At 34.9% G+C, this 60,948-nt stretch overlaps 1 protein-coding gene across 2 annotated transcripts; it reads left to right on the top strand.

The window, feature by feature from the left end:
- The first annotated feature begins 1,276 nt into the window (after positions 1–1,276).
- LOC114360281 (uncharacterized) lies at positions 1,277–10,349 on the top strand. Of its 2 annotated transcripts, none has more exons than XM_028314910.1 (5): positions 1,277–1,331; positions 5,497–5,562; positions 6,195–6,284; positions 8,391–8,490; positions 10,147–10,349. In XM_028314910.1, the coding sequence occupies exons 2-5, from the start codon at positions 5,526–5,528 to the stop codon at positions 10,199–10,201; spliced, it is 282 nt and encodes a 93-aa protein (XP_028170711.1). In that variant the 5' UTR covers positions 1,277–1,331; positions 5,497–5,525; the 3' UTR covers positions 10,202–10,349. The 2 variants fall into 2 exon arrangements, with proteins under 2 accessions (XP_028170711.1, XP_028170710.1); XM_028314909.1 differs by lacking the exon at positions 1,277–1,331 and adding an exon at positions 2,022–2,160.
- The last annotated feature ends 50,599 nt before the right edge of the window (positions 10,350–60,948 follow it).

The following is a 60,948-nucleotide window of genomic DNA, read 5'->3' as shown; positions in this document are numbered from 1 at the left end:
AACTACCTTTCTATCAAATATGAGTTCTACCGGGTCTTTGCTACGAAAGATCAGTGTGCTTACCATGAGTTTACGTTAGGTGTGCTCGCTAGCGACTACGTAAAAAAATGACATTAAATGTATGACATATTGTGCAGCGCCCCTAGCGGCTACTTTCAAGAAATAAAATCTTCATAGATTTTTTTGACGTATTCGCTAGCGAGCACACCTAACGTAAACTCATGGTAAGCACACAGGTGAGTAATAACTTTCCTACATAGAAGTTACTTAACGAAGTAGGTAGGTAGGTACTTAATGGTCATCAATTCTCGTAGTTCATGGAAATACCTACTTCAATGTAAAGTTTAATAGACGGTAATGGTAACTTCTACGAAATTCTATACTTACTTACAGGTAAACTTGGTTACTACCTTAAAGTTAAGGTGGAAAATTTAAATGTTTATCTAAATAATATTCCAAGTCTAAGAAAATTCGCTGGTAGGAAAATCGTTTCCAACAAAAAAGGGCAGTTAAAAACTTAGCCCACTTAAACCTGTACATAAAAAATGAAAAATGAAATGCGATTACAATAATTACCAGCGCTGAGAATGTGCAGCGCCGATTTTAGAATGACCACTGTAATTAGAACTCCAGGGGTTGCCTCGGTTAGAGGGCCAGACGTTGTTTGGGTACATTCCGTGAGTAGTGCGACGGGCCAAGTTGCTGTGGTCGGCACTAAGACCTGAGGAGGCGAAAGGCCTCCTTTGTTCGCGCGTCGCTCATTTGCTGAAAGCCTCGGCTCAAGTGTCGTCAGAAATCCGGCCATTTCTGTTCCGCCAGTGCATTTAAAAATGAGACGTTTTGAATTTTAAACCATTTCAGGTGTACCCAAAGTTTGCGGCCGGCGAAATTTGTAAGCGGTTCATTTTAAATTGCAACCGTCACGCCATTCCACAAATGGGTTTTCGTTTGAAAAGAAAATGTTTTGCGGAATAACATTTAGATAAACCGCTTTACAGTCTCGGTTTTTGTGTGTTCACGTTAATCGTAGCGGTTATATCCGTGCCGGCTGTTGTGTGCGTAAATTGTAATAAACAGCATGGAACGTGATATTTCGAGTAGCATTGAGTTGCCAGGTACATAGCCGGCATTACAAAACATGTTATACAAAAGAGGGAACGGAACAACCTTCATAGAGTTCTATAAAATAAAAATACGCTCCGGTTGTCTGAAACATTCGCAAGCTAAGCGAGCGCCCCGCAGAGCCGTGTCGCCTGCAACGACGCGGTGGGAAGCGCCCTTTACGGATTTCACTGCCAGTTTATACTCACCTACCTACCTCTTTGCATGAGGTAGCTTCACTGCGTATTAACTTTTTTATTTTACCTAATGGCATTTCCCTGTGAAGTGCCTATAAAAAATAATGCGGCAGCCAGCCGTGCGATGTGCTTCGTTATGTGTTGAGTACGTAGCTTAGCGTTACAATCCTCTTTGGTTACAATTTTGTTTTTTTACTTTATCTTTATTTTGCTTTTTTCGCATTTCGCTTTCGTTGTTATATTTTGCAGAAATCTTTTATTATTTTACGTTTAAAATAGACATTAATCATAAATTCTACGGCCTTAATCTCGCGATCTCTATCGAATTTGCGTAAGCCGGCCCCCAGCTTTATATTTTAGTTCTCTTCTCTGAAATAAATCTCGAGATATCTTTGATTTAGGCGTTTTGGAGAATTTTAATATCACTCTAAATGGGATTTGATAGCGTTTAATGGTTCAAATTCTGGAGAAGTTAATTTTGCAAGACAATAGTATTTGTATTTTTGTTAAGGACTACGTCTCACCGTAATATCACTAGAACTTAACTTAGGGCCTTACAATTTTAATATTTGCATTATTGAATCATAAATTACGATCTTAAAAAATGTCTCCGTCTGGAATCAAACTGGGTACACCCTACAGACGTCACGCACAGGCCTCTAAAGAACTTGTGGAGTTATAAAAAGGCATGATGCGCCCCTTACAGCCAGTGCTCGGATCTCGGTAGCGGGACATGCTGGATAACTGGTCGGTTTGATAACAATCGAGATGAAGGAAACAATCGTATTAGTGCTGGCGCTTCTTGCAGTGGCTTCTATTCGATGCTCCGAACTTGGGAAGGATGGCTTCAATTATTATAAAGGTGCGCTACATTTAATACCTTTACAGCTTACATTACAAACAAATACACTCGACATCAAATAAATCGCACCTCCCGCGAAAAGCATTTTCAAACGATTGCATCCCCACTTCCCACCAATATTGGCACCATTTAAAAGCCTTGTTCTAACCTTCATTTCATTAAAAGAAAGGTTTTTACCCCAAAAATGTGTCTAGGGAAGGATCCAGAGTCACTTCTTCAAAAAATAGGTAGTTACGCTTGAGCCAACTTTTATGGCTATAAAACTGTTAAGTTGTGATTAATCGCTATCCATCTGTTAAAGAGGACACGTGAGATCATTATTTGGTTTTATAACCATAAAAATTGGTCTAATTGATCCCATAGGTGGGCCCAAAGTGAGGTATTTTTTCAAGTCACATTAATTGTGGTATATGTTAATCATTTATTAAGAAATTAATGTGTTTTTCTTTAAGGATATTTATTGGGCTTTCAAATAACATCAATATTGTTGGGGCACCATGATTGTGTCAGAAGAAAATCGTTAAAGTTCGCGTCGCGGAAGGTGCGGTTTATTTGATGTTGAGTATATTACAATCATCTGTCTCCCGCTTTGCAACGGAGGGAAGTCTCTATTATATTTAGAACTGCTCGTATATTCTTCTGATTAAATTCGTCGCGAATTAACCTCATCTGGTTGGGTTTCATTGTAGAGCAGCACGTGTAGAAAATGTATTAGTTTTCAAGAATAGGAATATCTCAATTTAGATTCGGTACAAATTGTGTTTACTAGGTAGTCTTCAAAATTCTGCTCGAGGAATAATGGAGTGATCCTCAATCACGTCTTAGTAGTCTTGGAAACCTGCCAAACTTGAAGGCCAAGTAGTATCTACCTGTGATTTCAATTTGCCTAGGTGCGTGAAAACAATTTTGTCTACATCGTTATTTTCAGACAGATAATAGGGATTTTTCCTGGGTAAAAAAGCAGGAGTTTTAATTAGTCCGTCAGTTAGCTTATCAAAAAATACTCAACACGTATTTTTCACTTTTTGAAACTAATGAAAATGTAAAGAGATAAAGCATGCCAAAGTTCTAAAGTAAAGGGCCGTGACGTCAGTGAGTGCTTAAAAATGCAGCACTTTGTGACGTCGCGCTGAACTTCAACGCACCATAACTTTGTAATTATTTGTTTGGTTGACAATTAAAAATATAGTATTGTGTGACAATTAAAAATGTATTTTTCGATATTAAAATTGACAGACTAAAAAATTTTTTTTAGGAAACTAGCCTATTAAAGACGGAAGATAAAAGTGATAATCTTTTCTGACGTAATATAGATAGAAACAAAACGAGCTATTTTCAGACACAGAAAATACCTTAAGACCTGCGAACGTTTGCATGGATCGTCCGATCAGTTGCAGGGTTTAATTAATAAAATGCCGATCCGTTGCGATTCCGCACTCGATCGAAAAACGACGCCTGCTCTTTAATGCCTAAAGACCGCTTTCAACGCCATTGTTCTGGTTGTGTTAATGAGGGCTATCATTTTTATACTTAACAGTTGGCACCCCTGGCGATTGACAGGACCTTACTCTACAGTGGCGCCATTTTGATGAGTGCAAATGCAATAGTCCTCCTACCACTTTCGCGCTCACCAGTTGGTGCCACTGTCTTCGCTACTAGCAAGTGACAGGACCTTACTCTACAGTAGTGGCGCTAACTGGTGAGCGCTAAAACGATAGCCCTCATTAGGTTCGAACGGATTGTTGGGCAGAATAGGGAATAAGCAATTAATAAATTAAATAAGGTTTTTTATTTCTCACATTTCAGTAGCCTTGGCATTATCTAATTAATCAGTGCTTTTCTTAAACAAAAATTTCAAAAGATACCTACGATCTCATGACGTCATTTGTCATGTTAAAACGACACGTAGAGTCCCATACAAGTTACTATGGGCGGGTGACATTTGACGTCACCCTCAGCTATTTCCATACCTACAAAGTTTAAACACTTGTAACTTTTTTGTTTCCAGTCCGATTTCAATACTAGTTTTCAGAATTTTTTTGATTTTACTAAAGTGTTTATTTATTTATACATAATTTACTAACTTTTAAAATCGATGCATATCCCCTATTTGACTACTTATTTGTCTAATAGTAATTAAATGTAGCAGTGCATTTCATTGTTGGTCCCAAGGTAGTTAATAAGTCTTTGGCTCGTCCTGTATGTTAATATCTAGTATAATAATAAAAAGAAAACATAGAAGTGATCAGTACAATAACAATGTAAACAAATAATTGGTTTTCTTTAGTATTTTTCCATCATATAACCAAATACTTTCATGTTTTCATATTACCGCTGAGTTAGAGTGAAATTAATATTAATCGGCGGAAAGTTTCTTCGATTTTTATGTTGCTTGGAGCAAGTTGATTGTGTTGTAATTATATTATGCTGTAAGTACTATTTAAGATTTATGAAATATCTAAATAATAGCGTATACTTATAGACAGACATTACTGAAATCATGATATTGTATCATGCTCAAACAAACACTGAAGGATTTTTTACATTTTTTTTAAATCAAATAACTAATTTTATTGTCCTCTCCACTGGTTGTGTGGAACAGATCTTTTTCTAGTAATACAATTTCTTTCTTTAATAAGTTACTTTCTTTATATATTATTTGTGATTGTTACTTGTTGTGTATGGCTAATAATAAATAAATAAATAAATAAATAAATAAATAAATAAATAAATAAATAAATAAATAAATAAATAAATAAATAAATAAATAAATAAATAAATAAATAAATAAATAAATAAATAAATAAATAAATAAATAAATAAATAAATAAATAAATAAATAAATAAATAAATAAATAAATAAATAAATAAATAAATAAATAAATAAATAAATTGCCTAAATAATGATTTTGGCGTTTCAACCTAAGTATATTTATTGAGTAGTACAATCTGGATTCACCTATCCCTTTATTGTCATCTGATGATAATGCAGGTTACTTTAGCATTAGCCCTAACCATTCAATGTTTCCCACATTGGCTCAACAAAAAAGGATTGAAATTGAGAAAACTATCTTGCAACAGTTGCAACCGACTAAAAATAAATAGGCGTCAGTAACCCTATCTAAAATTGCCCTGACGAATTATTGATATGAAGAGGTGGGTCCTGCCTAGGGTTAAAGTAACCCGCAAATACAGTATTCATAAACTGAACAGTAAATCTAGTTCAACAAAATATTTTTTTATAAATCAGCTGTTTCAGGGTTTTCTCCTTCGCTCCATTTGATTGCACATTCCTAGTGTGAGTGGAGTTAATTGGATTTTTTCTTAATTACTCAGATTATTTACGCGCGCGATCTGATGAGGCGATGCTGGAGGGGCCTTCGCCAGGCGAAAGGATGCTTTGTGAGTATTTATTGTGGTGCTAAAATTGTTTGCGCACGTTGATAAGATTGATGCAATTGCTCTATGTGCTTGTGCAAGTGCATTGTGTGTTATTTCAAAGTGTAGGTAGTTCTTAGCTGATTGTAATCTTTGTGCTACATTGATGCCGTAACAATGAAGTTGTAAAGTTTCATCCGAATCCGTTTAGTTTTTGAGTAAATAAGAAACAATTTATGACATAAATAGATACTAGAGATAATAGAAAGAAATATTGCCTACAACAGCAATAGGTATCTGACTGACCTTCAAGAGAGGTTAATACAAATCGTGCTATTGACAAGAAAGTTACTTTTTTAAATTGAATCCAGTCCTTAATATAATTTACTACTCATAATAATTTCAAAACATTCACATTTTGCAAGTCAATATATTTTTTTTGCTGGCATAAAAGCGTCACTGACCGATGTGTATAAAACAATATTTTGAAATTCGAACGCTCGGTTTACAAAAAAAAAATAAAGCATTATTATTTTACTTTTTTTGACATTTCGTCTATGCCAGCCAGCAATTAAATAAAACCTATTCCATTGTCGAAACCTACTGAGCGAGTAGGTTTCACTCTTTAAAAATAAGCTATTTTTCGGTCTGTCTAGATTTCTACCGCACCCCGCTGCAGCTATATCCGGGGCTGCTGCCGGCGATCGAGCAGGAGTACAGGAAGAGGACCGGCAACGTCTTCAAGAGTATGTATCGTATGGAATATCGATCTGAAATGTATGCTAGGGTTGTCTTTACAAGTATTTTAAATGCACATTTAGGTGCAAACCGTGTGACGTAAGACGGTCTCAATTTAAAATTAAGCAATAGGTACTAAGGAAAGATATCATCTATCTATATTATCATAAAAGCGAAAGGTCACTGACTGATTGACTCACTCACTCATCACGAAATTTCAGAAACTACAAGTGCTAGGAGTCATAAATTTTGCATGGGGTTTCCTTTTAGAACGTAGGTGCTTACCAAGAACGGATTTTACGAAACTTACCCCTACGGGGGAAATGGGATCCACGCGTACGAAGTCGCGGGCGGCCGCTAGTACCTTATAATGGTAGCAGGATGCAGGCCGCTACTAATCTGGAAATTATTGAAGGAGGCCTAGGTTTAGTAGTGGACGTCCTATTAATGATGAATACCTAAAGCGGGGAAAATTCTTGATAAGTTATTCATTTTGTTTTGAAGAAATTCAAGGGCGGAGAAGTTTTAACTAGGATAAAATATTGTTCGGAACTTCATTAAATAGGCATAGTCAACCTGATTCTAATTAAATTGCAAATGTAAGTAATACTTGAAACTAAAACGAGGTTTCATGAATTATTCAAAGTTTTAAGAAGCCCTATTTAAATTTTTCGCTCTAATAATTTCCAAAACCCATTTAGAACTTCTCCATTTGAAACACATTTTGTACATTAGCACAGAATTTATCTTCATCTGACTCAATATTAATAACAATTCTACGAATTAAAGAAAGAGTGAGTCTTTGAAATTGTAAATTGTAGGTAAAGGGCGTTAAAGGTAATTTAAACTTTGATTGAACTTAGCTGGAAATAGAGCAACAATTATTCTCAGTTCTCACCGTTTCTGTTACAATAAAACTGAATACAAGCATAATTCAGTGATCTACTAGCGCCCTTATGAAATATTAGTAATAGAAAAAGATCATAGAATTAAAGTTGTGTTTGCTTTGCTATATCCTCAATTGAAAAAATAACAACGACATTATCTAATTAAAATCGATTCTTTATCGATATCGTTCCATTGTCTATGTAGTTACGAGTGGAATCTGATCTTGGCTAGCTACTTCAGATATTGGGGAGAAACTTTTTCCTTGCGCTAACTATAAATGTGTGCTCTTTTGAAAAAAATACTTGCCAAAAACAAATGAAAACTAGCATTTATTTTTTTATTGCACTCGCAATCTTGGCTCCATTTCTGTAGCCAGCCAGCCCTCGAAGTAGGAATGCTGTGTTCCAACGTGTTAATATCCGGGGGAGATGGTTATCAGGATGCTGTCTGCGGATTCAATAGCAACATACGCCTAGCGCGGAGTTGGATGTAGAATCGCTAGCACTTAATAAGACTGTAGGTTTTGTAGTAAAATCGCACTTATGAAATGTAGAGTGTAGAGTCGCTAGCACATATTAAGACTGTAGGTTCATTTTTGTAGCAAAATCGCACTTACTAAAACTACATAAGATAGATGGATAGACAGTATTTATTTGTCTCAATATATGTATATGCCAGTGTGAAACTGATGCGATGATGTCCGTTCTTATTTAATACGAGTATTTCGTTAAGTGGATGTAGGCGGCAGTGGAAGGAAAACATGTTAAAAAATTATTAAGTATAAGATTTTAAAATTCCGCGTTTCATTTGAACTTCAATACTAGAGAAACACGGGTCTCTACGCGACGTTTTTATATGAGTTACAACATACCTATGTACTCACGGTTTGACGTTTCGGCTGTTAAGCTGAAGTCGTGGTCACAAGCAGACAGACTGAACTAACTTATTATGTATTTCCTGAATACTTCCCTTAAGGTTTTAATTTTCGAGTAATGTGAGACTGATGTCTTGTCTTTGTCTAGTTTGGTCTCGTAGGCCTGTGATAGGTACTTACAGTGATCTAAATCAAGCCCCAAGGGTCGATTGCCATGTCCAAGGGGTTTACGCAACGGACAATAAATTAAGATTGTCAGTTATCGAAGTAAATGTTTTAACCTATGTTTGTAGAAACGCAAAACTATTGTGTATTTTAGTTTACTATTTAATCATAATTTGTATATTTGCAGATCACATGCTGAGTAAAGAATTACTTGGACAGGATGAGAAGAGGAGTTCGAAAACTGCTCTCTCCATGATGCTGCAGGGGAAGCAGGATCCTTACTATGCGTAAGCTATTTTCAATTCTATCACTATATTCATAAGGTCTATTGGTCATATTTGATTGTGGGTATTTCGAGCATGGCGCTGTGACGTGCTATAATTAGTAGAGTCACTAATGCCCGTTTTCACCATTAATCCCTAATTTTTAAGTGACAACAAAATTCTTGCTATTTGTTACCATGGGGGTCACTTAAAAATTGGGGATTGATGGTGAAAACGGGCATTAAGTTTTTTAAATACCTGTCAACCAAATTAAGAATCACTATCGTCTTCTAAATAGTCAACCAAATTAAGAATCATCATCATCATTTCAGTCATAGGACGTCTACTGCTGAACATAGGCTTAATTACTGAATTAAGAGTACCTCGCACATAATAATTAATACTCAATAGGTACTCAGCATTTATTGCTTATAGTTTCACAATGAGGATATTATATTTTTGCTGATCACTTTTGGTGGTAAAATGGTTCAAAATAATATTCGAACTTAACGTTGCGCTTTGGACGAATTAAAATAATTGTGGTCCAGAAAAGCTACATAAATTGATTCACCACAATTTGCGTTGTGGTTACTTTGCTGTTCAATCGTTGATGAATTTTAATAGCCCAACCGCAACGTAGTTTAATTACTTTTAATCATTAATATTAAACTTTCAGATATACACAAAACGATTTTACTTATTCTGATACATACACGCATCATTAACAACTGTGCTAATTGTAGCTGTAACAAAATAAATAAATAAATAGCAAGTGAAAACTATACCTAATCTAAGACTCCACAATTTAATCAGAATGAATAATGCCTGATCTGAAATTACGCAGCTTGCAATATTAACAACAATGTAGATTAAAAACACTCTGTAACAGATTGAAAATAGAAAAATCCCATCACTATTTTGTCTTTTTATAGCAAATTAAAAAGGAGGATGAAGTCGAAAGCATTAATCGAACTCATTCTAATCTACCTGGGGAGTGAAGTAATGGGAACTATTTGCCAGTGAGGCTCATTAGCAGTGAGTCCGACGTAGTTTTAATTGTTTAATTTAAATGAACACTTGATCAATATTGCAGGAACACGGGACATTTTTGTCCTTACGGAAAGTAGCGAGCTCGAGCTGTAGGTAGGTAGGTACATTCTAATTATTCTTAAAAGTTGTGATTGTGTATGGAGGCTTCCAAAATGTTTCTAGTTATCGACGTAGTCTTGAAAGACCTCGCTTAAAATTAAGTAGCTTATGATGACCTTAGCGTGTTCATTGTAGGCCTCTTGACGAATAAATTTCATTTAAAACCTACCAAGAAAACGACAACCTGTCAACAAGGTTACAAGATTAATGTAGCGCTATGAAAAGTAGCACTAGATTTCAGATATGAGCTTTTTTTTAATTGTCACAGTTTTCACCTACGTCGCTTAGTACTAATAGTTTAAATACATGCCGCTGTCGCTTACTGTGTTTTTCATGCTATGTCTATTGAACAATTGCAATTAAATTGACATTATCAATTTCACCAGAACATTAGATTAATTAGAACTCTTTTCAGAAAGGTTCTTATACTTCATCTTATACCCCTAGTTATACAAACTAGAGTTAAATGTCGTCTTTATCCATAATGTTCATCTCTATCTCCATAACTGTATTTATTTTGGTATGTTGCAGACTCAAAACTCCACGTGAAGACTTCGTAGATTTACCAAGAGTAGATATTAATTAAACTAATTCTGCGTTCTGCGATGTACATGTTATTTGTTTAGGGTCTTAGAATGCTGAAACTTTTAGCTTTAAAATAAGACATGTTACTACATTATTCAATAAGGCGAAATATTTAAAATGTAAAAATTATTATTTCTTAAAGACATTAAATTCAGTTGCTGAAAATAACAGTAAACGGTTTTTATCTTTTGTCGCAATTGCCTATACTAGAAATTGGTCAGGAAGCAACGAATTATGTAAATTATTAAAAATTAATTATGGTAGATGAAATGTCAATATCCTAATTATTCAAATTCACATTACCTATGTAGAGTACCATCGCTTGTATTGTATGTATAACAATTATTAGTTGGCAGTAATTATATTGATAAATTAATAGCAATTACCTGTAATTATACTTCAATTATTCATATTTAAGTAACAACCTGTACTATGCATTAAGTTAAAACACCTGTTTGTGTATTAAATTGTATGATAAATAACAATAAAATATTATCACACCATTTATAATCTTTCAGACAATATCTCCAAAATTCAAACAATAAAATTACCTTGGGTACTACATTTAGTCCTACTTACCTATTTAGATATTTGTAGTAATATGAATCCATTTCTATACTTCACAATAGAAATCGTGTAGAGTATTAGTCTGTATTAATTTCTACACACAAAACACCTACCTGAAACCAAACACACGAAGACAATACATCCTTGTGGTATTAGAACCGTACCTGTAGATGTAAAGACAGTGTTTGCTGTAATCAGTTTATGCTTTCTACACAAGCGTGAAGACGCATTGAAATGCTTGTGTTGGGTACCACACGACACACGTTGTGGTGTATAGAACTATGGAAGACATAGGTCCTCAACAAGTAAACTATTTTGATAGAAACTTAGTTGCTGAAAACATTAGCCGAAATGACTTTTTTTTTCTCTTTATTTGGGACAACAAACAGTTACATTGAGGGCATATGTACTAAATCTTAATAATTCTTCTACGACTGCTAGGGCATCCTAGCTAGAGAGTTTTGCATTGTGGGCTTTTACAGAGCTAACTAGTTCCCAGAGACTTACTTAGCCTGCTTCCACGGATGGGCGTCAAAGTGTACCCAACCTTCTTACAATCCATGTAACTAAGTTGTTACAAATAAGAGTTTTTAAGAGAGAATAACCTCAAATGTTACAAATAAGAGCCTGAGGACACGTCATGCTACTTCGCATTGGCGATCAGTGAATGTAGCGAATGCAGCTACCACATATTCTTACACCGCATACTTAAAAATGCCAAACGCTGCGACTAAGTCGCTTTTCGGAAGCTGGAGCTAGCATGGACGTAGCGATAGAGTTGCTAAAACGCGCGATTTCGATACCGCGTTTGGACGCATGAATTCGCGAAATCGCTTTGCTGCATCAATAGAGTCGCTAAAACGCGTGATTCCGATACCACCTCCGAACACACGAAGTCGCGAAATCACGATGCTGCATCGTTACCTACAATCGCAAAATCGCAGACCACCGAAGCTAAAAGTATCATGTTTGCTGTGGCCCTAAGGCTAAGAACTCACGGCGCGATTTTCACCCGCGCCCGCGGCGGTGGTGGAATTGCGGTTTTATTTCAAAATCACGGGAGCGGTTATTTGTGCGGTAATTCTAAGAACTCATGGCGCGATTTTAAATCGTGCTGCGTGCCAAGTCACTGGTACAAAATGGTCGCCCGCCGATCGGGCGGTTTTCGCGCGGTTGGTCGTGCGGGCGAAAACCGCCGAGCGGGACCCGATTACAACCGCGCCCGCTGCGGGCGAAAACCGCGTCGTGAGTTGTGCATTAGTTTTTACATAAGTATCTGCATTCTACAGAAGCTGCGGGCGCAGGTGAAAATCGCGCCATAAGTTCTTAGCCTAAGATGGAAGGTAAGCTAACAATCTATTCAATTTAGGAAAGTTCTAGGGGTTTGTGATCCACATGTTGAGTACCACCTCCGTAGACTATGTCAGCAGCGCAGGTACAATAGATCCGATGGAGCAAAATGGAGGGCCTTGTAATGGCGAGTGGCTTACGGCGCCATTGAGCGCGGCGCCTCGACCGGAACGCCGCTTATGGGATTGGAATGGATTGAACGAAACCAATGAGCTAAATTTAATTTAGTTTTCTATGTAATACGGTCTATTTATCAGTAGTTAAGTCCAATATAATGGGAATGAACGAGAATAGCGAGGAAAGATTACAATATGGTCGTGAAATTCTGTCTAGACGTATTGTTATTTTATAATAGGTACCTGAAGGTCGAACCAGGATTCTCCATTAAAAAAATACTACGTTATTTTAATTACAATAAATTCATTTACCATCTCTTCAATGCATACCTACCATTAATACCAGACTTGATGTCGCAAGATTTCAATTTCTCCGTCTTATATTAGGAAAGGATTTTGATCTTTAAAGATGAATGAACTTTTGAGAGTGTCTACTGTCTTGTCTACAGATTATTCTCGATTCGCGAAATCGATATTGTCTATTGTACAGGGTGGATGTTTTTTTTTAAATAGCAACTCTTGATTACTTGAAAACGTTCGAGGTAGGGACGTGTAGGTGGTAAGAAAATGTGCATATTTTCATAAATTTTATGGAGCGTTTCATGAAACAACAACGTGCTTTTTAGGGTTTCTTAGACCTGACAAGGAACCCTTATTGTTTGTTATGTGTGCCCACTCTGTACCTATTTAGATATTTCATTACTCTAATATGTACCTACCTAAACATTTAAGTTGGTATAAAGCATTATGCTATATTGAAGAGGAACAAAAGTTGAATTAGGAATTTAATTTGTTCTGCGATTGTACGAGTGCTCATAATGTTAGCAACAACCCAGACTACCTACCATTTCAAAATAATTAACTAAGCCAGAAATTCTAAATCACTATACCTAATTTAGGAATACAAATTCAGGAATTTTTAATCTATTCTAATGTAGCTTTGATACTGTAAGTCAGCGCTTAACTAGTCTAGTGCCTGATATATTGCATTGACTTATTTTGACGACGTGACAGCATACAAATCTGAAGCACATTTGAAGTCTCTAAGCTAAGACCTAGACCTATAGAATCCCTTTAAAATATTTCGCAAGTAACCGCTTCGTTGGATGTGTTTGAGTTGATATTGTAAAACTAACTGAGCATATTTGATGAGGTGCTGCTCAGTTATCTTAGGATGGAGCAGCCGATGCGTAGGGTTCCAAGAAGATCAGTAACGAGTGAAAAGTGAAACATTTGCTCAGCTATCTCAGAAACTATTATTGGTTTAACGCTAAAGTTGTATGAAATCAGTTTAATTTTAGGATAACGTCAGTCACCCTTGAAATATACCTCGTATCTGCGAAAGATAGAGTGGAATAGAATATTTTTTATGTTTGAGTCCAAATAGGATAACAAATTGTATAAATATTATAGATACAGTTAAACTTAGAAACATGTTTGTTAGATAGCAATAATTCTATTTAGGTTTTAAATCAACCCGAATTTTCTTGCTTCTACGAAATTTGCAGCAAGAAAAGAAACAAAATGGGACACATTTCTCCAGCTACAAAAATATTTTTAAACCCATTTGAAGCTAAAAGAAGTTAGAGAAGTTCTTCACTCTAAAAACCTTTATAAAAAGTGCTACTTTACTAAAGCACTTTAAGAAACAGCAGCCCTGAATTACTTTAATATTTTCAATCAATCTAGTCATCGTAATTTTCCCGCTCACACCTCGCAGCGTGATGAAAATAAAATATCAGAATTTTTAAAAAGCGGCCATAATGAATCCGGATGAGATAATATTGTGAGTGCTGCCAGATCCCTGTAATCCCGGAGAGATGTTCCAGACTAGTGATGCCGAAAATAATCGAATTAGTTATAAATTAATCGATAGTGTTCAGACACTAGAACTTTTAAAACTTTATATAAATTATTGACATCAATTTTATTTACTTTGGGCTTTATCGAATTAAGATTGATTTTGCATTGACATTGTAAATGCTGGTTTTCTTTATCAATCCTAATCAAGGTTTTCGATGTGTTTACATTTTTAAATTGTTTATTTTAATCAATACTATTGTGGATATTTGATCGAAAACTGATTGAAATTTGACAGTTGAAGGACGGATTTGGATTGGAAAATCGGCATAAATCTTTCAATTTGATTGATTAACAACTTTGATTTATCGCTCGGTACCTTTAATCGATTTTTGGGTCACAAAATATTATCGATGGTATCGATTTATTAATCGACTTATCCTATCGATGGCACCACACCACACTCGAAGTCGATTTGTTTTCGTTTCAATAACAGCTTTTAGGGGATCCATGTTTTTGAAAGGGCAACCTTCGGAGGGCGGTGTTAGAGAGTTCTATTAACTTGTTAAAAATGAGCACTCCGTAGAAGCACTTCTTGTCTTCAGTTTCTTTATGTTAAGCTCCTAATTGATGTTATTGATGACTCTACATCTGCGAAGAGTTGTTTTGCAAGTACAACAACACCATATTATTATACCTATATTGGATAAAATAAAACTGCCAAAAACATATCGCTCGTATGACGTTTTAATTATATTTAAGTTACTTTTTGTTGTTTTAATTGATACCCACAAACTTTTTGAAAATATTAGCTGCTAACCCATTAGCGTTCATAGGTTAAAAGGCAGACCGCTAGACAGATGAAAACTTCTAAAACTAAAATATTTTTACAAAAACTTAACAATTTTCACCTGCATTATTATTCTGTTGAAATTGGAACTTCCAAGTTCCAAGGGCAGGGGGGTAAATAGTGATTCCAAATAAAGTTTGGGCAGCAGAGTAAGCCGTTATGAGGTTTTGTTATAGGTACATATACTAAACCAACCTTGTACAGGACTACAGGCAAGCACCTACGTAACTTGCAATTTGCTAATGGTACACAAACCTATTAATTTTGGGATAATGGTAGGGATAATTTAATTTAGTGGATAATATCCTACGTGCCGGATTCCCGTAGAAGATTCGAGATTTCCACTATTCTGACCCACGTTTTCCGCTCAATTACAAGACACGTTTCAACAAAAAACTCATTTCAAATTCCGACTTGGGTTTCACTGTTAATTCGTCGTATTTAAATCTATTTTGCTTGAAATTAATAAAGGACGTGAGTCGGTTGCCAACTGCCGGCAGCATGACGACTCGCCCAATTTCGCCGGGTGTTCTAAAATTTATTGTTTCTTATTAATTAGTGCGGTAAAATAATTATTAAGGAAACTCGAACGCAACTTTCTTTGGGATCTAATTGCTCCCCGCAAGCCATCTATGAAAGGGGGTCGGGAAGTTTGTATAACTCTGGCAAATAGTTGTGGCTTTCATGTCATGTCTTTATTAGGGCAAAATAACGGAAAAGTGCCATTCAGGGACGCACCTCACGTCCATAGTATTAATTTTGGGTTTATTGAATAATACGTGCCCTACATACAGGATCTGAGGAGGATCTGAGAAATTGGGCACTCCGGAGAAAATTGGCCTAGTCACTTCTAATGCCGCTCTAATAGCTTCTCTGTTGAGAGGCCCAAGGGCGAGGATTGATTAAATTAGTCTAAACTAAACCATTATCTGAACTTTCTTCTAATAGACTGCCTCTGTATGAGATCAAAGAGGCTGTAATTTACTTAATTAACTGTTGTTTTGGTGAAGGATATTCATTGTTTACTTTGTGAACATGCTTCTTACTTCTTGTCACAATAATGTTATTCAGTTAAACATGCACATTTACGAAATCACCCTTTAAAAAAAAATGATTAGGTAGCTAGAATACTTTTAAAATATTACGTACACTGTGTCAATACGTAACCCGCCTTATGGAGTATTTTAAAAACCGGACAATACTTTTTAAAACTAGCAAATGTAGCAAAATCTACTTGAATTCTGTTTTAAGAAGTCCGGATAGAAAGCAAACATCCAACCAATACAGCAAAATATTAGCAATAAAAGTTGGGAGGGAATGGAATCAGAAAACCGACGGAGTTACAAAACTGAACTCTTAAACTCAATAAGTTGGGATCCGTTTAAGTGAATGTCGTGTGTTTGTTGAAAGAAGGGTTGCCAAATGATGGCTTATTACTCGTACTATAACACCTATTGAAATACTTTTAAAAAGCTTTGAAGGTTAAGCAAAAAACTTAGAAAAACGACAATACCAAAAGTAAAGTTAAAACAGCGATATCAAACAAAACTCGTGGAAGGCGGGGCCATAAGTAATTTATGAAACAGAGATGCACACTCACACACCAATATTTTATTAATTATTACGTAATAATAAACAACGCTATGTCTGCCTTTGTGTCTGTCGTCTCGTCACCCAAATTAGTGTGAGTGAGAGAGAAATCGTGTTATACACTGTTTTATTAATACCTACACCGTCTGCCACGAGTTTACTCAATTATGATTTCACACTTGACAAAGTGGGCTTCATTGGGACTTGAACCACACTTGACCCTACAACCTCTACCTCAACCTTACGCCTTCATGAGAAGTTTTTTTTAAAATGTCAGTATTTATTTATATTTATTTGCCATTCAACACAACACGTTCACATGATACATAACAAAATACTCGTATCATTACCATCTAGGCACGTCCTAAATATATTATGTAAATGAATACTTAGGTGTACTTTTCGGATTGTTCGCAAACATTTACTTTCAACGTAAGTATAGGTATAAGTAGTGAGTTGATGGTTAGATTATGCAGAGCCTAATTCTCTCAAATACGTAGGTTCGAGCTAAATATATTGTTTAAAGCACTCAAACTCCAATAACAATAAAAGCCAGCCTTGAATGGTGAAAAATAAATTGCGAACCTCTTCTAGACTGCTGTCGAGTACTTTGTTGGACTGAAAGCTCGATAAGTTGTCGATAATATCATTTTATTTGTATGAATTTGGTCTCGATCAGATATATATAAATAAATATATATCCTTGGACATTTTACACTGCGCTTCTAGTCCCAAACTAAGCAAAACTTGTACTATGGGTACTAGACAACGGATATAAACATACTTAAATATTTTTTTTTGTAAATATATACATACTATACATAGAAAACACCCAGTCCAATACAAACAAATATGTTCATGCACACAAATGTTTGTACTGTGCGGGAATCGAACCCGCAACCTCCGGAATAGTAGTCCGTTTTGAACCACTACACCAAACGGCCTACACAGATAATACCTAATTGTGTTGAATATTGTGATAGTCATAGAATACGACATGGTCTTATAAGTACTATAATTACTAACTAACTAACTAACTATAATTTCATACCACCATTAGTCAATGATTTTTTTTTACTAGATTAAAAGTCTTAGGCTGGGTTGCACCACCCAATTTTGACCGTAACTTTGACGATAACCGGTGCTTTTTGTATGGATTTTAACAGATTTTTGACGTCTGTCAAAGTTAAAGTAAGATGGTGCAACCCAGCCTCAATGATAATTTTCAGACATGGTAAATACATACACACATATTACAAAACAGAAAATAATGTTTGCAACCAAATCAAAGTTTCACCGATATCGATAAGAAGAGTAGTCACGTCCCCACACTCGAATAACTTTCGAAAGCTCAACAAACGAACGGGACAAGCAGGCATTTAACGATGTCTGACGCCAATCGACAAGGGCGGCTTCAGTAGTATATTTCTGTAAATATGCGGTCATTATGGTGTCATTTATTACCTTTTTGTTGCAGTCACTTTCATACAACTGGATAAGATGCCACAATGTTAAGTGCTGTTGTCTGTAAAAGAAAACCTTGAAGTAGGTATTTAGAATTGCTTATAACGACTACTAATAACTTCAAACTTAAACAAAAAATGTGATTTTTAAAAATAAATTAGCTTATTTCATCGTTTCAGCCCAATGACGTCCACTGCTGGACAAAAACCTCCCTCAAGGATTTCCTTAATGACTGGTGCTGCCCTGCCTGCTTCCAGTTACTTCCCGCGACTTTCACCAGATCCTTTTCAGATTCAGCTGATTTAAAATAATTTAGTTTTTTAAGTATTTTTTTTTACTTTACATAGGTACAGGCCACAGTGTTAATTATCCATTTCCGTTTTTGCTCTCGCTTTGCGATAGAACGAGACGAAATGACCGGCAATGGGCAGTTAGCGATGTTGCCTATATTTATTTGGTTTATTTTATATTCTCTTAAAAATATGGAAGCAAATACACATCGTACGAGTAGGTACGTAGTATCCATGGTACGTGCATATGTATCTTACTTAACAGAAATGGGGTGGAAAATAGACGTTATTGCTGTAGTATTTTCTAGCTGAATAACTTTTATCCTCATAAAGCTACCTATTCGATATTATTGTAATCTACGACGCTACCTTCGCATAAAAAATTCAGTTTGATTATTTACGGTATGGAGCTGTGTTGGATAAAAAACTCTAACATTGGAGTAAGAGTTATTTAATTACTTTATCATAAACTTACTTTGTGATTTACGCTCAGTTGCACCACCTTACTTTAACTGTAACCATATCGATAACCGGTGTTTTTGTATGGAGTTTGACAGATTTTTGACGTTTGTTATAGTTAAAGTAAGATGGTGCAACTCAGCCTTAGAGTTAACTTTTATGTACCTTATTATTATTACAGCCTTTGCCAATAGAATACGCTTAAAGATACAGCTAACTAACTCAGACACTCAGAGACTGGTTAGAAATCGACCATTGCTCGTCGCAGTTCCTCACGGGACATGGCAACTTTAAACATAAACTTCACGAATTCAAACTAGTTCCGTCTCCTTTTTGCGAGTGTTCCACTGATGATGTCAGTCATGAGCAGTCTGCCCATCATATCTTGTGGGAGTGTGATCTTTGGAAACATGAACGTGATATAATGCTTAATTCAATACAACATACATCTGTTTCCGCAATTTATTACACCGATCTTGTCGCGACAAGGAAAAATTTCCGTGCTTTTAAGCGATTTTGTGAAAAATATTATTGGCAGGTAGTTGCTAATTGCTCATAAGATAGGCCCCCTTAATTTAATTTATTGTCCGTGGTGCATAATCTTTTTCTTAAAGGTTTTTAAACCTTTGTTTGTCACCTGTCATCCGCTTTGCAATGGAGGGAAGTCGAACCTTAATTTCGAACTCCTCCTATGTTCTTCTGATTAATTTCGTTGCGGGTCCAATGACAGTTTAACTTTCCCCCGGGACAAACTTGACCTTCATTGGTTGGGTTTTTGTGGCGGTCAAGCTGTAGATCCTGGCTACACAGGAGTTGCAGTGGTGGGAACGAGAGGTGGGAATAGTCCCGTAACTCAGACACTGTTTGTCACTGTTCAAGTCTTATGAAAAAAATATTTTTTATGCATGACAAGGCAGGTATTTGACCTGGTGTTAAGTGAGATGCAGTCTAGGATGGTACAGGGCTATAGTATTCACAGTGAATTCACTCTCGCCCTGAAAATGTCATGAATTTTTGACTGAAGTAATGTTGAGACCAATGAAACTTCGTTTCTAGTAGATTTTCATTATAAAAAGACTTGGCTCTCCTAACGCAGAGTTTTATAATTGTTATTAATCTTCCCTTACACAAGTAGCAGCATTTTTATTCGTTAGAAGTGAGCAACGAAAGTTATTAAACAACTTTTAAACTTTGTTACTTAATTTCGTTCATTATTTTGCTCTGGGTGATATTTATGTGAGCAACTTTGACGGCAACTTGGATTGGAGCTAAATTACATTTCAGGGCTCGCTAGTGAGTGCCTGAAATAGTAAATGCTTTATAATGAGATCGACAAAAATGAATTATTCACATTCCCTTAGGGGTTTTTATTGTTTTTTTTTAACCCCAACGAAGATGCTCTTGGCCTGTATTTTTATAAAGATCTTAAAGAAACTTATTTTCTGGTTTTGCCAATAGATTGGCACTGAAATGTTATAGTGAACTCAACATTATTTATCACTTAGGCTGGGTTGCACAATCTTAGTTTGACTTTGATAAACGTCAAAATCTGTCAAACTCCATACAAAAAACACCAGTTATCGTTAAAGTAACAGTTAAAGTTAGGTGGCGCAACTCAACCTTAGAAATCAAATTACACCGCCTCTCTCATTTCTGTTTGGCTTCAAAGTTGAGTGGGAGAGGGATGCTATATATTATTTATATACTATTAAATGCGTCTTTAGTAACTTGTTTTATATGTAATACAGTTTTAAATACATAAAAAATCTTTCATTTTATAGGTGAGTGTTTTAGCAAAAAGGGTTACCTATAATTATTAGTTCCAGCTTGTAGCCTTACATTGTACACATTGAGGTGTTTTTGCTTTAAGCTTTGTTAAACCTAAAAGTGGGTTAAACACCGTCGCTTAAGCATCCCTCGCAGGGTTGCCCCTTAATTGTGTTTGCGCGCACGTGTGTTTGCTTCATTCCCACTTCGCATTTAGCAGTACTGTAGATGCAAATCAGAGTACGCACTACCTAATAAGGTCAACAGCACACCCTCGCATACTGAGCCGATGCTCAGTCAGCTGGGTGCGGCACGTAACTTGTATCAATTTGCAGACGTGACAACCCTGCCGATGAAATCGAATTTGACATGGATTTTGTAATGAATAGGGTATAACGATAATTTTTTAAATCGAATGTAGACAAATAAATACTTTTTATTCTATTCTAATTCGAATGGTAAGACTAACTAAAGTTATTGAGGAGACACAGTTAATTAAACAAATGCTAAATTACTAATGCAACTATTAAATTAGAATGCAAGCTTGCATTTTTTATTTGATAGTCTTGCCACTGCTAAATAAAAATCTTACATCTTTGTGGCACGATAGATATTAACAATTAATTTTATTAGAGGCATTCAATGGTCATCATCAAGCATGCACTTCGAAACCTTTCTTCTCCAACTTTTGTTGTTTTTGTCCGATGTACGTTATTTCGAAAAGTATATTATAGTTTTCTAAATACAGACTTGATGCCAAATCGAATATCTCAATAAGTGTAACTTCGAAGTCTCTTATATTAGATCCTATAACAAGGGCTCAGAGCCACGGCTTGAACCAAATGAGCGCCATCCACCCAGCGGCACGTGCCCTGTATCAATTTGTGTCTACGTGACTGCCCTGCCAATCCACTACTGAAATTGAGGCTTCTTTCGACCTAATCATTGCCTAATTAAATCTAATGAGATACCACTGATTGGACCTCTTATTTCTATTAACAAAATGGCGGCGCAACTTCAAGAAGTTTGAAAACGCGATTTAAATTCATTCCGAGTTCGATGCGGGTAATTTGTATGCCTTATTAAGGAAGTTTTTGTATTAAGCGATGCATTGTTTTAATTTTAATTAGAACTTCTGAAATGAAAGCAGCTTTTAAAACCCTGCCTGTAAACTCTAACAATTTAAATCAGCAGAAAAGAACAACTTTCATAACGGTTGTTCTGAATTATGATAACTTAATGGACTCTACTATACACAAAGCCCACCGACAGCCCAGGCTGTGGCTTGGTGCCGGTGGCTTTGTTTCAATAGTCGATCATGTCGATGACTTGTACTTTTCTATGACTTTTGATAACATATTGTGAAAAGTTGAAGATTCATTTCGGCCAGTCGGTTTTACAAGTTGGTACCTACTCTAAGGTGGACCGACGACCTCATAACGGTAGCAGGAAGGCACTGGATGCAGGCCGCCACCAACCTGCCATTGTAGAAATCATTGGCGGAGGCCTATGTTCAGCAGTGGACGTCCTATGGCTGAAATGATGATGATGATGATGATGATGATGATGATGACCTACTCTAATGCTCTAATTTATCGGTTGAGACTCGATGTCATCTAAAATCATAGTTTTTCCGTCAACTTTACTCTAAATTAGTTTAACATCGCCTATGTGTATTGCCACAGCCATGATCCCTTTAAACTTAATCTATACTTATAATAAATCTGTAGAGAGGTCAATTCTGTACATGAAATATATTTTCAAAATAACTATCAGGGGGTGATTAGTGATCGATACTGATGCCAAAAATGCAATCAGTAAAATTTTTGTCTGTCTGTCTGTCTGTCTGTCCGTCTGTCTGTCTGTCTGTCTGTCTGTCTGTCTGTCTGTCTGTATGTTCCTTATAGAAACAAAAACTACTTGACGGATTTTAACGAAACTTGGTACAATTATTCTTCATACTCCTGGACAGGTTATAGTATACTTAGGAATTCCCACGGGAACGGGAATTAGCGGGAAAATCCTTTTGTATGAAAAATCTAAACCGCTTAAGTTAGACGCTTGAAATTTGGCATGCAGGTACCTTAGTAAACGTAAAGCTTAGTTACAACAGGATATTGCAAAATTCCCGCGGGAACGGGAGTTAGCGGGAAAAAACATTTGTATGAAAAAATCTAAACCGCGTAAGATAGATGAAGGGGGTAAAACGGGATCCACGCGTACGAAGTCGCGGGCGGCCGCTAGTATAGAATAAGATTTATCGAGCATGTTACGAACAATTTCCCCAGTAAATCAAGACTGTAAAGCTTAAGTTATTCGAGTACATAAGCGTACATGTAAGAGTTTATATCCCAGCACATTAATTCATCACCGCCGAACCGTGAGAGTAAGTTGTAATTATTAATGTTCTAATTACCGTCGGATGGTGCAGTTGGCTCCAAATGTGAATATTTGGTTAAACGACGTGGCAATTAATATTGCCTGACAACGTTAACATTAATTTAACTTAACAATACAAAGTTGGCGTTTTGCGTAAGGATGATAGGTGACAGTGGAAGGAGATGGAGTAAGTCAAGTTCGAACAAGTTTAAACTTTAGAAACTTTTAGATGGAGTTGCTTTTTAGCTTTGTGCGTCCAAAAATTGGATAATGTATAGATAAGGAAATGAGACGAAAATATGAAATATACAGTGTTTTTACTTTTTAAATACGCAAATTATTGTTAACTACTTACCAGAACATATAATAGATTGTGAACTTTTTGTTGGCAATAAACGAATTTTTACTAAACTTACGCTTAAAAGTATGCCAAGATTAAAATGCGATATTATCACAGATACAGATATCTATATCTGTGGATATTAGATATACAAGATAGGTTCTAATTTGTAAATGCTTGTTAAATTTATTTTTTTATACATAAAGTGAAAATCATTGAGTTATAATGTACTACGTAGTAATATTACTTCAATGGTGAAAATAAGGTTTTTTTCAAATATTCGTAAAGGTAGGTTTACTATTCATTTTCTAGTTACTTTTATTCTATGATCTGAGCCTTTATTAATTTGAGCTCAAAAGACTTACATTTAAGTTCTTTTGTTTATTTTAAGTTCGTTGGCTTAAAAATAAGGACTAAATAATTACCGCAACCCTAAAAAAAATTCTAACTTTACCACGTTACCTAACCGTTAACGTTTCGAACAAGAAATTGTAACGTCAATCCATTTCAAACGGAATAACGTTATCGTGCCATTGTAACTGAAACCTGGAAATCTACTGTGTCTCGAGATATAATGGATATTTATTATTATTGCCGGTTTTTGTGCTCGTGCTCTGTACCGAAGATCCTAAGCCAAAGGAGCAGCAAGAAGTGATTAATTGTGTCTTATTTATCGTGGGAATCGCGGCAGTAAAGGGAGTTAGGGTTGGTACACACTTAAGCGGGCCGACATTCAAATTCAAATTATTAGTATTTAGGCCCTTTTCAGGGCGCTATACACGTTCTAAATACGAGTAATATTGCCCTACAACCACTTCGGGACTGTTGCTGGTGCTGTAAAGAAGTGGCGGAATAAAATTAGTCACTTTTGACAGCCTCAAACTAAACGCACTTTTGTTATTTAAATTAGACCACCGTTTGGTCTACTAATCGCATACTGGACTGCTAAGCCAGAGGTTCATCTATGTGACTGACTGACTGACTGACTGACTGACATAGTGATATATCAACGCACAGCCCATAAACTACTGAACGGGTCAGGCTGAAAATTAGCATGCAGGTAGATATTATGACGTAGGCATATTATGGCCGCTAAAAAAGGATTTTGCGAAAATTCTCCCCTAAGGGGGTAAAACGGGATCCACGCGTACGAGATCGCGGGCGGCCGCTAGTGAGTACATTATATCCGATTAATGCCGCCCCGCTTATGTGTGTAGCAACCTTTACAGCGACAAAATGGCGCGTATACAAATTAACAGGCAGAAGCGGTATTTTAATACAACTTTTGTTAGAAACTACTTGGTAATAAATTTCAGAATTCTGAGTAGGAACAATCCCGTGAGAATTGATGAAAGGAATACTAATCTACATTGCTAAGTTCTTTATCTTTGTTTTTTTGTCTCTTTGATAAAAAATATATCCTACGGCTATTAACCGCAGTAGTTCTTTGAAATTCAGTGACATTTTAATAAAAGGTGTCTATTGGGAACATTCAACTATTCTTCGCCCTAATAATTTTATAAACAAGGTAAATAGTTACGTCCGTTAATTCCTCGATACTGCCAAATCGGCAGACTATATTCTAAGTCTAAGAAATGTTATAAAAAGTTGACAGAACTTGAGTTTGAAGAGAGTTGACCGGCCTGCGAGCCTCGAAGAATTAGAATGTAGAGTTAGTCATCAGCCACATTTCATGACGAATAAACGTCTCCTTAATTAAATTTGTAATGTTTTAAAAGTGGCTCTGAGAGAGCTCAAACTTGACTAAATACTATGTTTGTTTCTATCATTTAGAAGTAAGTAATAAAACTATGTAGGTACACGGGTTGATAGCAGTAGTGATTTTCAAAGAACCATGAATAAAAAATCTCCGTCTTTCAAAATGAGAGATACAAAACAAATCGTGATTTACCAGTGTAGTTGGCTACTAAAAGAAAGGAAACAAAACCAGTCACGATCAGGTTCTGTGCCAAGTTTGGCTGCAGTTACAAAGGGCTTCAAAGCTCACACTTTAGTCAATAGTTGGTATCTAAATATAATACAGTCAAATACTATGTACGTACTACTGGGACTGAGATAAGGTAATTATCAAGACCTCCATTTTATACCTTTACTTTTAAACTCGATTAGTTATTTTTATTTAGTTAATTGTGAACTAGAGCATTACCGACGGATTAACAACATGAAGTGGTAATAGGTAGTATGGTATGTAGAACTGACGGCCGATGGGGCAGCATGGTTCTGGAGTGGAGGAAAGCGCAGCGTGGGAAGTTAATCCACAAGGTGAACTGACGACCCCATAAAGACTGGATGCAGGTCACTACCAGCCGGTCAAAAGTGAAATCATTGGGGGATGCCTTTATTCAGCTGTGGACGTCCTATGGCTGAAATGATGATGATGAGCGAAAGCAGCAGGTATATTCTGTCTGTAGTATGTTTTTACTATTACAAAAGAAAGTTTTATCTCTCTATCAGATCTGCCGCAAGTTTGCACTTATTTCGGATTTCATGAAGCCTATTGTCGACAAGCTAACACTCTATTCATTTCGTTTATTCAAGTACGTGCTAACTTTGTTTACGCGATTCGAAGTTATTTTAGGCAACCGATGTGTGTACGCCCACGCTTTTTTATTCAGAACATCTTGTCTAGTATGAAGTATACGAGTAACTTCAAGTCTTGAATGGTAAGTAGAAAGTGCTGGACTTTGATCAAGAAAATGCGAAAGATATTTTAAAATTCATCTTAAAATCTAAGTTTCTCGGAAAACTTATGTCATCGTAAAATTCATAAGTTTGCCCATTCTGATTGTGAACGTTTTCTATGTCCGTCATAATTATAATTTATCTTTCGGTCCGATGGTGATCACAAATTTTATATTTATTAAGAACTCTTCAGAAATAATCAACGAGTTTCCACGATTCGCAAAAAGTACCATTGCGTTGCTTGCCATTTGCTAAATTGAGATGCAAGATACCACCGTGCCGCGTAATTGTACTTTATTTAGGTCTTTTTCACAATTGTTTTGAGAACTCGATCAATAGTTTTTACAAGTTGTTTAATCACTGAAGGCCTCTCTTGTCTGCCTACCTTTATCGATCTTAGTCCACAAAATTTTAGATTTGTTTTTATTTCCAACACCTATGTATTCAATACTTCTTTGAATTAAAGTGGTCGTGTAACTGAAAAATATAATTATAAACGAAAACATGTAGGTGACTATCTCCATTAAATTTTCATCATATTCTGTTTTTTCTGTCGACTTTTCCGACCCTTTGTTATGTATTTTCGTCCATCAGCGATGCCCAGGGAATTTTAATCGGTCTGAAAGGCCGCCCTAGTGTGTTATGTGTTGGATGACAAGGGTCGTCGAAATCGACAGGCTATTTTGTAGTCGAGTCGAATGTCGGTGAACGTGGCCTCTCAAACGCCGGACGCCGTGATGTATCATACTCGATGTCCTTTCGAAGGTACACACTTAAACAGCTAGTATAATGCTGCTTCTATTATGGATACACATAAGTTCTATTACGGACGCTTCAGTGATATTATAATACTTATTTAAGAGGGGTGGAAATCTCTTAGTTTAAAAGTTCTAAGTTCGTTTGGAGATTGTTGGGGTAAAGACAATTTGAGTCAAACCACAGAATAATTATTATTATTCTGTACTGTCAAACTGTCAAAAATTCCGTGCTTCAAAGGTACGATAAGCAGTATTAGCAGTAGGTAGGTAGGTAAATTAAAAAAAATAAAAAGAAACATGTCGGTCCAATTAAGGCACCAATGAAACGTTTCATAAGTGTCTTGATGAGACATACCTTGTTTGACGAGAGGGATGAGACCTCAGTAGTTACAGTCATCGAGGTGATTTTATAGGTAACATCTCTTTAATAGGTAAGATCCCTATTTTATACGAGTTATCTTAGGAACTCTATCTTTGGGACTCACAGCTAAAAATCATAATTTAAAAATCAAATGCTAATAAAAATGACTAAAGATCACGGCCTCCTTATCTAGGTTATTCCCCTTTTACGCAGCGCGCGTTTCCAAACTACTGTTTGTTTATTTGCCAAGTGACTTGGCCGCTTTATAGCCACAATAAACGGGGCGGCAGTAAATCTTTAGGTTCGCGCCGTTTGTGGCGCTGAACGTGAGCTGACCAGTATATGCGAGGCAGTATCGATGCCACTTCTTCATTCATGGATTTGGCTCAAGCTTGCCTTAAAGTATGTTTACTTACTTAATGCGTTATAACGGCTTTTTGGAAATAGTGTCAATTTGGCTTAATACATAGTTTTGTAGTAACGCCAGATCGACGGTTTAAGCCCAGATTATTTTTGTATTGTTTTGAGTGTTTTCTATGACGTATATTTGAAGCGTCTAATATGGTTCTTTTCTTGAAATCTTTGCTTTGCTGAACCCTTTAAGCCCCGCGAATCGAGACACAATAGATAATTATATTCAATTGTTACGTGCGACCTCTTGAGTAAATATTTGTAAATTAATTGATGTAAATATGCAATCACTCTCCAAGAATCGGTTTGCTATCGTAGCACATATTGCATTGTATCTTATATCTCCAATTTTATGTGAAAGTACACAGAAAATTTCTATTGCAATAAAGCACAGCTTATGCTTGCTAACAGAAAGCCACAAAACCACAAATCATTACAGGACAGCGTATTTGATCCAAAATTGCACCTGTTACAACCGTTTACGTTACCGCAATGTTTAGTACACCGAAAAGCTGAAATCTCAAGCTCAATAATATATTCTCAACCTGCTTGTCGACTAAGCAAACGCCTGTACCGTTATGGTTGACTAACTGCAAGAGCGATTACTCAGTCGGAGCCACTGCCGGTCAGCAAAACGTAAATTGTCAGCAAACGTAAAATAAAAAGTCAAATGTAAATTACAATACTTATCACACACTAAATAAATTGTACTACAAAAGGTTTACTACAACCATCCGTATTCCTGCGTAAAAAATTCAGTAGCCCCAAATACTTCTTACATCCTTGTATGTAATATGTAAACACACCACATTTTTAATACCCTCCCTGAATAATACATTTGAATTAGGTACCTTTAATTCCTCTTTGCGTTATTACGGACGCTACCGGAAAACCATAAATAGGTAAACAGAGATCCTACTCTGTAAAACAATTCCTACACATTCGGATCTTTCGGTCCCTTTCACACACATTTCGATAATTTACGAGTGAGAGAGATAGGTGAGACCAATAAAATAATATCGAAATTGGATTGCCCAGTAGAGGATTAGGCAACTGGCAATAAATAAACAAAATGTACGGAAACTCTTTATTCATCTCCCCAATTTCAGCTAAGAAAACATGGACCAATGTGATAGAGTGTGTATTGGTAAACGTTGTTTTCCTTTCAAAATAAGGAAGATGTCCTATATAATTTGCAAAAGACGATGATACAATTATTTTTGAATACTTATATTTGATCAAAAGATAGATATGCCATAATGTTTATTTAGTTAAGAAGATCAATAATTACATTCTTGATTCGATGGCACTACCTATTTGTTTCGAAACGCTCTCTTGAGACAAAAAGTTTATAAGATGTTACCCATGGATGTAGAATTGTAGACCCTTTGCCTGATAGATCAACGACCTCTACAAGATTTCATTGGTCATGTTTCTTGGGATGAAAACGAGAGATCGTGCCTTAGGCTGATATAAGAGGAACATAGTATGTAATGAGAATTGTTCCATAGAGCACGAGACCGCGTCGACCTAATTCAAAATAAAAAAAAAACAAAATTCTTTATTTCTTTATAATAAACGAAGCCTCCTTTTAGGTGTATAATTGCCTGTGCCAGGAGATAACGCTCTGCACACTATAAGTGTTTTGTGTAATTTTCACTCAAAATCAACAACAAAGTAATATGATCTGATAGAGTCCTGTCAGACACTTACGGTGGCTAACAATGTCTGCCACTCTCCTCAGTTGTTTGAAAAAAGAACCATAAACAAGTTTATAAAACAAACATCCGACTAACAACATCTATTTAACATTTAACAATGTGGCTACATGTAACCCGTCCGAGGCGTCTCCTTTTTTGCGAGAACCCTGTTCCGCCCGACAGACCCCGTTCAAAACGAGAAACAATTCGTGTACTCGCCAGAAAGTCGTAATTTATACGCCTTTGAACAACCCAAATAATTACTGGATCGCGAAAGAGTTGACCAGCACCGGATTTTCATTCTTGTAAGCATTTTAATTTAATTGTTGTTAGCGAGCAAAAAGGCGCGGTATCACAACGGATGGTGGGTACAGTGCAATTTCGTGACAGTGTTTAGTCCAGTCATTATAAGTCATTAATTTAAGATCGTGGCAAACGCTCTGACGTACAGTTTTCATGACTAGCCTAAAGCCTATGCTTTACAAATTAAAACATTTTACTTTCCTCCTTTTGTAGGGCAAAACTTTTTTTTTTGGTTCTAATGATTGGGCTAATCTGTGAATCTATCGTATGTATCAACGCTATGTACAGGGTTGAAACAGAATGATACCACAGAATAACTAAGATGGGGATTGAACTTGAAACCTCTTGAATCGGCAGTGCGATATACCTTGTAAGTTATTTCCCTCGAGCGAGACCATTATTAATTTTTAGAAGGACTGCAGCAGCAAAATTATTTTCTTACGTAATTAGCGATTCTACTGATAATTATTGTATTGTAGCGTGTATCCCAAATCTCTTACTTTCCGAGTTAGTGCTTCACTTGCATTTAACCCTTTTTGTATTCCTACATTCTGTTTAATATAAAAGGTCATAAATAATGGGAAAATGTTAATTAAAATGTATGAGTACCTACCTAACTCAGAAGTTATAAATGAGAGTAGGTATCTCCTATTGTTTTAGTGGTGGTTAAGAAAGCAGTTACCTATTTATTATTAATGTATTGTTTACAAATTACACCTCATTCAATTTATTTAGGTGCCATTAAAAAGATAAAATCGTAGAATATTCATAACGTAACCCAAAGAGTAAGAAAATATCATTGCAAAACGACCTTTCTCGTAGGCATTTGTAATAGGTACAAATATCACAGTTTTCTTATCCAGTAGTGCTATTTATTCGCAATGTTTAAAAATACATTTAGAATGAGCTGTGGTCCCGTCTAATCCCATTCAAATCCCACCGCGGAGTCCGGCATATGCTTCCCGAGTCCTGATATTGCGCAGACATCTGTGGCCGAAGAACCCAATTTAATGCCTCACGGACCCCGGACAAAATAAATGGAAAGAATATCCTTTCCGACGACAAGCGAGTTTCGTCTGTTTAACATATTATGACAATGTGAATTAACCTCCTGGGGCCTGGCGTCATATATTTATTACATAAAACAAAAAAATATAAATCAACGCTATCTGTTGAAATTTACCAGAACTTTTACGTTAGTTAGTTAGATGGTGCATCTGTCCATCATTCTTAGCTGTGATTGGCCAGTGATGTGACTTTTATATTTTTTTATCTTTAATTGAACTAGCGACGGCGCCGCGACCGGGAACAAGTGGTTAGTAATAATGAAATTTTTACTAAAATATGAACTATTTCTATAAGCCTTTGTTATTATTCGTTTTGGGATTTGAACTGTTTTATTATCTGAGTATCACTGATTGTGGAAATACGTATGAAAACTACGAAAACCATGGTGAAATCTGAATGTCATACAGGTATTACATGAGGTCCCAATTACTAGTGTAAACTGACAGAGCCCAGTGTAATACCTGTATGACATTATACATTTTCTATTAAATAGCATACAATCTGATATTATTTTCTTATTTGTTTAGGTAGATATATGCGAATATAACATATTAGAACACTCAAAACTCGATTTTACTGGTAAAGTTGGCCCAGAAGTATTATCAACACCTCAAGTCACTTTGTTTTTTTTTTTATGAGATTAAAATAATTTCATTAGGCACTTAATCAAATTGTTTTTTAATGTTTTTTTTTGCTACTGACCTTATCTACATCACTTAATGTTAATTACACATTGGTTTGATGCATTTTTTTATCACGAGGATTTTTTAATTTGAGTCATCCATATGAAATGCAATAAAATTTTGAAATACTATTTAAAAAAAATAGAGATGCAATGTTATTGCCCAAAAATGACATAAAACTTGATAAAGAATCTATCTCGCTACATTTTAACGAAAAGGTACTTAAAAAATATCAATAGTTGCATCCACTGCATAGAATAAAGTAAGTACGGGCAGAAAAAAATTAAAAATATAGCAAAAAAATTTTTGGCATCTCAATATATTTCAAAAATCGATTCAAATTCGTTGTAGATAGTCAAGAAACTTAACTAGGAATTACTTTTGTGCAATTTATTACGGGACATCCTGTACATGAAATAAAAAAGCCGTTGACATTGGGAACCGATGTCGTAAATATATGACATTGAGAAAATTGCAGTTTTCCAAATAAAATTTTTTATTTTATTTTTTAAGATAATTATATCAATTATTAATACTATTTGGATAGTTTTCATATGAATTCACGACAAAAATTATTCCCGGGCCCCAGGAGGTTAAGGAAGGTTTTGGAAAATTACATCTCAACAGTAGCGTAGATAATATACCTACTAAAATAGATATTAGTCAATAGTGACTAGTCACTATTTGCCTTATGATACTTCACTACACTTAGGTATATGAATTGTGATTACAATACTGTGTATTTAAGAAAAAAATAGTGTAGCTTTTTCACACCCTATAGGTACTCAAATAAATTGCTACTAGCTACTATCTTTATTATCACGAATTTGGCTATGAATTCTCCTCCAATTTATATTAGCCCAGCCGCAAAAAATAAAAAAGTATAAAAATATTGGAATTAACGGGGGCGATCCCGCGGGCGAAGTTAGTGTATAATTTTGTCTCTAGTTGATTATAAAGAGTCATACAAAGTATTAAAGTCATTGGTAGTGTAATCAAAACGATGCTTTTTAAGCTTCCATAATAAATTTCATCTTACTTGTAAATGATATTACAATTCGAACCACCGCTATGGAATACTCAAACAGTACCATTTAAATACAATGTTACTCGTACAGTCTTCACCATCAGACTATACATTTTCATGGCAAAATAGTACTTATTCCAAGGACTTGAGATGCAGCATTGTTTGTAAATTTGATGTGCGGTAGTCGGTACATTGTGGTACATCGTATTCAATGTTCCAAGTTTATTCGAAATTTTCACGGATGCTCGAACCTGCAGTTCCGAATATTAAGATTGGCTCGGCATTAAAATATCGCCGAAGTAGGTCAGGCTGTATAAAATTATCTGTTGCTGGCAAGAAGGACTAACTAACGAGACAACTTGGTGACGTAAGAAATATTTTTATTGTGAATTATTAGTTGGTTAATCAACACACCATTACATTATTTTCAGATGTTATCAATACAAAGTGTTTATTTATTTAGGGGTGTCGTTTTTGTTTTCATTTTATAAAGTTTATTTAGTATTGAATCCAGGTCATAAATCTCTAAATTAGTTGTAACTTCAGTGACCGACATTCTTCAGTATAGTTAACCTACTTAACTAGTTACGGGTATTCTTTAGCAAGAATATCGCATTTAAAATGATGAACAGTACATAATCGGAAACACGATACACTAAAATAATTTTGGATAAAACTTTCATGCACATTTTCAGAAATTAAATGAAAACTGATTTTAGTTGACAACAGATGAAACTTTGTCCCATTCAACTGTCGCCAGAAGGATCATTTGTATTAAGAACCATTTTTGGATGTTATAAAAGCAGCATTAAATGAAATTCCGGACTGTGTTGGCTTGTTGAGAGCGCTAGGGTTGTCAACTATCAGCAAAAGTTGCTGTTTATTTTTGCCTTTCTCTGGCAGTACGAGATCTTTCTAGTAGCGACCTTAATAAAAGACTTAGGTATCAACCTAAGAGTTGTTCCGGGGAGAGTTATGGACTTGAGAAGTATTTTCATAAGGTCGGGAACTTTTGAGAGACAACCTTAGAGCAGCCATCTCGCTCGGGGATTGCCGCGATGCGACACGAACTCAGCGAGAGTTATATTCGCGAAAAATTTAATTTAAGAAATAACTCGCGGAGAATCCGTGTTTTCTCAGCACGACCGCATTGCACTGTGTTCCTAAGCTTCGAAGAGGTCTTGGCGTGAGCAAACAGGGGTTACCCGAAGTAATTCTCGAAATGCGTTTATTGAAGTGCCTGGCAATTTCTGTGTTACTAAGTAATATGAAACACTGTATAAGACACGTAGTTGAAACTTTGCCGTGTTTCCAGTAATATCTTTTATTTTTGAAAGACTGTAACAAACGTTAACTGGTCCCATTCTACACAGCCATTCGATAATACTTCTTCAACACTTTCCATTGAAAATTGAGCGCTCAAAATGCATTCAGTCCATTACCTTCTATTTTGTTTAACAGGCTTCCCAGCAAATCCTCAGTGCCTAATCCCGTCTGTGTTTTATCGAGTTTATCCAACAGATTTCAATCACAACCACTCTCGCGCAATAAAAAGTGTCGCTTCAAAGCAAACATGGCCGTGGAAGTCAGGCTGTAACAATGCAAATGTTGAGCCCCCGCCCGCCGGATTAGCTGATATCGGCGGCTGCCGCCGGCTTTCAAAAACTTTCAAGTGTTGTAGGTGCTTTGGCACAGAGGCACTTAGTGCCACTCGGCACGTGCCCCCCCACCCCCAAATTAGGGGGTAACAATCGGAAAACTTGAGAGGGCTTCTTATGAATCACATGGAGTTCAGTCATTGATGTGGAAAATAATAATAATGCTGAATAGAGAGTTGGAAATCAATCGTTACAAAACGGTGTAACAAAGTAAAAAGTGTAACAAAGACGAGTGGGTAGATCTATCGATTTTCGTAAACGTAAGTATAGGTATTTTATGTGAATTGTTTATGTTATGACTAGCTTTTAACAGCGGTTTTACTTGTCTAACCCCTGTTTCATCCTCTGGGATGTATCTATGAAATACGTTTCAGTTAAATAAATTTTGCTGTGACAATGATTTCTAGGTCTAATCTCTCTCTACATCAAAATTTTTTGTTACTCTAATAGTAACAATCAATAGTTTAAGGAGTGAGAATGTAACTAACAGACAGAAAAACAATTTCTTTTATGTAGATAGCCTGTTAGCGTTAATTTTATACATAAAATAGTGATGTGTGTTAATCTCAAATGCGATATATCGATAACAGATACTTTAACCAAAAAATCTTCTTTAATCGCTTCAATTATATTTTGAAAGTTAAGTGGCGGCTGTCATAATTGGTAAATGAAAATGATAAAAAGTAAATCAATAAAGACAAATGCGTAATAAACGCTGGTAGTGCACTTCAATATGTTTACGATATTATAACTGTGAATGGCGGCAGCAAATATAGCCGGGTACAAACAACTTCGGCAAACATTTGCTCTGCTCGTATAGCAGTGTTTATTAATAATAGTGCTGACAGCTATCGACATCGATAAATATTACGAATATATTTTATCTTCGTAAAACAAATGACGTATTTTAGTTGCCGTTTTTTATGGGGATTATGCGGAAAGCTGACCTAGAATAATTACATATCTGATTATATTTACGTAATTTGTTCAAACATATTCCAAAAGTTGAAGTCTACGATTTCAATCAATATGAATACATACTCGTACTACATATTATAAGAATGTATTTTTAGAGAATTTATCGATGGTTTCTCTCTAAAAAAGTACAACACTTTATTTATTGCTAAACTGTTATAAATACTCAATATGTTATTTCATCGCGTCATTTTGATTTAGGGCTTAAATTATTCACTATGAACACTCGTAACAGTATATCACAATATTCACCATGTAGATTAATTGTTATAGCTCATGTATTCTATTCCACACATTAACATTAATGATATTCAGTATTTGGTTACAGGGCAATTTCCATGCATTGATATTATGATGATAGACGGCTTTAAAACGTCCTTGTCATATTTTAAACATTGTCTGAAATATTATAGAGTCACAAAATAATAGAGTTTTCAGGCATTCAATCTGGCCTAAAAGTAATTTCTTTATTTATTACTTTTCCATGTTAATACACACAGTAAGTATACAATAATGTCTTCTGCCAAACTGTGACATAGTTTGTCGGCAGCGGTTCTCAAAAGAGCTTTAGTTAATTTTTCGATTGAGTTTAGTATACATAATAATAAATTCCAAACTCGATTCTACTTTTTTAGACCCTATATTATACAGGGTGGAAACGATAAGTGATATCACTCGATTATTTTTAAACTATACGAGATATCAAATAACTAGTTACAGATCCTGAAAGTGCTTCATGAGCTCTATCAAATGGTATCATTTAATAGGTTCTAGAATAAACTGGATCTAAACGAAAATTGAATGTTTTTCGATATCTATTCTATATTATTATTATAAATGCGAAAGTAACTCTGTTTGTCTTGCTTTCACGCCTAAACCACTGAACCGATTTTGATGAAATTTGGCATTGAAACAGGTACGCGCGCGATAAAGTTTTTCTGTGATAGACAAAATTTCACGCGGGCGAAGCCGCGGGCGGAAAGCTAGTCTTGTATAGTTTAGAAATAATCGAGTGAGATCACTTATCATTTCCACCCTGTAGATAGAATGAAAAAGTATAAGAATTTTGGTGAAAATTGTGACTAGTGTAAAGTTTTTTTTATGCATAACAAGGCAGTTATTTGACCACAATCGCACCTGATGTTAAGTGGGATGCAGTCTAGGATGGTACATATCTGTCCTGTAACTGCCTATTCACTCTCGCCTTGAAAATGCCCGGATTGTAGTCTTCGGGAAAGACAGCAGCAGGCAGCGAAATCCAGTCCCTAGTAGCTGTTCGCATTACAAAAGAGTCATCGAAGCGCTTAGTGCGAGCTGGTGGAATGTCAACAATATAGGGATGGTATGCTAATCTGAGTCTGGTTCCCCGATGGTGGAAGGGGGCTGGTGGAAGTGTAAACTCGCTGCCTGCCTATTAGTAAGTATTAACCTCCTAAATTATAGTAGTTTTATTACTCAATTTATTACTCTTCAATCCTCATAATCCCATTTGACAGGCATATTTGTGTCCGACTCTCGTTTACGTAAGCACCATAAATGCAGAAATATGAGTTACAACTCCGTAATCCAATTCGATCACTCCAAATTTCCCTCGGGACCCCCATGACTGGATTGCACTCGGAATTTTGCCCACTTACATCTCTTTTGATGCTGTCGGGCTACTCTACTGTATTTACGATTTATTTGCATAAATAATATGAAAACGGGTTTATAAAAGACTTATAAAATTAATAAAGTTATTCTAAAATATTTTATAACTAATATTCGTCAGTGGCTTCCCTTTTTGTATCCATGGGTTTTGTTGAAGAGATCGCTTCATAGCTATAAGACCACCAAGAAACTTTTATGTTTTTCTTAATTAAGTACAGGTTTGTTTCTGTAAGTACCTAGTCGTGCAATTAAAAGTCTATAATTACCTACTTAAAAGGAAAGTTTTTGTTGTTTTTTAAGACTCTCCGAAAACAAATTCAACTTATAAAATTAAGTAGGTATTATTACCTATCGCATGTCGTTTATATTACTTACTCGTACACACCAAACTATCTAAAATATCACACACATTCCAAAAAAAAATTGTCATTCTCAATCCTAGAGACCAGAGACTGATTAAAGTTGCCTCAAAAAGTGACGGCCTCTGAAAAATTTCGAGCAGGGACGCAAAATATCTACGTATTATTCAATCTCGCACGCGTGGAAAATGCCCAAGCGGCTTGTCTAAGTACACAATACACACTATTGAGATTTAGTCGACATTGTGGGGTCCGATTCTCAAATATACATTATGCGCCTCTAGGGAGAGGCGGTGACAGTTTGAACGAGTTAGGATGGAACTACATTAAAATCGATATCTATAAAAGAGAAAGGTCACTGACTCTGTCACTCATCACGAAATCTCAGAAATCACAAGTGCTAGGAGTCTCAAATTTTGCAGGGGAGTTCCTTTTAGAACGAAGGTGCTCACTAAGACGGGATTTTGCAAATTTCAACCTCTAAAGGGGTCAAACGGGAGATCCACGCGTACGAAGTCGTGGGTGGCCGCTAGTATTCCATTAAAATGTATCGGATTCATGGTACAAAAGTTGGTTTTTTAAATATTTAGACAGAAATCGATTAAGAGTCTAATCGTTATGGTAAGAAACTGATGAATAAATTCAATTATTAATCATCTATTATAGTGTGATATTTACAATATTATGTAGTATATTTACAATTGTCAAGTAATTTCCTATCTAATAGTACCTACACTTTCATTGTTCAGTAATTAAATTTTGCCTGACCCTGATTCAGATTAGGTAGTAAAGTGAAATTAGACAAACCACGTGTGTAGGTACCATTAAAAAGTGATCGAGTANCTCACCTCCCCTACACCAACGAGGCGCTAGTATAATTTTACTAAAGTTACGAACATAATTAAGAGAACTAGGGCCCTAGCAAACAGGGATATTAGGGATTAATAAAAGAGGCTAAAACAAAAAGTTTGTTCATGAAATGTGACCACAGACTAATAATGCAGAAGCCGCAGTATGCAGGTTATTGCAATTATACGAATAAGCAAGTCGCTCGTTGTGATGCAGATGTGGTGTATCCACAATTGCATGGCTTTAACACCTAGAATACGGACGAGCAATTCAAGTTAAACACTGATGCATCTTATATCGTTGTAGTAGATGCTATTTTGAAACAAATATGCATAGCTTGATGTGCTGTTGACTGCGCAATCGGGATGTATACGAACCAATTGACTTGGTAATTTAAGCGCGTTCCGAAGCAGAACCCAAAGTCGTGTTACTTCAACGTATTTAGGTCTATTCATAGACTAAAGTTTGCGTGCTCATTTCTAGTTTAGTTTCACATAAATATTAAAGCGATTCCCATTAGTATGAATTTCCGTAGCATTTATAGAGATACTCGGAAGAAAATGCAGCTTTAATTTAAAAATACAATTTGACTGTAACATTAATTTCATTCATGTTTTCCAACGATAGTCGTCGCAAAAGGCGAGCCTTAGTGAATAACAGCCTCGTTCTACCCTGAATGTAATTATAAGAGGCAGCCGACAAGAGCGCACGGTGACATTGCGCATTGAGCGCGCTGGATCTCTTTACACTGTACTAATGATCTCCGCCACAGGCCAAATGAGCGCAGAATTTCAAACTTCATCGCGCCGCACGTCGAAAACTACGAATACGAACGGCTGTTTTTAATTAATTCACAAAATGGCCGACCCCGGACAGCGGCTCATTAAATAGGGACGTTGATTTTAGTTCAATTCGTGAGTTGGCTCTTTGGCCGCAAATGGAAACTGTGCACCAAAAATTTACCGAAGGCCTGACATTTAGGTACAGACCCGCATTTGTCAGGAAATTGTCTAGTTATTGAACAACTAAGGGTCTGTCGTTGGTGACGAGTATGAACTTTATAATGGCTTAGTGTAAGTTCACACAATAGATATCTGATCTCTACACTGACACAAATACTGCCTACTTATCTTATGATACTAATCTGCAATGTTTAGTAGCCGCTACATTACTTTAAACTTTATTGTTTTGCATGTAAGAAAGAAAGAAACATTTACTATTAATCCGTACGTGTAGCATAGTTTAACCAATACAGAAGAAAAAGTAAGAATAGCAATGTCATATTCAGTTGTCACAATAGTAATTGCAAAGCCCATTGCAATAAGATCTCACTCAGCATAATTAGCAGTCACATAATTACTTATTAACGACATTACACTGTGTCTTTTTATTTTCCTTTCTTAAAACCTCCACACCTTCATAATCCCATATAACTGTTTCAACATAAATCTTACTTGCCAAGTTAATTATGATTTACTAACTTAATAGCGAACAGACGTTAGTATTGAATGGACCGCCATTTGCTTAAACGAATAACGTGCAGTTAGCTCTATTGTTAGAGAGATTTATTGAGTCTCAAAGCAAACTTGAATAGACTGGACTTAGCCGTCGCTAGGATTTGGGAAAAGAATTAATTCTTCTGAAATAAGTTTAATAAATTTCACAGAAGGTATTAGACGGAATTTTTTCCAAATAAAAACGTTTAATGACTTTACAGATCATAAAACATTAAGAAAAATAAGTTTTATTTATTAGTAAGTTATAACAGGTAAGTATACTGTTCAGTGCAAATAGTGATTGAGGTTCTTGCGCTGTTTCTCTGCCCATGCCATGCCCAATAATAATTGTCCTGAAGCAGTGGCAGGGTTGAAGTAACACTGGAAATTGTAAAAGAGCTGAGAGTTGCCCATAATAATGTTAAAGATTACGGTAGAGAGAGAGAGAGAGAGTCAGAGAGTAAAAGTCACTCTTAATTTCGACAGACAGAACGTATTATTCAGGGCGGTCGGACAAGCCAAATATTTTAAATTCGACTGTTACAAGACCGAATAACGCCCGTATTCACAAACGATGCTTGCTTAAGTGAAACAGCAAATCGAACGCACAGCGTTGAATAGAGCTCTGTGATTGGTTCATGTGTCATCCTGTGCGTCCACGCGCACTGTGAGACCTCATAGTAACGTTTGCGAATACGGACGTAAGACAAATTAATAAAATAGAGTTCTCCTCTGCAGTGTAAAAACAAATGAAAATCGCCTTTCTATTCCATTGTCTCCTGAATTTTTTCTCTGTTTCAGGTTCGTAAAGTTTAATTCTTAATTGTAATTTCCTTTTACATTGTTCGTAAGTGTATTTAGATTTGAGTAAGCAATTGAAACAATATTCATAACAGTTCAGACCATTACGAACCAAATAATGTCCAATAACATTATGTAAATATCTAAATCTTATAACATTTACGTAAGCATCTTTGAGAATACTTGAAATAAACAGTCTTTGTCAATATTTGTACTTTTAACCTCGTTAGTCTGAGAGATTTGATTAGTAAAACCTAGTACTTATTTATTTATTGAAAAGCATGAATTTGTTAGAGATATTTTGGTTATCATGATCTTTAAAGAGTCTTGTGGTTGTGTCCATTTTAATCAGCCATTTTATAGTAATATTTTGTTGCAAAATGGACTTGTTAAATCAGAAAATTGGCCCATTTAAATGTCTTTAAATAATTATATCCATGACAGCTCTTTGCGGTTTTATAAATTACAAAAACATTTTAAATATACTTTAGAAAATAGGTTTAAGTAAAAATAATTTATTGCTTTGGATTTTACTATAGTAGGTATACCTTAAAAATCTTTTTGTCAAATATTTCGGTAGAATCTAGACTTATTTATCATAGCATTTAATCTGATAGTTAGAATAAATGCTTATAGTAATAATTTTCATCAATTCTGTAATATTTTGACGAAGATTTAATTTTTTTTTGTCTAAGAATCAAATTTAATCCCCCGCGGATTCAAAGTCCACTCTGAAAATTCATATAGAGCAAACTGTTGTACTTTAACTTATTAGTAACAAATACTAAAAAGGCAATAGCGCACAATATAACCAAGTGCTCGCTTTCAATAAATATTGTAGCATTAAGCGGCCACTTACAAAGGAACAAAGGGTTCAGACGCGAACTAATTTAATTTCTTAGCTGCTAATGAAGTAGGTACGGAGCCGAAAATGGAACTTGGCGGTAAAATATTAATAGTGTTTTAAACAAAGCACCCAATTTGAAGGAAACGTTAGGTATTGATAGCATCCCCGTAACCAGAAATGATACTTAGTGAAAATAAAACCAATTGAAAAATTAAATGTCTAAAAATGCTTTGAAAGTCACTGTAAGTCCTGACCTGTGTGATTGTTACAATACGAAATGATGTCAAAGTAAAAGTGTGAATTTTGATCTTTCATTTAACAACAATAATCTTTCTTTGTTAATGACATAATATTATAAATGCGAAAGTTTGTATGGATGTCTGGATGTTTATTACTCTTTCACGCAAAAACTACTGAACGGATTTTGATGAAACTTTACCGCATTATTGTTTATAACCCAGAATAACATATGGGCTAACATGTAATTTATGACGACCTGTGGAACATTTCACGCGGGTGAAGCCGCGGGCAAAAGCTAGTATTGCAATAAATGTCCTAATTTATAAACGACAAAATTTGTGAAGATGGGGCTAGTGAACTGTGATGAAATTTTATAATAGGTATTTCTAAATCAGAATAACATTATTTTATTATCAGCTATAAATTACAACGATTCTGGGACAAACTAAAGCTCATACAGATGAAGCTACTGACAAAAACTAGTAATCTACATCAGGGATGTTATGGATATCCGTAACCGTAACCTAAACTTTCGGATATCCGAAATAAAAAAAATATACGTAACCGTAACCGACTCAAAAGTTTGGGATAGTTTCGGATGTATGCAGTTTTAATTGTTTTTTTTCAGCCTGATTTACCTTTATAATGCCATCTATATAGTATCAATTTTTATATTACTTTTTATTCGATGTAAAGTGTGCGGCCATGAACGAACCGTGTTGGACAACTATTGCAAATTGCATTCTAAAGCACAGATATCCGTAACCGTATCCATAACCGAAACTACACATCCATAACATCCCTAATCTACATTATGTAATATGGTTTTATACATAATATAGCGAAATAGGCATGTAACAAATGCTACTAATGAGAGCTTGCAGCTCAGAGCTAAGCGAAAATTGCCGCTCTTTAGCTAAACGGCGCTTATTTTGCTGCAGCATTTTATTGTTTGGAATTCCAACCTTTTGTAACAGTAGTTTACGTTGGAAACATGTGATGACGTATACTTAAGTATGACGTAGTTTTACACATTCTTTGTTGTTCGAATGTGGTTGGTATATTTTGTTTTACAATTTTTGTTTTATTAAGTCTAATGCGACACGATAAAGAATGTTTGCACAACATTAGTATGAGTCTTTTCAAAGAGGTTTTCCTCTCTTGCTGTGACAGAAGGGTTAAGGCGAGTATTAAGCACTTTATTGGCCGAATTACTAATAATATTTACGTCTATTTTAGGTATTATGTAATGCCATATTAGTTGCAAAGACATTTTGGAGTAAACCAGTTAAACCACTTTACGGCAAAAAAAATGTTTTTTTGATAACTTGAAGAAGATAGGTAGAGTTATACTCTGGTAACTCGTCGTTACGTTTCTTACAACGCTACGTAACAATGGTAAAACGCGTGCGTCAATATACTATTTATAGCCTTGTCTCTACATTTTCCAATAAAGGACAATGTTCGTTCTACATACATTGTTCGCCTAAGAACCAACAATTTTGACATATTACTACCCGAAAGCGAAATAATACGATTCTGTGTGTAAGAACAATGATTCCTGATGGACACTTGCCATAAAATTAATGATTAAGAATATTAAATCACAGCGATTTTATAATATGTCGTTTATGACAACATGGCGTCTAATGTATTCGTCTACGTATTGCCATCTGGCGGATTTTTCAATCGCGAAAACCCTCATTGGCATAGATTATGAGAGACTGGCAACTATACTAGGTTGATATATGTTTCTCACACTTCAACTGGCATTGGATTCAACATCGGATTCTGACACTTTTACAGTTATGATACCATGAATATCAGTTTATGGTCCTAATTATTTTTATTTTATTTACGACCTTCGACCAGTTGGACACTTTAGATAGCTTCTTGTAATAGTGTCAATATCTTTTTAGCTTTTAACGCAAATCTAGTCTTCAAAGCAGTTTAATCGATTTATTTTATTTTCAAAATCGATATTTTATTGTCTATGATGGCCGCAGGAACATCACTATACATGGACTCCCAGCAATAAAGTACGGTAATGCCTCGTACAGATTTTATCGGCAAAAATTATGGAACTTGATAGGTTTTAGACCATGCCACGCACCAAAACGTCCGGAAGTTGTAACAGTATTATAGAATAAACGTTAAAAGACTTATTTATTTAATTTTTCAATGCTTAAGTGTCCATTAGAACGAAAGGGTGCTTAATGTATTAAAAAAAATAGAAAATAATTATGATGGGTTAATGTTTTTTGGCGGTTTTTTAGGCGGTTTCTGACAATGTCCTTTAATTTTTTTCCCAATATAAACCAATGTGCATGCTATCAAGCTGTGTATCTAATAATAACTTTAAAAATACTATACACTTGGGTCATTAAGCGCAAGCTGCACATAACGAGCGGACAAATGCCGCTAATGAACAGCGCCGTGAAAATTGCAGCTCTTTTAGAGCCCTCTTCAGGAACAACAATCGTATAAAAGAAGTTGTTTTTTGAAAGACAAGCCCTTGGCTGGGCCAAATGAGACCCTGATGAAAAGTAATGATCAGGCTGAAGATGGAAGCGAGCTTTATCTGGAATCCTAAACTACAAAAAACACAATAATAATGTTAATATTTTTGTTATAGTGACAGCCATCATCATCATCATCATCATCAACAGCCCTTTACAGTACACTGCTGGACTATGAGCCTCCTCCACTATAGTGGAGGGTTTTGCCATAATCTCCACGCTTGGCAGGCGGGTTGGAGATCGCAGTTTAAAAGATTGATGTTTTTCAGAGAGCGCTGCTGCCCATTCTCTGTTTGATGTGTAGTCCCTAAGAGTGACAGCCATAATTATTGCAAACTTTGCAGCCGAAACAGCAAAGGTAATTAATTTAATTGGTTGAGTGAGCAGTTCCTAGCATAATCAAGAGATGGCGCTGTCCGAAAAATAGAACACGACGGCGAGAAGCGTCCTCTAAATATAAATAAAAATTGTCTACAAAAACGCATTTGAATATTTCCGGATTTTTCTACGGCAAGGCTTTCCGTTGTAATATAATTTTAAAAATACCCTACATTCGGTCCATTTGAGCACAAGCTACACATAACGAGCCAACAAATGCTGCTAATGAGCACAGTGCCGCGAACATTGCAACTCTTTTAAGCCCTTTCCACGGAACAGCAAGCGTGTTTATTTTAAAGCTGGTGTTTTATTGCTAGAACTACTTCAGGTTGACCGAGAAAACTATAAACAAGTCATTAAGGCTGAAGAAGAACTCAGATAATGCACTTAAAGAGTTTTGTCGCAAGTATTATAATGCTCCGTACTTGGAATTAAAGAACTGCGTAAAAAGGAACTTTTTTTGTTTAAGAGCGTTTACGTCTAGCGTGGCATGTCAAGTTTAGGTAATTTCGATGCTAGTTTTATTCACACTAAAATAATTATGTCTGTGTGCGTGTTCTCACGCTCTATAGTCAAACCAAAATACTTTGATCCACCATCGTAAAAGTGTGCCAGGCTGTCAAGTGACAGCTCAAGGAAACTATAAAATCTTCAAATCTTCCAACAAATTCTTTATCAAATAGTAAATTATCGAAGGTTTTTTACTATTTTGAGAATATTTTATACAGCCTATGTTCAGCAGAAAAAATATTGAANATAACATTAAACACGTCAATTTGTTTGCGTTATCAAAATTTTACATACCAAGTAAACAGAAATATACTGTATATCTCTAGATAAACTTAAGTTCCACTTATTAAGAATAATGCATAAATTATAGATAAAATTAAATATTCATAGTAACAAAGTAATGATTCTTTACTTATATTATCAAAAAAATATCAAAAACAAACAATATTATTTTTTTGTATAGGGCTTATTAAAACACCGTGTTCGAATAAGGCCTACACATAAAACCTTTTAAATAAATCAGTTTAGTAACATCATTTAGTCTTGATTTTTTGTAAACAAAATGAGATCTAAATTTTTGTAAGAACCAGGGCATAAAAAGGCTTCTGAATCATCTTTACGAACTCCTACACAATCTTTATGATACCACCAAAAGCAGTCCTTTATGGTAGCATATCTGCTACATTGTTCGAGACAGGCATGATAATACCAGCTTTGATTCTCCTATCCTTTAGAATTATACATACGGCTTTTTTTCTTATTTTTTATTGGTTTTGTATTTTGTTTCTTTTTTTTACAGGTTTAGTAAATTTTTTTTACTCTGTTTTCTTTTTATTTTCTGTGCTGTTAGTAACATTCTTATTAAATAAATATTTAGTTACTCTTTGTCTTATTTAGTTTAATGAATTTGTCCGTAATCAGATGTTGACATAAGTATCCAATATGGCCTACCATGCTGAAATAAGGCCTAGGCCTTATTAGATATTGACGCTAAAGTGGAAATTTACAAAACCTGTGTGGACTTATCTTGATATAATTCTTAAATGCTAAACTAATCGCAATATTTTCTCAATTAACTATTTAGACGACGAAATTGCCTAACTATTTATGCCTATAACATATTTGTAGTATTACTGGTTAATGATTGTAACGAGTTGAAAAAGTACTGTTTTTGCGCCAAACGGCGTAAACGCTCTTAAGTCTTTAGCTAGTTACCAGTCTTATTAATTTTGTAAAGGACATTGTACAATCTCAGTACAAAAACAAAATGGATTTTTAGAAAAAAAACCTGCTGAATAAGTATGATCTTCAAATACTTCAGGTAAAAATAAACTCAGTTTGTTGGCAGTTTGTTTATTATTTTAATAAGTGTGAGCATATCCCATCTTATTTATAAAGATTTTACCACTTTACTCAACTCATAGCGCACCGTATTTCCGCATTCATGTCCTCATACACCTGGAAATAACTTCAAAGCAAGTCCGAAGTACTTATCCAGTATCTACGGAGATAACATGCTGGAAGTTTTGCTGGGAAACCGTTGCAACTTGCACCTGGAGGATAATAGAAGGTGGTTGTACCTTCTTCGCTTGGTTTCCAGAGTTGCAGGCAAATAAAGGGTGATTTTACAAATACGTGTAGTTGCAAAAATTTTTAATAAGCTCTATAGAACATTATAAATAACTCTTTATCGTAATTAATTTTAAATATGGTATGTTTCGAAAAAAAAAATTAAGATACTTTACAATTCGCGGGTGCCCATAACTTAAGTTTTAAAGGCTAAGGCTTATTTTCGTGCACTTTGTGTAAACTTTGTGTACGTTTTTTTTCTATGAACGAAGTAAATAATTATCCACGTATGCAAACTGCGCGCAGCAGATAAAAATATAATTAAAAAAATCTTTACGTAAATCGATCAAGTTTCTGATTTTGAGTCGCTCCTAAAAATTTGGCAAGTGTTTGCAAAATAACCCTGTATAAGCTTTAATGCTGTTATAAAATTTAAAGTAATAATTCAGAAATATGGGCAGCTATTTCTGCTAGAAATTGTAGAGGAAAATTGTACCCGCTTTGCTGAAGTGCTAGTTCTTGCAACGCTGACCCTCGATTACTGAGCTAAGTGACAAATACAAAGAGCAGTTTATTTTCGTCGTTTAGCCCAAGAGCTGCTGCAAATTGTGTTGGTAGTTGGTAATTAAAATTGTTGGCGCTGGGAGCGATGCAAAGAGTTCTTTAACGGTATTTAATTAAAGATGATTTTCCGAACATTAGTTTAGAATCGGATTTCTTTCTAACAGACTGAAATTATCATTCATTTTGACTACGTTAGTTATTATAGGTTATACAAAAAAAAAAACTGTATCTGTAGCATCCATTCCTATACAAACATAAAATAATACTAACCTGGGCTTGCTGGAGGAGTGGACAATACACATTCCAATCTTCCTTCGAGACATATTACAATAATCACAATAAATTGAACATTAATATTCAATCAATCACTATCCATTACAGATCAGTCAGTACGATTCATTAGAAATCCAATTTCGGATTTTGGTCAAAATTAAATTTCTCTGCTGGCACTTTTACTACTTGGGCAATTTTTCACAGCAACATACGTACCTACTATATCTTAACAAAGACATGCAGAAAATGCGGTCAAATACCTGCCTTGGCTAGCATAAAAAAAAAAATTCACACAGCATAGAAACTATTCGTCATTATCTATCGACAATGTAGCAGTTTGCAACTGCGGACAATTTCGCAGACAGTTCCCGAGTTTAGTGTAACGAATAATTCTGGTTCCCGTCGAAACTTTGATTGCGGTTGTTAGGTTTGCAGTAAAATGAGGATAAACTACATTTTTTAATTCATCAAAATTTAGAAGAACTAAAATTATACAGGTGTAATAGAGTTACAGTCCATAGAATCTTTCAATATTGTAAAATAATAATGCCGAATGGTTTCTATCTTGAGAAAACCTATTTTTGATTGAAATGATATTGAGATCATAGGATCATAGGTGTTTACTGTCTCGACACGGCACGGTGACAGTCTAATTTAAAAATAACTTTTTAAATAAATCATTTAAGAAGATTTATATTATTGTTTACATAATTAAGTATATCAAACGTATAGTCGTCCACACACATTTTTAATCACGAAAACCCTTTTGCAGAAAAAATACATTCGGAAGTTTACTCTTCTTGGCTGTAAAAATAAATCACCTGAGCGTTTTTTGATCTTCTTCCAACAACAAAATAATTCCCTCAAGATTTCTTAAAGCTATTCTAAGAAATAAGTTATTTTCTCAAGATTTCAATTGTAAAACAACGACACTATAAAGCTTTTACTCCAACCTGTGTTTAGCCGCAATGAAATACAAAGTGGGAACTTTGACCCATTTCTTGCATTTAACGTTACGGTTAAGTGCACAGTTAAAATCACAGCCGCTCGCAATCCAAACCGTGGCTCGGGCCTAAAACAATAGAAAACGTTCGGATCTCCCATTTAAAAACATTAGTTCTCACTTAGTTCTTGCGTAAGGACCTTTTTTCCCACATTTAACCCTTTTTAGTGCCATTTCAATGGACAGAGGAGCTTCTGGGGATATTCGCATATAATGTAACAGTTCAAATTCGAGCATTATCACTAAATGATGTGAAATGACCAGTAACACACACATCTAGCCACATTACTAACACATTATGGATGTGTAATTTGTCCGAAATAAATAATTATTTTGGTATAATTAATGTTCAAATTCGAATGGGGAGGTCTTTCTTAACCCAGTTGTTACGGATATCCCTTTTTTCTTACGATTCCTGTGATTTTGCATATATCGGCTATTTAATGCATCAAGGCAACAGGAAAAATACAAATAAAAATATTGGTCTTACGGAAACGCTGGAAAATGGTGTTTGATATACGGAACGCTAGTAATATGTACGGCCACTTGTATGAACTTAGAGATAATACCTACTCTTTGCGACTTGCGTAAGTTATTAAAGTATTTGCATAAAATATGGAATATTCATTAATAAAAAAACATTCAGAGTTAAATTTATTATTTTTCAAATTTAATTTCAGTAGTGTGAACTGTATATTATGCTCAAAACATTTTCTGGGATCAAGGGTAATATTACATTTCTTGCAAAAACATTGCATTTGTATCAAAGCGTGAGTTTCATAAAACCTGTGTGTTGTGACTGAATTTCAGATGATAAAATACTTCTTTTCTGTTTATGTGGCGGAGAAAATCTCTTGGTTTTGACAGTTGGCGCAATTTTCAATGCATTTGAAGCAACTGTAACCACATTAAATCATCTCATTTACAAACAATAATTTCTTCATATCTTCAAACATGACCCTGTTTATGGCATAATTGGCTATCTAAGCTAACAGGATGCAGTCTTCTTCATCATCACTGGATGAAGAATTCTCTAGTGATTTCTACATGGGCTCTCATTTGTAATCCAGACAAATCTATTGACACTTTATTTCATCACCAGAGTTCTCTTTGGTTAAGTCACTATTACAATTTTCCGGATTTTCCGGCGGGAAAATTGTGATTAAGTTAGGGATACACTCATCTTCATTTTACTCCAATTTTTCAATGATTTCATTTAAAGGAAAGGGCCTCGAAGACAGGCGCTAAAACAACAAAATACCGCAGTTCATATTTCTAGCGTTCCTTATACGGATCACTAAGTTTAACGTTGAATTAGTAACAGTTACTATAAAAATGTTTATAATTTTGTTATCGATTTACAAAAAGTGGGCTACAAACTTTCATATTTCGGCAAGAAATACTTTAGAATAAATACTTATCATGTTTGTATTCATCTTGAAAAAGTCATCGTAAAATTTACGAAAACAACAAAACGCTTACTATTGAAATGTGACACCCAATGTAGAACAGAACACTTCTGATGGACAAAGGGACCCCACAGGAATCGTTTAACATAAACAATGTTATCAGAAACAACCCTCATTGTTTATAATAATTTAATTTTTATGTTGATCCGTATATCAAACGCTAGTAACAAGTGGGTTAAAATTCAATGGTACCTACTTAAATTAGGTTCGTTTATAAGAAGTAATTTATTGTGAAATTATGAAATAAAGGCAGTTTTTATTCTGGAACCGCACAGCAGCACAAAGTGCATAAGTGCTTACCTGAAACAAAAAACGTACAATTAAAAAACTTAAGCACCAACTTGATATGAAAAATATATTTTCATGAAGTAGGTACAGTTACCTACAACTCCTGAAAAGTGCAAGCAATTTTTATGTTAAAGAAGATCGTTAGTTTATTTTTAGGTAAAATTTTTTCACTCTGTGCTTTTTTTAATAGAAACAAAGAAAAAAACATTTATTGCCATGGACATCACAAAAGACAAAAAAAAAGCAAACAAGACAGAGGTAACACATAAAATATACAATGGAAGAGAAAGTAAACTGAGCAGTGCCACCCTGTCGCACAGCGATGCCCATCGCAATGGGACCCTACTCAGCATATGCCGTGGCCCCCGGTGAGGAAGGGACCCTGGTTTTCAGTGTGCCCCTTTAAATTGATAAGTGTTTTTTTTAGTATAAGTAGGTATAATTACATGAAATAGTAGTTTATGCTAGCCATTATACATCAAACAACGGTAGGAGAGTACTGTAAACATGAAAGCCTACACAAATGGTATATTTTTAGGGTTCCGTACCTCAAAAGGAAAAAACGGAACCCTTATAGGATCACTTTGTTGTCCGTCCGTCCGTCTGTCAAGACCCTTTATCTCAAGAACGCGTGAACGTATCAAGCTGAAATTCACATGAAATACTCAGGTCTATTGTCCCTTTAAGCTGTGAAAATATCAAACTTCTAAGCCAAGCCAATCAAAAGATNTCTAGTTGTATAAATGTCTAAGAATGTTTGCATAAAATAAAACATTATTTTATAACCTCAAACTTTTATTTATACAATACAATTTCGTAATATTTTATTGATCTTATTAGGTTTTTTCAAGGCCCTCCTGTTTTATAACATTATCCATTGATTTTACACGAGAAACCACATTGCGTTTTATATTTCCTATGCAAAAATGACATTCACGGTCTTTTCTAGACATAATATAAATTACTTATTAAAATAATGTAATCGCCATTTTCATTAACCTTTATCTAAAGTTGATTTAGTGTTAAAGATCACAATGTTTTCTAAATTAAAGTTCCTCTTTAATAAAAAGTGTCTTACATAGTTCTTCATGAAGTTAAATAAACCTTAGCTCTAAAAATAATTATTAGTCTTAAATAAGTATTCAAGATATCTTCAACTCTATTTCCTTGTCTACAGTCATACTACAAGATATATTATAGTAATTGTTTAGAAATTCTTAAAACTACACTCTTAATTAGGGTTTAAATCTGCCTTAAGCGTTGTCTTAACTCTGTCTCAGTGATTTCCAAAGGATTGTGCCCTTTTTTGCTTACCATTGTCTTGGGGGATAACTTCAAGATTTCTTGAGTGCGACTATTGTCTTGGCCAAGACAACGGCTGGAATTAGTCTATTAGTCTTCAAGATATCTTCAATGCCTTATGAAGATAATCTGATGCTACTTGGGTTTCGTTGTCTGACGTCACATAAAGGTGATTGCTACACGGTGCAGAGCGCTTTGCGTTGTTTTTTTAAAGAAATAAGTAAGTTGTAACCCCTCGTGGTAAGCTAAATATGCTTGTGTCACAACTATAGTCCAGCGGCGCAACTTAAGTGCAACTAATTCTGTATGTTTGTCTTCGTTTTATGATTTCACGCCTAAACCGCTTATGAACCTGTTGTCTCAAAAAAGAACTTAAAAATTGTGTGAGTAAAAGTTTGTGGGAAATAATTCATTTCTCAAGTAGAATCTTATCAAGCTTTGGTCTAAAAGTACATCCACGTCATATAAATTGTAAGTGCAACATTGTATGAGCCTCTGTGGTCTTATAAAATGCAGTGGTGGTGTGAATATACCCTAAGAGGTACGATTCGGCCCCTATTAAACAAAGTCTGGTCTAATTTTATGGGAGAGGTAGAATATCGTAACTTGTTGTTAAATTATGGAACACTTGGGTACGAATATAATTTAACGGCACACGAGTGCGGTAAAACAATAAGCCCAATGTAGGTGCTTAAAAGTAGGAGCAACGAAAATTATTCTGAAAATTCAAGTTTAAATTATTCAGTAACAGTAATTTTACCTAAGTATATTCTATACTAATATTATAAATGCGAAAGTAACTCTGTCTATCTGTCTGTATTGCTTTCACGCCTAAACCATAGAACCGATTTTAATGAAATTTGGCATAAAGATAGTTTGAGTCCCGGAAAAGGACATAGGATAGTTTTTATCCCGGTTTTTGAAACAGAGGCGCGCGCGATAAAGTTTTTTTGTGACAGACAAAATTCGACGCAGGCGAAGCCGCGGGCGGAAAGCTAGTTTGTTATAAATTTAATTTATGCCGTTCAGGACTTATAACAATCGCAAATTCTGAGCTGTAACATGCTTAAAATAGTTACCTACCTGCATAACTTTTCACGTAACAGGTATTACATTTAAAGTAGTTGCCAGGTTTTCAGCAAAGTTTCTACTGAGTGAGTTAACGAGAAATCGTAATTGAAAAGTTTTCTCCATAAGTAACTGAAAATTCATGTGGAATCTTAACTGTCATTATTCAAAAGTTATATCCGGAACCGCATCTGTCTCGCTCAAAAACCTTTCCATTCCTTGCCAATGGGAATTAACTTGATAAAAACTATCCTACATTTGTGTGTGGGTCCCAAAACTATTCCTAAACCAAAATTCATCTAAATCGGTTCAGGCGTTTCCCATTCATAATAATAAAATATTAGTAAGATTCACAATAATGCTTCAATAAATTCTGAAAGCTTTTTCATAATAACAATCTGATGATTGTTCATCATCATTTCAGCTACAGTACGTCCACTGCTGAACGTAGTCCTCCCCATTGATTACCAGATTGGCTACTAAATAATGTCTGATAACTGATAGAAACACAAAGTGATTTACAAAATGTACTTAAGAATGAAAGGTAGAATAAATGAATACGAAGGCACTTAAAAATCAAACAAACTTAAAACGCCAACATTATAAAGCGAAAACCATATTTTATCGCTGGAATACTTCGCGCGTACCTGCGAAGCGCCGCGCCGTTAAATCCGGAACCGCGACTGTCACGCTCAAAAAGCTTTGGCTTGCGAATGAAAATTAACTCAAGCCTCACTCGTTAGCAAAACAAAGATATAGTGCGGTTATAGCGGTATTCAGATGCTGAAATAAAGTTGGGAATGTTTAATTTGGGTGAAAATGGAGCTTGGAGTTTTATTGTGGGAAAACGTTTTCACATATTTAAGTATATCACTTTTGATCCGATTCAGAAAAGATTTAGGTATTTGCAACTTGTAAGTTGGATCGCAAAGACAAATAGTTGGATAGAAAATCATCTATATCTTCAAAAGTAAATAATAACTCTTCTAAATCTGATGCACTATGTTAGTAGGTATGCCTTGTCCGCACCAATTGTACATAGCATGCAATTTTTTAAAATCCAATGTTATTAAACATACCTACCTTGTTGAACATGTCAGAAACACTTTTTTGGATTACAATCTAGATGAAAACTGTATTTATTGTTGGTTGTATTATAAATGTACCTTGTTGATTGTACTCTGTATGTGTTTTTTGTACAAAAAAAAAAGTACCTGAAAAACAACATTCAGGAAAAACTTCGCATTTTTAATTCAGTCTTTATTTTATAAAGTTAGGTCTGGTACATTTGAAGATATTGAAGATTTTTTAGCCGATTCTTTTTCTTTGCGGTCCAGTGTATTCAAGTGTATTGGCTTAGCTTTGATCCATGACTTTTCATTGTTCTTGATTTTCTTTGTTTCATTCGTTGACCTTGATATCGTCTTTACATTCTGTCAGAAAGATTAGTCACTTCAGGGAGCTACAATGGCTACAGTCGTGTAAGATGTCGGTACAGAAAAAATCTGGAGCCATAAAACAATTAATTCAGGTATATTTGAACAGCTAGTGATGAATGAGGTTGTTTTTTTTATTATATTAGGTATAAAAAATGCTCGCTTGTGTTGATAATACAAGCCGAAATCAGAAAGTAACTTAACAGTCCCTATCCCTACTAATGTTATAAATGCAAAAGTAATTCTGTCTGTCTATTAAGTATTACGCTTTCACGCCTAAACCACTGAACCGATTTTGAAAAAAAAAAATACATTGATTTTGTCTCATACACGGTGTTACTTTTCATTCTCACCATATTTACAGAGGTAACTATGAATGAATGTGAATCTATGAAAGTAAAATATGAATGACACTGAACACAAATCAGAAAAAAAACAATGTCCTAAAATTTAGGTTTTTAGACTTGAGTATTTTATTTTATCGACAATCTTCTCTATTTTTAAATATCTATTGGAGTTTTTGAAATTATTTTTGACACTTTTGGAAAAAGCTGACGCCCACTGTGTATTTCAATTGCGCCTGTTGAATGTGCGAGACAAAATTGGTGTATTGCAATTTGTACTGCAAAACTAAATTTACTAAAAACTCAGTGTGCTTTCTTTACGGGAGTCTCTTGTTTATCTAAATTATAGGTATTGTTGCCTACTTTTATCTCTGTGAATATGGCAAGGATGCAAAGTAACACCCTGTATAACTAATAAGGAGAATGTGCTATGTATTATAAGGAGACTCTTAAATTAAAATGATGCCAATGATTTTATTTCACCCTGTAGACATCGCAAAAGCTAATAAAAAACAAATAAGTATTAAAATAATAGTACGAGTTAAACCTAATGTGTTTGCAACCAACAAAAATTAAATTTGAATAAAAACATTTAATATCATTCTTCTCAGGCTTCTACGGTCATAACCATAAAACAATCCAATAAGAGAAAGGTCGAGAACACTTGAAAAGGTTTCACTGTTAGATACTTTTAGAATGTATTACACCGAGCTGATGCTGGAGACAACGTAAATAGTGGCAGTAGGTAGACTTCCTAAGTAAAGAAGAGAGAGAAGAAGAGAAGAAGACAGCATTTTTTTAAACCAGTTTTTTATTTGAGCGTTTACTTGAGGTTTGGGTGTGTGTATCAATCAATTTGAGATTCTGAGTAGATCTATTGGGATATTCAGTTCAGTTTCTTAATGGTTTTATCCTTAGCCATAAAGGCGTCTTCACAGTTTTTTTTCATTCACGGTAAATGTCTCATTTTAGCTTCTAATAAGGTAAGTTCTAGTAAAGTCCAAAAGATGTAGTTTTATGTCATCGCCATCAAGAACTCATGGTATTTTTCAAGTGCAGCTAATGAAAAACTTTTCTATGGCTATCTCTCTAGTGAGATTTCTGTATGAATTTGTATTGTGACCACGAATGCTTTGGGTGTCGAGCAAACACTCAAAGCTAGAAGGGAGGATCGGATAATGGACTTTTGTGTCACTGTTATTGATGTTCGGGAATCTTTCAAGGACTGATTATACATTGAATTGATTAAGCTCCGAGCTTTTATGTTTTACTTAGAAAAGTTTGGTTTAAAGCACACGATGTTCATGTGCTTAAAATACTGCAACATTGTTTCAGTTTATATTTACGACGGGTTGAACAGCAGTTTTGTGATGGATAGGAGTTGTGTGTACTAAATAGAGTCTTCGTAATCATCAGGTCATTACAGTCCCAACTGCAGGTGAAATGGCCGTCTCTAATTTACTAGAAGTAAAAGAAAGGATTTGGCCGATACTCCTCATTGTAGCTAGAGGGGTTATTAAGAATTTCAAATTGATTTAAGAAAATCAACTGAAGACATGGAAAACAGGTTTTGAAAGGTTGACCTGTTGAATAAGTAGAAAAGACAGAATGTATCTATCTCATACCCAATCTGATAGACACAGCCATGCAATTGTATGTTAAATCAGCAATTTATATCAAAATAAATAAATAAAACCACAAACATTTGTACGTAAAGCCATTCCACTAAAAACCTGAACCGCGTTAAAGTAACTCTTTGGCGACACGTGCTCGCTCCGATTAGGGTGCAAGAAGCGGAAAATCCCAACTCCTGGCTTTAAGGTAACTTACACTACAAAATATTAGTTGTAAAGAGGTCCATACATACTATCATATCGAAAAATTATCATTACCGTGATTACTTTTTAAAATAAACACAAAAATGTCTCTCCTGAAAAGTTGCTGTTTTGCAATTAGGGCAGTTTTCGTCGGGTACGACGATTTGTCTAGAGAACAATAGTGTCTGGACAAACCTCAAGAGGATTTAAGACACTAATAAGATCAAAGATGTAACGGTTAAATAGGTATAATATTTATGTAATAAATAAATAAAATAAATAACCATTTCTTTAGATATTTATTTAATCGGAACGTGGATTACTTACTAAAATATTGTTAACAGCAAAAATTCTTGTTCCACAATGTGTTTGGACCTTTAGTTTTATATGCATCGCGTCACTGCGTAAGCTCGGCTAATATAAATGTAAATTCACTAAAAGAATCGTGAGACATGTTTAGCAATTTACTTTAAAATATTTTAAAAAGTTTCTAATAAATGCAAACAAACAAGATGTTAATACTTATTACAAAAAAAAACCGGCCAAGTGCGAGTCGGACTCGCGCACCGAGGGTTCCGTACAAACCTGCAAGGTTTACAAAGTTCGTTCATTACGACAATCGAGTCATAACTATGGTATTTTTATTGCAAAATGAAATTCATAACATTACAATGGGGAAAGATGGAGGAGCATAAATTTAAGACAAAGATCTCTTTATCGTTTAAGTAATCCTTTATTTTATAGTATTTGATATGAATTTCAACTTGATAGCTCTACGCGTTCATGAGGAAAAAAGTAATAAGTTTATATTTATTAAAAAACCGGCCAAGTGCGAGTCGGGCTCGCACACCGAGGGTTCCGCCGTACAAACGTAGCGGTTTACAATTTATGACGTATTAAATCAAATTACTTACTTGATTCCGTTGCGAGTAGTGGCGAATTTCCAAATATGCGGTATGATTATTTTTTATTTATTTATTTTTCCTATATTTGCATTATAGGTAGGTACCTACCTCAGCGTTTTGAATTTTTGCGTTGATTTAGAATTTCTCACAGTNATTTTGTAATGTAACTAAAAATTTAAGGTTTTCGGAATTTTTCCTTTATGTGTGCTATAAAACGTTGCTTCATGCCAAATTTCAAGATTCTAGGTCGACTGGAAGTACCCTTTAGGTTTTGATTCCCTTGCGAGTACTTGCGAGTTTCAAAATATGCAGCTTAAATTGCTGTTTCTTTTGATTGCGTTGACATAGAAGTTTGATTTTGTTACAGCTTAAAGGTATTATAGACCTGAGTATTTGGTATGAATTTCAATTTAATACCTCTACGCGTTTATGAGGAAATGGGTAGTAAGTTTAAAATTATTAAAAAAAAAAAAATATGTGATGTAACTAAAATTTTATGGTTTTCGTAATTTTTCCTTTATCTATGCTATAAGACGTTGCTTCGTACCAAATTTCAAGATTCTGAGTTCACGGGAAGCACCCTGTAGGTTTTGATTCCCTTGCAAGTGTCGAAAATTTGCGGCATAAACGGCTGTATCTTTTGATTGCGTTGGCTTAGAAGTTTGATTTTTTCACAGCTTCAAGGGACAGTAGACCTGAGTAATTGATATAAATTTCAGCTTCATACCTCCACGCGTTCCTGAGAAAAAGGTTCTTGACAGACGGACGGACGGACAACAAAGTGATCCTATAAGGGTTCCGTTTTTTCCTTTTGAGGTACGGAACCCTAAAAACACCATGTAGGTACATTTTTCATGTAGAGATCTTTTTCAGACAAACTTTAGTCATTTTAAAGCTTTTTTTCAGCTTTCCAATCAGTGTTATGTAATAATCGTGAATAGCTAAAGTATGAGATGAAACATTGCTGGAGGACGTTTTTGAGAAAGTTTTCTTTTCAATAAAGCTATCTAAAATAAACGTAACAATTTATCGTTATTGAATCTTCAAGCGTGATATTTTAATTTTCCGATTTACAATTTTTTACCTGCACCTGCTGTTAGACGAGCAACTAATTCGTTTCAAATCTGAAAAAATATCAAAATACATTAATTTTAAAGGCAATAAGGTGTCTGTCAAGGAGGTTAAATAAGGTGAAAAATTAACAACAAATTATTTAATTCTTATGAAGTTCTTACACAATAATATTCATATTTGATAAATAAATCAAACATAACAAAAATGTAAGTACCTAAACAAACAAAATTATAATAGAGGATATTTTTATTTAATAATTTAGCCATTATTCGGTCAAAAGTATCCTATCAGTTTTCAAAATTCTAGGAATGAAATGGTGATGTTCAGTTCAGCGTTAAAGGGAATATTTATTTTTCCAACGAAATGTTACGAAATATCTGTTTTTATAACATTTTTAAAGGACTTAAGCAAGATTGTATTGAAAGTTTTAAATATTCGTATATTTACCTCATTTAAAATGTAAGGTATGTAGGTAGGTATTTGCTTTCCCAATAATATTTACGTAGTTTACGTTTCACGTGAACTATCGAGATGTTATACCATTATTCATGTCTTATAGTTATTTACCTAAAATGTTAATGAGCGGATGCTTATTGAAATTAACCAATTTTTTCGGCTGGACGTGAGTGGTCAAATAGAACAATAGATTTTAAAGTTCGATTTCTTAAAATCGTAAAAGAAGTCCCCACCATTTTCTGTTTAAATTTAATAGAACACTCTTTACTCTAGAGTAAACTGAGACCTCCTTTGGTATTCTAATATAACTCATTATCTGATCTACATTACAGAGTGAATTGACATGTTGACTCCAAAGTAGATTCCAGAGGTACAGATTTAAGTGTGCCGAACGGATCAAACGAATCCTTAATGAGTTGTTAAGAAATTGAATAAATCTGAATAGAGATTACCCGTTATTATTACATTGAAAAGGTTATAAATGGTAATGAGAAATTATCAGGTGACTATGCAGTCACATCATACTATACTATGGTTACAGGCATCTTTTATGATTGCAACTAAAATCAAATGATGCAATTGCAAAACAAAATACATAATACAGGTGAGTACATGGAATAATGTTAAGATTTTTCGATACATATTACTGAAGTTCTTATCATTAATATGCATGCCGAATTAATAAATATTTTTTTGTAAAACACAATGTTGCTATGCCCAAACCATCTATGTTTGAGACTATAGATTGTTTAAGACCTTATGTACAACATGGAATGCAATGAAGATTTATTGACTATTGACTATTGACTATAGACTATAATTATCGTCTCTTTCTAATTTTCTGTATTCCGCGATGGATACCTATAGCTGTAAATTCCCAGAGCACCAGATATAAAAAAAATGTAGTCCAATGTGCTGTCAACCAGCACAATAGTTTAGTAGCTACTATTTTTGAGGAGTATCGCCTTCACTGTACAAATAAAGAAGGCGATATAAAAGCACCTATTAATAATTTATTATTAATAGGTGCTTTTATATCGCTGATTACTTTGTTGCTGACAAAGTACTACATTGAGCAGCAAAACAATCCATTTATTAATATAGAAATAGAAAAGCAGAATGAAATAGATTTAATATCGCTAACAGCTCCAACAATGGTTGAACGGTAACAGGTGCTTAATACATGAAGTGCGGACTCGGACCGACGTGACCAAACATATTATGGTCTTGTTTTCTTACTTATTGGGGATCAGTTGGAGTTATAAGAGAAAGATCAAGTACAATATACAGGTTGGGAGATGTTATTTTTAGTATTAGCACTGTTCTCTCATAAGGTCGTGGTACTTGGATGCGGGCAGCTCAGGAGTCAGGACCGATAGTTGGAAATTCTTGAGGGAGGTCTTACTTTGTCCAGCTGTGGACATCATTTAATTTGAACTGAAACAAACGCACATAAAATGGTCACATTTGCTCTAGAATATGTAGATTATTTACCCTAAGTAAATACAGGATTTAGTCTACACTAACACGCTGGCCAGACGGTTTTGGAAGGACTGGTAAATATAGAGAGTAGATATTCCTGCAGCGGAGATTAAATTCATGATGATAATGATAAATTAATTGTTTTTCTAAATAACATAGAGTGGTGACGACAACATAATAAACGAATATTTTAATTTACCGTCTTGGAAACAATACTGTGAAACGGAATAATTATTTTATTAACAATAAAATATGAATCCCGTAATCACAATCATTATAATAAATGGAGCTTTATGGCTGCTTCTTAAGACTGAATGTAGTATTTTGGGCTTAGCCGAAGCAGTTTGTGAGTCAGCCATCTTTGATACAATTAATGAGAGTCATAACTCGTTTAATTGCTTCATATAATTCCTGGAATGGATCTGAGGTGCCCCACTAAGGGTTCTTACGGTCTCACCTCACTTCTGAATGTGAATGATAATTTATTTTATTAATTTGTAATTAAGTAATTTCAGTACACATATATTTCTAGCTCGTGTATTTCAAAATATTTGATGAATTTAATCATAAAATATTTTGAAATACACGAGCTAGAAATATAATTAAAATAATAAATGTCGAAGCTGTTGTGAAATGTGTGATAGATATACGTCATAATAAAATAATGTTGGTCCAAATTCAAGGAAAAAGGGCTCACGCAATTTGATAGTCCATGATATTTATTTTAATAAAATAAATATCCTTCAAACCACGTAAAGCTTCGCTATCTTATTGTGACTATGGCGGCTATGTAACGACGAATAAACCTCAGAAGAAAATTGGGTTTTTACAATATTATTTTACAATCTAACAACTCTAACCACTTGCATAAAGACGCCTAAGTGATTCTATCTAAATAAACCGCCAATACCGAAGGACACAATGTGAAACAATAAGAGCAAACCCATAAAAAACAAATGTGCACATCTAAAGAAATTGAATTTCATTGAAAAGATCCGGACAAGATTTTGGAGAAATCCCCAGGGCCGGATTTAGGGAAATACTTAAAGGGGCTTACGGGCCCCGATTGCGAGCGATACGCAAATCCTGCGTACGTCACTGGAGCGCCATAAGGGCCCTAACGCGACACTTTAGGCGCGACCGCGTCTCCGAGCTCGTAAAATAAACTAGATAACAAATAGTGGACAAAAACAATGGATTGCTTATAAAAAATAAAAATCATACTAACTGGCTGTTGAGTTATTTTTATTAATTGTCAGTGTTATGAGCCTTTATACAGAGACCATGTACAAATCTACACCACGGCTGACCATGTTATTGTCCAACCGCTGCTAGTATGCTTACCAAACATCATTGTCAATCCCCCAAAGTCTGTAGACATATAAAAAATCCAAAAAAATATGGGTAGCATAATTTAATCGTAGATAATT

The sequence above is a fragment of the Ostrinia furnacalis genome, unplaced genomic scaffold (genome assembly GCF_004193835.3).
Source record: "Ostrinia furnacalis isolate ACB-3 unplaced genomic scaffold, ASM419383v2 OfSCF4915, whole genome shotgun sequence".
Classification (NCBI taxonomy): Eukaryota; Metazoa; Arthropoda; class Insecta; order Lepidoptera; family Crambidae; genus Ostrinia; species Ostrinia furnacalis.
The sequence above is the reverse complement of the archived record's forward strand: the minus strand, read 5'-3'. Positions and strand labels throughout refer to the sequence as shown.

Coding starts and splice junctions, on each gene's coding strand:
- LOC114360281 (XM_028314909.1), top strand. CDS start 2,067: ATGAAGGAAACAATCGTATTAGTGCTGGCGCTTCTTGCAGTGGCTTCT. Junction 5,563..6,194: donor GCCAGGCGAAAGGATGCTTT/GTGAGTATTTAT, acceptor CGGTCTGTCTAG/ATTTCTACCGCACCCCGCTG. Junction 6,285..8,390: donor GACCGGCAACGTCTTCAAGA/GTATGTATCGTA, acceptor GTATATTTGCAG/ATCACATGCTGAGTAAAGAA.